We start from the raw sequence: 72,089 nt of genomic DNA, 5'->3' as shown, positions 1-72,089 counted from the left end.
GTAAGGTATTTTGAATTTGCAGGCTTACACATTGTAGTTGGTTGAGTTTTATCGCTGCGTTAAAATATTTTTGCTCTCTGTCCATACTAAGGTTTGGTGGCTATTTTCTTTTCTGTTATTTTTGATAGTGGGGACTGTTGCATGTATATACCTCTGGTGTGACAGTACAGTAACTCGGCATTCTTCTTTATGGCAATAGAACACCAAACAAGAACTACGTGAAAATAAAATATAAACAAAACGAAAATTGGACCTCTTTCCACATTTGCAAAATGAGGAGGTCTTGCTGATCCCAGGTGAATTTTAAGTCTCTTTTCGAGCCCAAATTCTTTTGGAATACTGACATTAATTGAACTCAAGAATAAGACTTTAATCATCCTAAACTTTTATACACATATCCTGGGAGAAACAGTTGAGTTTCTTTCATCTAATCAGCCTCTCAAAAGAGCTGAATCACTGTGTATCCTATGCTTCTAAATGGTGATATTCTATGCTATTAAATAAAAATGTGTCATGGGAAACCAAAATCCCATGCTTCTTACCACAAGACTGACTAATAGAGCTGACACACCGGAGCATTCATGTCTGCTTACTTTGTAGTAGTCTGCAGGAAAGACCAAGAGTGGTTATGAAGCATATGCTGTTGTATATGAGCATAGCAACACGTGAGCAACTTAGCTGTCAGGAAGTTTCAAAACTGCTTTGGAAAATATGCGCGATCAGTTTACAAGCCTGCAAGTTGCAATTGAAATTATTTTTTCTAATTATAGTTATTGGTCAGCTGGGATTGTGACTTATAGAGAGTATAAGAATTTACAAAAGTATATTGAATCATTAAAGATTTTTATAGGGGGTAATATTTCCTTTACCTAAGGAAAATGTCTTAAAGTGAAAGGTGTAACAAGTATTTTCTAAATGAAATAACCAAAAGTTTCTAACTTAAAGTCCCTGTAGTAATGCTGGATCCTCCTGAAACCTGGAGAATTCAGAGAGTAATTTTTGGAGACCCGAAGTGAGACATCAGAATAATAACCCCGAGTGAATCTCACACGCACTCTGAAATTGGGGGGTGGGAGAGTTTAAGTTAATGACAGAGAAGCAGCTGACCAAGCCTATGGAAGAATCTTCATCTCTCCGAGCCCGTTTTCCACTCGGAACAATGCTGAGAACACTACAGTAATTAGGTTGCAGAGTTGCCGTGACTCCTAACTGGGCCGGTGTGTGGAAGACGAGTGCCTGGCACGTGGTACGAGCACGGCCAATCCTAGTTTTCCCTGTCCTCCTTAGGAGGTGTTGTTTATTGACTGAACTAACTGTAAGATAAACAGGTTACAGTTTTTACTGTTAGTTTTAAAAAACTCTGGCAAAATGTTGATAATTGTTGAATCTGGGTAATGGGTATGTAGGGATTTACTATGTTATTATATCATCTCTGTTTTTGTGCATGTTTAAAATTATTCATCAGAAATAATTAAGTGTGGTTCTGAAAAAAAACACATTATAAGATACATTTCTAATCTTGCATTTCATTTTAAATTGCAACTTTTAAAATTATTCTATGTAGACTGGAAGGGTAAGCACAAGTATTCGTATATGGGGAGTGATGGGCATGGAATGGAACTGGGGAACCATCCATGGTGATCTTCCATTTTTTTGGAATTTTTTATTATAAAAAAGACCTAAGAATATGAGAATGTTGATGTTTGTGAATTCTGGTTGTTGGGCTCATAGGTTCTTACTATATTCTTTGAAATCTTTGCATTTAAAAAATTTTTAATTAATGTGAAATCACTTTATTGTTTTATAAAATTATAAAGAATGCAAATAGCACAGATATACACTTGAAAAGTCAAAGTGGTATTCTAGTATCCACAAATAGCCATCCTTAAACTTAAGTGCAGACCATTCTGTGCCTTTCTTTGCATACAAATAGAAGGAGGCAAATGCATTAATATGCAATGTGCTACTCCAGGGGCACTTCAAATATTTTGGGTTTCTTTGTTTTTGATCTTTGATCAAAGTTCTAAATAACAAACTTGTATTTTGATTTTTAAGACTTTAGACTGTAGTTCGAAATATAGTAATTATTTAAACTTAGTATGCAACAACTGACTTTACATGTTTTAGGTAGCTTACATTTATTTGTACCTAAGAAATAATTTTAGCTATTTAAACTGTACCTCATCGATTTGAAACTGGGCTTGGTGTCACCATTTGAATTTCATTAAAATGCAAGCTCCATGAGGGCAGGGACTTATTGAATTATTGCATATATTAATAACAGTTTCCTGGCTATTTGAAAGTTGATGATACAGTCAGTTATGCTATAATGCTTGTTTCTAAAACAAGCATAATTCTAATGCAACTGAAATATTAGGAAACAGTTTGAGCATAACGTGAATTTTGTACTTGCTTAGCACTGTTGACTCAGCAGAAACACCAGGTGAATACATTACACTGCAGTCAGCTGACGGAGCCATGTAGGAATACACAAAGAAGCAAAGGTACACGCACCTTAAACATCTACCACCTACCTTGGCTCACCACGTTATCCTGAAAGACTGTGTTTTGCTGTTCTTTGGTACTTGTGAACTTTCCTATACAAAAACAGTTATTTGGCATCCCAAGAATGTCTAAACATCTGGATTTAAAAGTGCCAAATAGCATATGACAAGAGAAAGCTTCAATACTGAAGAGAAACTTGAGATAAACATTTTTAAGGAGCCATGAGAATACATGGTGTTTCCTGAGCTTCAGGAATAAGGGAGTGACCCACAATGTGGGTCAGGAGAGGCAACACTGCAAAAATAAAAGAAACATCTATGGCTGGAGTAACTTCAAGTTCTGCAAAGTCAATAACAACAAGGCTGAAAGTAACAGAAGAAACGAAGAGATTGTTGAGCATGTGGATTGAGCACCAAACAGTGAGTGATCTTTCTCACAAAGAGAAAGCTTCCGTCTCTACATAAACGCTTTAAAGATATCAACATGCCCTGCGGAAGTGTTCTTTTTAGCTTTAGTAGTGGCTGGCTTAGTAGTTTCAGACATCGCTGACCCTGGTGTGTGGTCCACCTGGTTATTTAGTTAGAAAAAAAAAACTAGAAAAGTTATAGACAATTAGCTAGTGCACATGAACTTGTTAGATGTGTTTGCCAGGAAGGAACATGAGAACCTTAACTATCATGAACACAGAAAAAGGGAGTTAATTTGCTGAATGTAGGTCACTTGGAGGAGAGGGAAATGAAGGTGTCCACCCTTGACTAATATCAAGGAAAGACTGTTCAATGTGTCCTTAAGTCCATTTCTCTTAGCATCTTTCATCAGGAACCTCTAGTGAGGTTCTGACATAATAGCAGCTGATCCAGAGTAAACGGCATCCTGCTAGCCCCTTTAGCCATTTCCAGGGCATGGAGAAATCAGAAGAACTTGAAGCCAAGCATGTGGATTGTTTACTTAAAGCAATCAAATGACAAGCTTGAGAAAGAGAGGTTTACTGCTCTTTTTTTCAAATCAAGAATTATAGAGTGTCAATGATTCAACATAGGAGCCACCCTTTTATCCCTCTGTTGCTTGAAAAATTGTAAGTTCATAAGAGGACATTTAAATTCATTGAATCTTGATCTGAAAGGAGAGGACACAAGAATGCTGTTGATTCACTCTAGTAAATCCATATTTAGATTTAAACTGTAAATGAAGCTGTATGGTATGGTGGTTAAGAGAGCAGGTACTTGCATCTGCCTGCCTGGCAGTGAATCTGGGCTTTGTCATTTGTGTATCCTTAGGCAACCTACTTTATTCCCTATACCTCAGCTTTTCTCATCTGTAAAATGGGGATAATAAAACTACCTAGTTCAAAAATTTGTAAGGTTTAAATGACACAATATTTTAGGGTTCTTAGAACATGGTAAGTAAATGCTCAGTAAATATTAGATGCTGGTAGTAGTAGTAATAGTGGTATATGAGGATTAAGAAGATTGCATTTTCCATCACTCAGCTCATCTGAACTTGGTAGAGTCACGCAATTCAAGAATTACAGAGCCATTTGTTTTGAGTACCTGTGGGCTGTCTTTTGCGGTTAGTCTCTGGATGTGTCTGAATGTCAAGTTTTTGCCCTGTACGCATGGCTCAGTTTTACAAGGAACTGACTAAGCTGAGAGCCCACCATGGAAACACAGTATTTCAGGATCTTCGGAGATAGTAAATTGGTGCTGTTTTTAAGTGACTAAGTTTGTGGTAACAAACTTTGTAGCAAATTACCACAAACTTAGTTACAAATGACAAAACTATTCTGGAAGTTGTCCGTGTGTCTAAATGCTTAATGGTGTTGGGGCCAAGTAAGCACTATAAAGTGGTCCTGGGAACTATAGTGAATTTAAATGTACTCCAAATTCCTAGGGCCTCTCATAGTGTCTTGTGTTCCAGATACTACTGAAGAACCATACTCACCTAATTGTCTTGATCTAAATCTAGCAAGGATTGAGTGTCTTCTCCATAGACCTATACTCCAAGTTCATTATAAGATGTAGATTATTAGATTAATGGAAAGCCTCATGTGTAGTATGTGTATTCACTTTCTATTACTTTGTAACAAATTACCACAAACTTAGTCACTGAAAACAGCAGGTTGTTATCTCATAGTTTCTGTGGGTGGGGAGTCCAGACATGGCTGAAGTGGATCTGCCGCTCCGGTCTCACAAGCCTGCAGTTCAGGAGTCATCCACACCACTGTGCTCCTCATTCGGAGTCCAGGGTCCTCTTCCAAGCTTTGAGGTGCTTGTCAGAATTCAGCTGTCTGTGGTTGTAGGGCTGAGGTTCCCGATTAACTTGGGAACTACTGGTTGGGGACTTGTTTTAGTTCACAGAGACTGCCTGTAGTTCCTTGCCTTGTGGCCCCCATAGGAGGTTCACAGCATGGTGTTTGCTCTCTTCCAGGTCAGTAGGGATATGTCTCTCTAATTTCCAGTCTCTCTCCAGTCCTACAGTGGAGTCTTACATAACATAACATAATCACAGGCGTGACTATTCCAGCACCATTTGCCCTACAATGTTACCTAATCAAGGCAGCATCTGTCCCATTCACAGGTTCTACACACTCAAGCGGAGGGTATTACAGGGTGTGCACACCAGTGGGGCAGGAATCTTAGGGACCATCTTAGACTTGAGAAAGTGAAAAAGCATGCATGGCCGGAGATCAAATGTGACTTTGGCTGAGATGCGAGAATCACAGCCTGTAGACATGTTCTCTAATTTCCTCAAGTCTCAGGAGGAGCCAGGCTCTCATTGGTATGGGGAGGTCAGACGCACACTCTGGCCTCGGAGCCTTGTGGTGCATGGAGAGACTCATGTGTTGTGTGAAAAGCAAGGCAGGTGTGGACCCTGTGGAATCCAGAAAGGCACAATCAATCTGCAGTATAAAACTTAGGAGATTATCCGTCTAGGATTTCCCATGTATTTCAAGAGGTATCATCAGAAGATGAAATTGAGAAAGAAAAACCATGTAATATAGTTGCTCAGGAAAGTGAAATTGTAAGGCAAAAAGAAAAAGCAGGATAAAGGCCAAGAGCTATGATGGGGTTGGCCATCTCAGTAGGCAGGCACCAGATGGTGACATCTATGCCTTGGATAACATCTGACTGACGGGAACAAATGAATATTGTAGCCAATATCATTTACATTTATATCAACTTAATCTTAGATAATTCTTCCGCATTTATATACTTATACACTATACATATGCACTGTTTGCACAGTATCATACCAAATCTTTTCATTTCCTCTCTGTGCTCCTTGAAAGATTCTAGATCAACACAGTCCTAGAGAAATAAAATGCAAGCCACATATGCAATTTTAACTTTTCTAGTAGGAACTTAAAAATAAGAAGAAATAAATAGACAAAATTAACCTTAGTAATGTTTTCTTTAACCCAGTATTTCCAAAACATCATTTCAACATGAAATCAACATAGAAATTATTCACGACATAGTCTTTATCTTTGTACTAAGACTTCAAAAACCATCATGCCGCACACACCTCGTGCAGACCCGGCACATTTCAGGTCCTCACAGCCCAGGCGACGGCGGCCCCCGTGTCGGACAGCACAGCTCTGCAGTGTCACCAAAGGCTCCTGGGCATGAGCGCTTAGTGGTGACTCTCATTTCTCTCTGTACTCACTTTCTAGACAATCTTGCCGACCCCAGTCTGTATTCATTGTTGTCCGGTGTAACAGGGACTGTTAAAAGTGTCCATCCTGCTTCTTACCTTCCGCTGTGAATTTTAGTCTGAGGGCATCAGATTAAACAAGACTGAAGCTGAGCCCCCCTTTCTTCTGGGTTCTTTCTGAACTCTGGGATCTCCTGCAATTCCAAAAGGTCTTCCACCCGTCTTTGTTCCTCTGTCTCAGTGGAGACGCTTCCTCTTTGACTTCTTCCTCGCAGTCTAACTTTCCTTTCTTTTAAATCCAACACCCAAACCATTGATTCAGTCCTCTCTCACTTGGGCTTCCTGACTTATTAACCTGCTTGTTCCAAAGCTATTCCAAACACTGTTTCCCACCTGAGCACTGCTGTCCTTATCAGTCAGTGAACATTTGTCGAAGACTCACTCTCTTCCAGACAGAGGGGAATACTGAGCATATACAGGGTGGGAAAAAGTAGGTTTATAGTTGTTTTTATGGAAAACAATACAATATTAATAAATAGTAATACAAGAATAAAAACTGTTTCACGAACTCACAACTGTAAAACTACTTTTGCCCCACTCTGTATATCTACATACCAATCAATGAAGCTGATATTTTAAAAATACACGTAGTGTGTTCATTTCTTTAAAAATTATTTATGTACAACTGAGAGAATAATCAAGTTATGATATATAATTATAATATAATTCATATATAACATACATTATATGTTTTATATATTATATATTATATCCATCAAGATAACATAATATATAATGGTAGCGTACAGAGATAATAAAGGCCACAAAAACTCAGAGCCTATGTGGTCCACTTCAGGCCACTGTGTCAAGGAAAGGCTAGTGCAAAATATCCACAAACCTCAAGTTTTCTTGGAATAATGAGTGGTTAGGAAGGGAAATGTCTCGTTACCTGAGGAAACATGGAAATGAGAATACACAAGGAGAAAAAGTGCCTTTCCAACCCCTAAAAATAAGGATTAAAATCTAGGTCCTTTACTCTATAGAATGTTCTGATGTCTCTCACCCTGCCCCCCTTTCCTGTCTTTTAGTTCAATATTCCTTAACCCTGATTGCACACCAAAATCCCGGGTAAGTTTGTGGGGAAAACGGGCCAGTGCTGGGCCCGGCACAGGCCTTCAGTAATTCATTCAACCCACTGTGGAGCTGGCCCAGGGACAAAGCTGCTGTGGAGACCTGCAGTCTTCATTCCATTCTGCCACTCCACTGCACGTGTTGACCCACGTTTGGAAGAACCTTCTGTTCCACATAGAGTCGTGTTATTCTAGGGCTAAAAGGACCTCATGTTACTTTGTCCACCTTACTGTTGAGGAAACTGGTCTAGAAATAGAAAAATCACATATTCAGGGGTACAGCTAAGACCAGAGCCCTTCTCTTTGGTAGCAATGTGCACAGCAGTATGGTATGCTAACACCAGTACCACAGCCATGGACAGACAGCGAGAGAGCAAGGAGCGATGCACTGAGTGATCGGCCTGGAAAGACAGCCCAGTAGTCAACAGGAGTGGTCAAAGCGGAGGCCCTGCAAACAAGCAATGATAATTCAGAGACCGTTCAAGAACAACATAAAAATAATGGTTCTCAAACATCAGTGTGCAGAAGAGTCAACTGGGAGCTCATTAGAAATTCATCGCCCTGGCTGGCGTAGCTCAGTGGATTGAGCGCGGGCTGGAACCAAAGTGTCCCAGGTTCGATTCCCAGCCAGGGTACATTCCTGGGTTGCAGGCCATAACCCCCAGCAACCGCACATTGATGTGTGTGTGTGTGTGTCTCTCTCTCTCTCTCTCTCTCTCCCCCTCCCTTCCCTCCCTAAAAATAAATAAATAAAAATCTTTTTTAAAAAAAGAAAGAAATTCATCTTCCTGGGTCCCTTCCTGGCTCAGGAGTGCCAGGATGGAGCCACCTCGGGCCACCCAGGTGATTCTGATGCAGGTGATCTAAGGACCTGCTGGGAAGTTCTGAAGTCTAAGCTAAGATTTAGAAGATTGTTGGTAGCTTCCAATAACTGGCTTCTTGGCATTTGGAAAGTGAAGACTCAAGGGTGGGTTGGTTACAGGTCTATACCTACCGATAGTAGGAGGTCAGGACACAAGGTAGGGAAGAATAACAGAGATCACCCCAAAGGAATGAGTAAACTTAGAATTTATTAACTTAAAGATGGACAGCAGCCAAAAGTGACCATTTGTATTTCTGTCTTCAGTTGTAGTCCTCTGGGAGGAAAAAAATAGTTTTTAAAACTATCTTCTCTGAATGGCTCGGCTCTGTCATATTCAAGCAACGAGTACAGTTATGGTACTGCTGTTTACTTAACATTTTGCCAAGAGTTTTTAGTATTTTCTCATTTGAATCTTCCAGGACCCTTTAGAGTGGACAGAGTAGGTAACGTTGCCTGTTTCACTGACGAACAAACATTCCTGAGCTGCTCTAAGTAGCAGGGAGGAAACTGCGTTTTCTCAAACCTGCTACTGTGGAAGCAGAATGAAGCGGTTCAGACTGTGAACTTCAGTCAGGCAGACCTGGTTGGAATCTTAGTTCCGATCTTAACGATGTGAACTGAAACAATTTATTTACCTTCGCTGAGTTTCTATTTTCTCATCTGTAAGATGGATATACTAGTACCTTCCTCACAGGGTTATTGTGAAGGTTAAGGGAGATGACTTTTTAAAGATGCCTGGCACATAGTTGCTGAGCAAGTATATCTCCCTGAGGATCAGTACAAAAGGTCAACTTGAGGTAAATGACTGTTTCACATATGGAACACATACCAAAGTTAGGATCTGATTCCAATTAATGTGAAGAATATTGATAGAATTTTGAACTTTTAGGTTGCCTAGCAACCACAACTAACTCAATACCACCAATTACCAAAGTTTTCAATCAGGTCAGTAATTCAGCTGCTTTACTTAAGGAGCTCAAGGTTGTAAGAAGACAAAAGGATTCCCCTATGAATCTGGAGTTGTGCCAGACATTTTAAATAAGTGATGTCTTACTTCCTTAGTGTCTTTGTACTGAAGTATCTTGGATGTTGGGGTCTTCCCCACTTCTCGTCCCCTAAGTGACAGAAGATGTTAGGCCATCCATTAAATTGGGTTGAGTCTGGGAATCCAGAGCCTCTACACCAGTGTATTCAATCGACAGCAATTGGGTGCCAGGCATCAGAAATACAAAAACATTTCTCATTGTCCCTTAAGAATTTCAGATTCTAAGAGAGGAAATTAGTTGATGTTAAATAATTATAGAGCAAATCATTCCTTGAGTGGCTTTCTGTACCTTTGTCCCTGGCAGTATTCTAAGCATTATAGATTGAATGGTACAAGTGGATATAGCAGGTCTTAAATATCCAGTGTCAGGGTCATTATTTTCCTGGCAAACCAGTCCTGGCAGAATATCCCACTTTGGTCTCCCAACACATTAATACCAGATTGACAGGCTTGAAAGGGGGTCTTGGCTGCTGGGGGCCTTGGCAGAGCGGGACGTGAGCTTCCACCTGTCGTGGGGACTTACTGACTCTTTCACCTGAAGCAAGCGGCTTACCGTCTTGTGCCCTGCTTCTCTCATGTGTAAGCTGGGCACGGTGATTCGGATCCTGCCTCTCTTGTGACAATAAGTGTGATTCAATGAGGTAATGTACAAGTTCTGAATAGATCGATGCAATTTCTGAGCTAATCTTCATCAGTTTGCCACCAAGTTTATGCCTTCCTTTACGTTTCTTTATTCCTTTATATCACTACTCAGGGTATTAAAATTTAAAAAGAAAAGGTGGGGAGGGGTGGTACTTGGAATTATTGTGTTTATTTGCATTTACATTTGTCTCCATCATTTGTATCACCATGTGCTAACTTCTTTTGTAGGGAAGATTGATTTCGTTGCTTACTATATCCATTGTGTCACTTTGGCATTCTAGTGTTTATTTACCCAAAAACATGCCTTAAGGCCTACAAGCCTCTCACAGTTGGTTGATGAATCATGTTCAACATTCATCTAGCATAGCTGGCACAATACCAAAGGGACACTCATGCTCCTCACCTGCCCCTGTCACTTCCTCCCTCTTCTAATACAGTGCATCTGTTTTGGTGACTGAATGAAAACACGCCAAGTGGAGAAAGGCTGGGTGTGGAGTAATGTAAGCAGGGCAGTGAGACAGTGTCAAGGATAGGAGGCGGCTTGGGGCAGCTTACTGAGGCAGAAGCTGACTGGGAAAGAAAGACCCGAAGCACATTGCGTCTCGTGACCATAAAGGGTCAGACTCTAAGTGTATGCAACCCAGTACATCTCCCAAGTCAAGATATTTAGGGGACAAGATATCCATAAGCTCCCTTCTGAACTGCCACCAACAGTTTACATGGCCTTTCCCCATTAGGATCATTTTAACATTTTGTCAAGGATTATAAATTTTTAAGGAAGTTTGAACCAAAGTTCAGGGCTCCACTAGCAGAGGCTGTATGTTTGGTACCCTGAGGAAGTGATTAATGGAAAATACCCTAGTTTTAAAAGTAGAACAGCAGGGAGATTGACATTTGCAGTCTGGTATTTCACAGTTCTCACTACCCATTGTATTTTTTAAAATTTTCCTTGAATATCCAGTCATATATAATTTTGTGTTTTATTTAAAAGATGAGAAGTTAAACATGTTTGGGGGCCAGTCTGCCCTGAATGTCATGGTCTCAGAGGGTCAGGAAGAGGTGATAATTCGAGTGAGGCAGAATGTTTGAAATGTATTTGAAAGCAAGTTGAGTAAAAACAATATCACAGTAAGTTATAGGTCTGTGTCGTTATTATTATTATCATTATTATCATTATTATTGCTTCTTTTAATGATTCACCTGGTAGCATTCTTAAAGTCAATACTTGCTGAGAAAGGGATCCCAACCCAGGAAGAAAAACCAGGGACTTCAGCAGCAGCAGCATCTTTCCTTCCGTTTCTAGTTCTGCTGATGATTACACCATTCCTTTATTTAAACTTCAGCTCAGTCATTTTCGCCTCTGTGTGTATATTTTTTTCTGTGAAACAAAATCTGTGATACCTGATATTTTATTAATAGGTGTTCTGGAAATAATCTGTCTCAGATATAACACTAAATATAGCATACAGGTTCAAGGGTTTTGAATGTTAATTGTGAGAAAAAATCAATCTAATGAATGCTTCACAGTGAAACATTTATTGTTGAGAAAACTGGTGGTAAATGACACATACCCTACAGCTCTTCATCATGGTTGAGTATGTGACTCAGATCACATATTAGCATTTGTACCATATGGCTGAAAGGGTAGAGAATATATGTGTAGGGAAACAAGTCGGTAACATTTTGACCATCTGGTAAATAAATATGCAAGTAGAAGGAATTTCAATATTTATTTAGTTATAAGGATGCAACCTTTCGTCTGAAATAGCCTCTAATATGGTGAAGTAGAATTGAATTTATATTTCTCAAGTAATTTTTATCTAAGTCACTAAATATTTTTACAGTGTACTATGTGCTCTTAAGATCTGACTTTGGTTATGTGTTTCTTATGTTTACTTATTTATTAGGACTCCGTAAAGTGCCTCATTTAAAACATCTTCCAGGAGAGGCCGCAGGACGGGACCCAGCGCGTGGGTTCACGTGCTGCCGTTCTGCTCTGTCACCACCCAGTGGTCTGGGATCAAGTTCTTGGCCTCTCTCATTCAGACATTGTCAAATAGCACCTCTCAAAAGGTGGGCCACAGAGGGCGTTGGGTTGATGCACAAAATCATGTGGGCACCTCATCCTAAATTCCAACATGAGGTCCCTCCCCCCACAACCAGAGGAGATTCTGAGTCAGTATGTCTGAGAAACAATCTATGAATCTGCACTTTTAGTCACTGTCCCAAGTGATTCTGAAGTATATTGAACTACTGTTATGGAAACTAGCTGATTATAGCACTTAACTCTCTTGAAAAATATGTAGTTATTTAATCCTAACAAATATGAAAATGTCTGTTAATAATTTATTATTATTAATAAGTGTACTCTAGAAATATACCTTCTGTATCCTAGAAATGTAACACTTGATAGCATTGGTGCTTAAAATATTACAACTTTATTGAGAATAGGAGTTTACCTTGAATAAGTAATGTTGGTGATTCATTAAATATACATCTCAATTATCCTTGTTTAATTAGATTCTTTTTGTTTTGTTTTGTTTTGTTTTGTTTTGCACAGGAAACCACAAAATATTAGTGGACTACATTTAAATCAGAAGCCCCGAAGAACTTACAGAAGCAGCATGGGATTCTTCATTTTCCAAGATCCATACACTCCACACCCTTAATCACCACAACTCGTGTCCAGGCTTTCTCTGGTTTCGGGAGGATTTAGCAAAACTTGGATGATGGAGAAGCAAAGGACTTAATTACTCACTTCGATATCATCTAACATCAACGGGAAAGCAAACCAGACAGTAATACAGCCATGGAAAGAAATTTAACTTTATGGAAGAACCTGATCGATGAACACCCCGTCTGCACAACCTGGAAGCAAGAGGCTGAAGGAGCCATTTATCATCTTGCCAGTATTTTATTTGTAGTAGGTTTCATGGGTGGCAGTGGATTCTTCGGACAACTTTATGTCTTCAGTTTGCTGGGGTTGGGTTTTCTCTGCTCTGCTGTCTGGGCTTGGGTAGATATCTGTGCAGCTGACATCTTTTCCTGGAACTTTGTACTCTTTATTATCTGCTTCATGCAATTTGTTCATATTGCATACCAAGTGCACAGCATAACCTTTGCCCGAGAATTCCAGCTGTTGTATAGCTCCCTTTTCCAGCCTCTGGGGATCTCTTTGCCTGTCTTCAGAACAATTGCTCTGAGCTCTGAAGTGGTCACTTTGGAAAAGGAGCACTGTTATGCCATGCAGGGGAAAACCTCCATTGATAAACTCTCTCTGCTTATCTCAGGAAGGTTTGTACTCTTGGTGCTTAAATGTCTTTCTTCTAGCTACTAGCTTCTCTTCCCTTCTGCTACATTTCTATCTCAGGGTAGCATAGTCCTGTGTGAATTTAACACCCTGTATTGTGGGAAAGCCCCTGACACACGAGTCATGGACGTAGGCATTCAGAGTACATGGTATTATTTGCCTGAAGCAAGAAATAATCTAGAGCCTTGATATTTCTACTTAGAAATCAAATGTATGAATTGATTTATCTGGATATGCTATGTGTTACTTGGAAGTAATTAGCTTCCAAGCTAATTACTGAAAGTTATGAGAATGATGCCAGCTTGAATTAATATAATACTTATGCTGGCGTGCAAAATATTTTAAATAGATTCTCATAGGGCATTCTTTTAAGTAATAGAGAACATTACATTTTGTAATGATCAACTCTTTCAGTAATTTCTAGCAATTGACCATTTGCTAGAAGCAAGGTGGGTGCACCTTATGTTGGATAGATAGATAGATAGATAGATAGATGACCCTTGAACAACACAGAGGTAGGGACGCTGGCCTCCCCACAGACCTCCATGTATAAATTTTGACTCCCCAGAAACTTTACCAATAGCCTGTTGTTGACCAAAAGCCTTACCCATCATTTAGTCAGTTAACACATATTTTGCATGTTGTATGCATTATATACTGTACTCTTTCTATTAAGTAAACTTGAGAAAAACTGTTATTAATAAAACTGTAAGAAAGAGAAAATGTATTTACAGTATTTGTTGAAAAAATTGCATATAAGTGGACTTGCACAGTTCAAACCTATGTTGTTCAATGGTCAACTTTATATAAATAAATAATATATATTATGTATATATTATATATAACAGAAAACTTGGGGGAGGAAACAATGTGATTATTTATGTTTTCTTTAAAGGTTAAGTATTTAATTTACAGAGGTATTTATCATGGTAATCTTTTATGTTCTTCAGTGTTCTACTTAATTTAAATCTGAGTTCACTGAAACTTTTTTTAAGTGTAATATACATGCATAAGTGGGCACACATCATAAACGGACAGCTTGATGAATTTTCTGATGAATTCTGCCCAATATGCTAGAATTTCACCTGTGTGAGGAACATCAGTACATGAATCTTAGAGGAGATTTGTCACTTATTATCATGTGTGAATTTAATATTTTTCCCTTTAAAATTTTTATAGCCACAAAGGTCATCAGAGACCTGAAATATTGCTCCCTCCCCTTGCCCCCAATTATGTGTTGGCTTTCTCCTTCCTCATAAATGCTATGTTTTGTGTTTGGGTAGGATCAGAGTGACAGTGGATGGCGAGTTTCTGCATTACATTTTCCCCTTCCAGTTCCTGGATTCTCCTGAATGGGACTCACTGAGACCCACGGAGGAAGGCACTTTTCAGGTAAGGGATAGCAGGCGCACACGGTGAACCCGGCCTCTTCCGAACAGATAAACAAACACAGCAGCAGGTGGCAGCGGAATAATTTATATTTAACTCTGGAATGTACCGTGCAGCATGCATGACTTCCCAAAGCCGCCTGACTCTGGCTGGTTAATGTCACTTTATAGGTCCAGCAACAGGAGAAGAATGGGTTTCATATGACATAAAGGAGTTCATGAGAAATAGTCTTGATTTTTTTTTGCTTAATTCCAAATATGGGAATAAAAATATAATTCATTGAGATTTGACCCTACCCTAAACACTGCTGCTGTGATGGTTTAAAAACACCAAGAAAGAAATCTGCCCTTATTACAAAATAACTGATTTTTAAAATTTAAAATGCTGATGGTTTGCAACAAAATGCTAAACCTCCTGTCTATGCTCTGCTGCCCATGTCTGGTAGTTTTGAAGGATAATCAGTTCAGTAGGTTCAATCTGTTATAATGCATTCTGTTTCCATATGATTAATACATGTACCATATGTGTGTGTGTTTACAAATAGAAATTCATGTACATATGCAGAATAGGTAAATAAATTCTATTTTGTACTACTGAAACTGGATTAGGTTAAATGTCCACAGTCCTCAGTACTGACTTTGAAATATTTCTCTAACATTAGCCAACTTTATTATATTTTAGTATAAGGAGCTCTTGCTGCAGTGAAATGCAAAACATAGATATTAGAACTTAGAAAACAGATAAATTTGAGATGGGCACAATGCTGTGGCTATTCATGGTATAAATTTTATATATAGTCATGAATTTTGGGGGTCAGTGGGATCTTTTAACGTTAAAAAAGCAGAAGGAAAATTTATTTAAAATTTGGAGCACAAAAAATGTGGCAGAACTTTTCCTGTTCCCTGATCCTTGTTTATACGTGATTTTACTTATTTATTTTTTTAGGTAACCCTCACAGCAGAAACTGATTGCCGGTATGTGTCTTGGAGAAGAAAGAAATTGTATTTGCTCTTCGCTCAGCATCGTTACATCTCCCGCCTGTTTTCAGTTTTAATTGGCAGTGACATTGCAGATAAACTCTATGCTTTGAACGACAGGGTGTACATAGGAAAAAGATACCACTACGATATTCGGTTACCCAACTTCTATCAACTTGCAAGTCCTGAAAAGCCCAGGTCACCCCTGATAAGACATTTTCAGAATTCCAAAAAATATTGTGATAAATGACATCGAAGTCTGAAGTTTTATAATTATAAAAAAAAAGACTCTCTTCATCCTTCCCCAAAATTAAATAGCAAAATAAAGAAAATTGAGTTCACTCATATTTTTATAAATCAAACTGAGAGGCAAGACACCATTGCCCGCTGTTTTATTCATCTCCACTTCTGCATTGTGAATAAATTTTGCCAATTTTTCTTATTTCTCATTTGGCTAAATGGGGGGAGGATGAATATGGGCAGTTTGTCCTTTTCTGCATCAGAACGGGGAGAATGAAATGGTGCATTCTCAGCTATTTCCTCAGATTTATTCAAATCTGTTCTCTTGCCCCATTAAGTTAGCTGTTGCTTCTCTAGAAGCAGCCAGTGAGCACTCTCAGCAGGAGAGTGGACTGATGTGGCAACACATCCACGTTTCCAGAATTCACTTTCTGCTACAGCCTCTGATGAAAGCTAGATGGGTTGTTGTGGTGGGTTGCAACTATTTATTTAAATGTGAAGTTACCTAATGTGACTAGAAAGCAGAATAAACGTGAGATGATAATATGCCAATCTTGAAGCCTGTTCTCTTGCTACACATCATTCATCAACTTCATCTTTACAGTAACATATTCTAAAAGAGGCATTTCATGGAAAACAAAATTGCATAATAATTACTGAGTAAAAAGAACACCCATAAAGAAATAGTAAAAATGTTTCACTGCATAGTCATCTCACACACTCAGCTGAAAGAGTAAGCGTGAGTGGTTTGACTGGAGTGTGAGGGACACTTAGCGAATGTTCCCCCACCAAACAAAGAAGGGAGTCTGCCTTCCAGCCACTCCAGCAGCTTTGTACAGAAGAGCTTTAGAAAGAGACCCTCAGTCACAGATCCGATCCCTATTTTTGGGAAACTGTTTTGCTTTTGTTTTTAATATTGCACGCAGGCCATTTTCTTTCGTGGAAAGATATATCATCCTAAGTTTGACAAATGTGTACTGAGCACCTTCCATGGGTCCAGGTGCTGATCTGGGCAGTGGGGCATACATCAGGTAACTGACAGTTCCTATTCCTCACAGAGCTTACATACTGGGGGTGAAAAAGACCAATAATAAATCAGAAAAACCTAGAGTCAGAAAGAGACAGTGCCACGCAAAACAATAAATGAGCGAAGATAGATAGGAAGGGGCAGTGCCCTTTAATAGGATGGTTAAGGAAGGCCTAAATCAGAAGGTAATGTTTGAACAAAACCTGAAAGAGGAAAGGAACAATCCAAGCAGATAAAGGGCAATCTGGGCAGAGAGGAGATCAGGAGCTGAGGGGTGAGCCCGAGCAGCTGGAAGGCCAGCATGGCTGGGGCAGAGTGACTGCCCTTAGAGAAAGAGGGCAAAGATGTGATTTGGAGCAGATTGGGTGGGGCCTCATAACTCCTGGTAAAAACTGGGACTTTTATTCTGAGAGTGACCAGAAGCCACTGGAGAGTTTCAAATAGAAGAATGACGTGATCTACCTAATCTTTAATAAAATCACGTTAGCTAGCCTGCTGAGAATAGACTGGGGGAGGTGGGCAGGGAAGACAAGAGTGGACTTGGAAGGGAAGATCAGGGTCAAGTGTGATATGCCAACTAGACACTGAAGTAAACAATGAATCTAGAGTTCAAGAGAAAGGTCTGAGCTAGAGGTCAGGCAGCATTTCACAAAGAGATGATATTTAAAGCTGTGAGAGAGGTGAGATGGCCAAGGAAGTGAGTGTAGACTCAGAAGAAAAATAGCCCCAGGACCTTTCCTTAGGGTTTCCTATTCTTAAGAGGACAGAGAGACCAGAAAAGTCAGCAGGACTTGAGAGGGAGCAACTGGTGAAGTAGGAAGAAAATCAGAGGTGGGGAGTCCTTGAAACCAAGTGAAGATATGTTTCAAGGAGAAGGGAGTGATGGACTGTCTCCAATGCGGCTGACAAGTGATTTGAAGTCTGAGGATAAACCATTGGGTTGAGCATAATGGAGGTCTCTGGTGAACTTGATAGGAGCAATTTTAGTGGAGTCCTTGGGGACAAAAACTTGACTGAAGTAGGTTGAGGGGAAATGACAGGAAAGATTTTGTAGGAGCAAGTATAGGTAAGTTTTTCAAGGAGTTTTGATGTGAAGGGAAATAGAAATGGACAGCAGCCTGAGCAGGGAATAAGGTCAAGAGAGAGGATGTTTTTGTTGTTGTTTCAAAAATAAGAGAAACAATGGCATATTGGTACATTGATGGGAGTGAATCAGAAGGGGTGATGGGAGTGAATGGCTGGAGTGATGACCTTGAGCAGGTGAGTGATGACCTTGAGCAGGTGAGTGATGATGGGATCCCTTCACCTTAAATAGGAACATGGACAATGAATCATTAGTAAGGAGAGAAGGCAGAATACACGGGAGGACAGTTGCTGGTAAGTGAGAGATGAGGTGGGAACTTATGAAAGTTTGGTCATAACCACTTCTATTTTCTCAGTGACTCAAGAAGCAAAGTCAGCAAGGAGGATGGGGAAGTACTGGGATTATATAAAGTGGGTTACTTTTTCTGTGTGTTGGCCTCTGCCCTAAGTGGTACAATGTGACAAGGTCTGAGTCATTAATCTGGATGAGCTACTGAGCTGTTGAAGTTTGGTAAGAACTAGAGGAAAAGCTGGAGGGGGTTTTCTGTCTCCTGGACACATGTGGCCATCATGGGCAGCTCTCACAAGCAGACATGATGGCCACTCTGCCTGGTACAACTGAAGGTCCTTCAGGAAACACTCACTGGCCTGTCAGAGGGCTTCACAAGGGCTCTGAGGGAAATTCATTTATTTGAGTCTTTAAGGCTTTGTGGTATTAAATATTAAAATAAAGTTTCCTAAGTAGAAGCCACACCTTAAATTAGTACCAGCTAATAGTTTAACAGGGGTTAATTACCAGATAGCTTTCTAACCATGAAAGTCAACTGAGGGACTTCCGGCCAAGATGGAGGCATAGATAGATACACTGTGCTTCCTCCTACAACCAAAAGGACAACAACAAATTTAAAAACAAAAAACAAACAACACTGCCAGAAAATAGACTGTATGGATGTCCAACAACCAAGGAGCTAAAGAAGAAACATTAATCAAGACAGGTAGGAGGGGTGGAGATGGGTAGCCCAGGAGGAGAGGACCCACAGCAAGGTGGTGGCTCATGAACCCAGTGAGGTGGTGGCTGGCGGACCAGGTGGTCCCACATTTGCATTCAGATAAACCAGGAGAAACAACTGGGAAGCAAGACAGACCATGCAACCCAGGGTTCCAGTATGGGGAAATAAAGCCTCAAAACCTCTGGCTGGAAAAACCTGTGGAGGTTACAGTGGTAGGAGAAACTCCCAGCCTCACAGGAGAGTTCATTTGGAGAGACACACAGGGACCTAGAACATATACAAATCCACCAACCCAGGAATCAGCACCAGAAGCACCCAATTTGCTGGTAGGTAGCAGAGAAAGTGACTGAAAGCAGGCTGAGAGCCCAGCAAGCAGCATTGTTCTCTCTTGGACCCCTCCCCCACATGCCACAATGCAGACAGGGGTTGCCCCACCCTGGCAAATATCTAAGGCTCTGCCTCTTACTATGTAACAGGTGTGCCAATACAAAAAGTCATGGCCCAAGTGAAAGAATAGATCAAAGCTAAGCAACAAAGAAATAGCCAACCTATCAGATACACAGTTCAAAACACTGGTAATCAGGATGATCACAGAAGTGGTTGAGTATGGTTGCAAAATAGAGAAAGGTGAAGGCTATGAAAAGTGAATTAAAGGAAAATGCACAGGGAAATAACAGTGACAGGAAGGAAACCAGGACTCAAATCAACAGTTTGGACCAAAAGGGAGAAATAAATATTCAGTCAGAACAGAATGAAGAAACAAGAATTCACAAAAATGAGGAGAGGCTTAGGAACCTCCAGGACAACTTTAAATGTTCCAATGTGCAAATCATAGGGGTGCCAGAAGGAGAAGAGGAAGAGCAAGAAATTGAAATAATATTTAAAAAAAAATAATGAAGGAGAACTTCCCCAATCTGGCAAAGGAAATACACTTCCAGGAAGTCCTGGAAGCCCAGAGAGTCCCAACGAAGTTGAACCCAAGGAAGCACACACCAAGGTACATCATAATTACCCAAGATTAAAGGAGAGAATCTTATAAACAGCAAGAAAAAAGGAGACCGTTACCTACAAAGCAGTTCTCATAATACTATCAGCTGATTTCTCAAAAGAAACCTTACAGGCAAGAAGAGGCTGGAAAGAAGTGTTTGAAGTCTTGAAAGGCAAGGACCAACATCCAAGATTATGCTATCTAGCAAAACTAACCTTTAGAATGGAAGGGCAGATAAAGTGCTTCCCAGATAAGGTCAAGTTAAAAGAGTTCATAATCACCAAGCCCTTATTATACAAAATGTTAAAGGGACTTAACTAAGGAAAAGAAGAAGATCAAAAACTATGAACAGTAAAATGATAACAAACTCACAACTATCAACAGCCGAACCTAAAAAACAAAAATGAACTAAGCAAACAACTAGAACAGGAGCAGAATCACTGACGTGGAGATCACCTGGAGTGTTATCAGTGGGAGGGGCAGGTAGGAGAATGGGGGAAAAGGTACAGGGAATAAGAAGCATAAATAGTAGGCATAAAATAGACAGGGGGAGGTGAAGAATAGTATAAGAAATGCAGAAGCGAAAGAACTTATATGTACAACTCATGGACATGAACTAAGGGGAGGGGGATGCGGGGGGAGGGGGATGTGGGTTGGAGGGGGGTTGCAAAGCGGAGGGGAATAAAGGGGGGGAAATGGGACAACTGTAATAGCATAATCAATACAATATATTTAAAATGAAAAAAGAAAAAAAGAAAGTCAAGTGAGAACAAAGCCACTTGGAAATAGGATGTAGGTTTTTGGTTCACATTGTGGAAGAGGGAGAAGAATTTAAATACGAGCTTTCCAGAAATCAAACCACATTGAGGATGAGGAGGAAGGAGTGCAAACAGGACAGGACAGAGGCACGCTGACAAAGGAGGTAGAGAGATGCTGTGACACCTTCACACTCTGGTGTTGAGCTGGCACCATCCCTCTGTATTAGCACATATGCCATTATCTAACTCCTGGGTTTGCACCCAAGTTTTCTCACTAAAAAAAAAAAAAATCAAAATCCTATAGTGACCTCTGTGTATCTACTCTGCATGTTTGGTTTGAAATGTCCAGCAAACCACATGTCACTATCTCAAAATAACCCAGATGGTAAGAAGAGACTACTGATGTCCTGGAAAAGTAACCCCTAAAGTGCAACACCACAGTGCACTTAAAATTTAACTTCTATTGAAAATTGGGTTCATTTTGTCCTGGCTGGTGTGACTCAGTGGACTGAGCACCAGACTGCAAACCAAAAGTCACTGGCTGGATTCCCTGTCAAGGCACATGGCTGGGTTGCAGGCCAGGCCCCATTTAGGGACATGCAACAGGCAACTGATTGATGCCTCTCACCCACTGATGTTTCTCTCCATCCCTTCCCATCTCTCTAACAATGCTTAAATAAAATTGAAAAAGAATGGATTCATTTTAATCTCTGCCTAATTGTTTCCAGCCCTAATTTCCTTTGATTTGTTTATTACTGGTAAAAATGCAGCAAGATGAGGAACTGGTTGTTTTCTTGTGTTAAAAATGCTGTATGGCTTTGTATGTAAGATCTGTATATCCATAAATAAATGGAGCGCCTTGTTCAAAAAGCATTAAGAATTTCAAGACCACGACAGCAGTGTATAAACCAAGTGTGGAGCTCTAGTAAGCGTGAGGTTCTTTGTGATGGTACAGGTCGCATGCCTTACAAATCCAGCCCTGGCCAAGAGTGTTCCCTAGGACTTGAAGGAATTGGGGTGATTGCTGTGTGCTTTTCTGTCCTAAATTTCATGGTCAAGAAAGACTCTGAGAAGTAGACTGAAGGGTCAAAGGAGTGGCTTAAAAGGAGCCCATAAACACCTCCACCCAGCCACCAAGGCAAGCCCCCTTGCACAGTCTTTACTTCGCCTCGGTATTTGACGGCTTCCTGTGCCCCCAGGGGGCCGGCCCTTTGACCCTGATTTGATCACTGTCCAACTATGAGAAGGGAGCAACATGATGTGCTCTGAATTCTGCACTCCTAGGAACGCATGGTGCTGAGATTAATCTACCATAAAAAAATAGTATGATGCTCTCTGAGCACTTACGGAGTGAAGAATTTTCTCTCCTCTTCAACAGAGGAGCAGCAGGAAATTCATTTGCTCTCTGTTCATCTGGATAAGCTCTGGGTGTCATGTTGTGACACTGCACAGAACCAGAATGACAGAGTTGATTTGACAGAGCAGTGACAAAGTGAAATCCCTTAGCTAAGCCAGCAAGAGCCATAAGAAAAACATACTGGGCAGATAGTAATGTTGTTATAAGAGCAACACATTACACAACATTATACTTGAGACTCGTGGTTTGACCGAGGACACAAATATATATGTGGCATTGGTTTGCACTTTCTAACTGTGTTTCATGTTCCTTTATATTGCACATGATTATACAAGAAATTAACCTGCAGAAATGGTGTTCCCAACTTAATAATTTTTTTTAGTAAAAGGCAGTTTTTTACAAATTAGGTAAACCAATGAGCCCAATTAATTCCACTATTTTCTTCAATCTATTAAAATTTAACACTACATATCAATAAAAATACAAATGGATATCAGTTTCATATAGACCAATTATAATAAAATACAGATTTAATTTTATAGAACTTCATTACTTCAAGACCAAAAACCTTACAGTAATGAAAAGATATGGCAAGACTGATGAAACATTAGTTACTTTAGCTCTTAGCTCAGCATGAGCATTACCATCATTTTAGTGCTGGGTTGCACATTTGCATATAATACCAGCGTGATTTGAACATAATTTGAAGTTTTATTATGCTAAATTTGAGTAGTTTTAAAAACTGCTAGCTGTTAAAGATTGACAGGGAACTTTCTTTTTCTTCTTAAGAACTGATTATCTGTATCTTGAATTATAATTTTTCCCTTTATTTCTTTTATTTTTAAAAAATTTTTATTGAATTTATTGGGGTAACATTGGTTAAAGAAATTGTATAGGTCTCAGGTGTACAATTCTGTAATACAGCATCTATGTATTATATTGTGTGTTCTCCACCCCAGGTCAAGTCTCCTTCCATCCCCATTAATCCCCCTTTAGCCTCTTCTACCTCCCCCTCCCTGCTTTTCTCCTGGTAATCACCATACCGTTGTCTGTGTCCATGAGTTTTTGTTTGTTTGTTTTTTTCACTTAATCCCCTCACCTTTTTCACCCAGTGCCTGTAACCCCCCTCCCCTCTGACAGCTGTCAGTCTGCTCTCTGTATCTATGAGTCTGTTTCTATTTTGTTTGTCAGTTTATTTCGTTCATTAGATTCCATACCTAAGTGAAATCATATGGTACTTTTCTTTCTCCAATTGGCTTATTTCACTTAGCACCTTCACTCTGTTTCAATTCAAGCTTTGGCGATCTTAATAAATGTAATTTTATTTTGTTTATAAGATTCCAAAAATATTTTTACATAATTTTATGGTAGGATTTTAGCTCCACTTAATATAACTCAAAACGTTTTATCATCTAACATGAGATTATTATTACATATAAAATTATCTCCCCAAATATATAATTACAAGACAATATCTTACATCTATTTAATATTTTGTAGTTTACAAAGCATGTGCCTACACATGATTTCATTTACTTGCTCCTTGGAAGAATTCCATTTTATGGGTGAAGATTAGAGGTTGAATCACAGTAAATGGTGACTATACGGTAAACAGAGGCAGTCTGGCTTCCTCACCCAGATGTCTGGGCAACTAAGGGAAGCAGTTTCCCATAACCTTGAATGGGCCTCATAAGCAATGTTCTCGTAGCCTTGAGACTGGGTCTGATAAACGGTTCCCATAACATTGAGTGGGCTCGCATGCGCAGAATTTTGCTGTATTATACAATATCCTGGCACCCTGCCAGTTTTGTCTGTATTTTAGTATATGAGGGAGTTGGGACTTCCTATTGGGAGACACCAGGGACACACGGGGATGGATGACATGCAGTGTGACACACACAGACATGCAGGGGGACTCGCAGCTTGCAGCGTGAGCCCTCCCTTGAATAAAGACATGCCAGACATCCCAATGGCTCTGTGCATATTATTCCATCTGGCCAAATTCCAGAACCTGTCTGGCCTTGAACGGTCACAATACAGTGACACTCAACTTAAGCCAGTTCTTCCAAATCAGTGTCTTTGCAGTTTTCATGCTACACTGACCATGGTGTTCCTCAGTGACTTGAAGAGAACTAAAATGTCCCCAGTCTCAAATGAAAAAAAGCTCAAAGCCAAAATGCTAAACATCTACTGGATTTGTTAATGATACTATGGGCTCTAAAGATGAACCTTTCTTCTTCAGCAACTTTCCTGGGCTCAAATATCATTTACAAGTGAAATGTGTAATTTAATGGAACTATTAAAATGGCTATGTATTTATATAATGAAAGAGTACGTCCAAGCTTCTTGGATGCAGTTTAATTAAGTTCTTCAAATTTTGGGTCTGTCCCATTTTCCTTTCAGATATTTCCATGGCTCATTTGAGATCACCCAAGGAATGTCACTGAGAAGCCTTCCTTATCTCAGGCCACTAAGCTTGATGTGCCACCTCGCCCACTTGTATTACAGGTAAATTAATTCCATGCCCCTTGTAGTTTCTCTCTCTCTTTTTCAAGATGGAAAAAAATTTTATGTAGAGTTGAATTTTGTAAACTGAAGCTTTTTCAAATAGCAGCTAGTGAGGTCTCCAAGATAGAAAGATGATTTTTTTGGTGTGATTCCAGCAGGGGTTTCGTCAGGGGTATTGCTGTGGGATAGAGTTGGTTCAACTGAGATGAAAGTTTAGCCAGCGAACCAGCAGAGTATCTATTGTTCTGAGAAAAGGAATTTTCCCACTGGTCTACATCTTACCCATTGTTTGGGAACAGTGTTTGGCACACAGTAGCTGCTTTGTAAATATTTGTCAAGTAAAAAGAAAGTAATCACATCTGTTCTTGAATCTGCCTCTGAATTTTAACACTGAATCCACTCCCAATTTGACTTCAATGATGCAATGCCATTGGCTGTTTTATCATGAATTAAAATGTAAGAACTGTCATAATGTACTTTTCCTGCATGGTGCAGAACTATTATTTCTTCAAATGATTTTGAAAGACACATTTTTCTTCATGATATTGTTGCAGGGCATTTGAGCAGCACTTGTTCAAAAGGCACAGTTATTGGTTTTCAGGTTCCAAGGTCATTCTTTAAGTTAAAAATCTGCAAGCTGATTTAGCTTAGATTGATCTTGGTATTTTATTTTTCTCAAAAATGTATTGTTTGACAGCTCTTCTGACCTCATCTAAAGCCAATCTTCATACTTCTATTATATTTTTCTATGCAAAAATAGCCCCTGGTCTAGTGCTTGGTATAATGGTAATTGTTAAATTATTTTGGAAAAAATAAATAAAATGTGCAGCTGATATAAATCGAGGAGAAATGGATCAGACACATGGTAAACATATCTTTCTTTAACCAGCCATTGATTGCATTCTGGGTTCACACCCTTTTCCCCATAATGGCAGAAAACACTTGATCCTACAACTTAAAGGTAGTTTCTTTCCATTTTAAAGTCATTTAAAATGAACCCCTCAGTCTTTCTGTGTTTCATTCCTTGCTGCAGGGATGCAGGGTCAAGGTTACAAGGCTTCATGGCAGAGCAGCAGAAAAGTTTGACCTCTCTCTGTTCTATGATTCTTCCCTGGATCAACTGCAGTGTTGCTTGGCCACTTGGTCTCTGGGCATCAGGGCCGAAGGCCGTGGGGTGTGGCTGGTCCTGCCTCTGCCTCCGACAGTGGGGTCTCTGCCCTCTTCCCACTGCTGCATCCTGACTCAGGCACTGCCCACCCATCTAACCACTCAGTGTTTCTAAATGAATGAATCACTGCACTCAGGGTAAACCATCATTTCTTCACACTTTTTCCAAGTCTATCTTTTCCATCTTTTTCCTGTTCTATCATTAGTCAGCTAGATGGGAAGTGGAAGGAGAGGCCGGTTGGGGGTAGGCAGGGCAGTACGGTGTCATTGTTACAATAGAGCAGTTACCATAACTCTAATAAAGTGATTTTTAATATAGTAGAATATTAAGTGTTATTTTGTTGTTATTTATTCCTTCTATTAGAATGATAATATGACCATATGGGATAGAAAAAATAGTTTCATTATTCTAATACAATTTCTATTAACATGTTGGCATATATTTTTTCTGTTATTTTCTTCATTTATACTAATTTAAGTTGTAAAACACAATTAAAAATATTTACTATTTCTTCTATTGTAGAATTATACTTGAAAGCAAATGCACTCAATTATTCCATCCATTAATATTTACTGAGTTTCAAACATATGTGAATCACATGCTAGTTACTATGAAGATATGAAAGATAAATTGGACACAATTCCTACCCTCTAGAAACTTCTGACCTAGCGGAAGAAATAAGCCTGTGCATGAATATATAAAAGATAGCAAGTGATAAATGCCATAATATAGACAGAAACTGACTGCTTTGGGGGATCACATTTCTGTAATATCACTTTAAAACGCTGACATCAAGTTGTCATTAATAATGTAAGTACTAAATGCCATGGCATTTTTAATGATTTCAAGATATGGCATCTTATAATGGTCATTAATAGTAATATTTTCTACTACTAGAATTTTTCCACTCAACATCAATTTTCTAGGTATTAGAAGTTTTATTTATTCATTAAACAGTCATATGAAATCATCTGCAAGATTTCCGGACTTACATTGGAACACTCTGTTGCTTTTAGATGCTATTTTCTAAGCTTATAATATATTCATTACACTTCTCTTCAGATAACTTAAAATGGTGTAGTTGATGTAAAAAAAAAATTAAGAAATCCCTAAGTTGTAGTATGCAGTAAAACTGCATAAAAAAGAGCTTTGTATATGGCATGAATACCAAAGTGGTGTTCTGTCAGAAAATGCACTACCCAGGGTATTTCCATTCTTCTTCCCACACTCTGAAGGGACTCAATGACTACAAAATCCGTATCTTTCCAAAATGTGTGAGGGTCTCTGTAGTTTTCAAATCCAGTATCAGCATAATCATTTTGTGTAGTTTTAAATTGTACTGAATATGTTTGTATTGGACTAAAAAAAATTTCATCTTCTTCACCATCTTTTATGCCAAAAGATAAAACTGCTGGTATGTGGCTCATAAATATTTTATTAGGTTTTATATATGCATTAAACTAGAAAGGTGTCTTATTTTCATAAATTTATTATTACAATTTAGTAGTAATAATAAAAATTTGCATTTAAATAATGCTTTTCTCCTGGGAACTCTGAGTGTTTTTAAATATCAATTAATGCTGGATGGCAGCCTCATTATTCCCAACTTTTTTTTATTCCATCTTTATAATGTTTTGCTTTGGGTTTTTGTTTCTAGCTGATGTTAATTACCAGGCTGGCTATTATCAGGCCTCACATTTGCCTCCAAAACCATCCCTTTTTGAGAATTAATTACATAAGAGAATGTTATTTCTCAGTAGAAACTCTATGATTGAAAGTTGTGCTTTGACCAAGTATAGATTAAAAGTCCTTCCATGGTTTGACTTTCAATCAAAAAAATTTTTTAAAGATTTTATGTATTTAATTTTAGACAGAGGGGAAGGGAGGGAGAAAGAGAGGGGAAGAAACACCAATGTGTGAGAGATGCATTCATTGATCGATTGCCTCTCACATGCCCCCAACTGGGGACCTGGCCCACAACTCAGGCATGTTCCCTGACTGGGAATCGAACTGGTGACCTTTTGGTTTGCAGGCGGTGCTCAATCCACTGAGCCACACTAGCCAGGGCTCAATCAAAATCTTATTTATAGCACCAGAATACATGTTATTAAGAATTGCCAAACATTATTTTTTATCATTAACAACTTCTCCTTTCTAATCACAAGTCTTTCATGTAAAGAAATTATTTACACTCTTAGAAAACCATACCTTTTACTTCCAGCCAAGATGGAGGCATAGGTGGTCGCACTGTACCTCCTCAAGCAACCAAAGCTAAGGACAAGAATTTACAAACAAAAACCAACCAGAATAGCGAGAAATGAACCGAATGGAAGTCTGAATACCATACATCCAGACCAGTAAGGAGGGGAGGGGTCAGAGGCCTACAGAGACGGGGAGAGGGGTCCAGGGGTCCTGGCAGGAAAAAGCGGTGGCTGGTAGACGCAGGCACACAGGGTGCAGACGGCAGTTGGCGGACCCCAGAAGCATGGGGGCAGCTGACGGACTGGTGGCAGACCCTGGGCGCGGGAGGCAACGAGCAGACCCAGTGAGATGCGCAAGGCAGCTGGCTGTCCACAGTCACACGTTCGAGCACAGATAAACTAAGCAAAAACGGGCAGTGACACAGACGGTGCAACCCAGGGACCCAGCCCTGGAAACAAAGCCTAAAGGCACCGACTGAAAACACCTATGGAAGTTGAGGCCAAGAGATTCTCTCAGCCTCACAGGAGCCTCCCTGGGGAAACCCACCCGCCCAGGAGGCAGTACCAGAAGGGCCCAATTTGCTTGTGGGAAGCAGCAAAGGGGACTCAAGTCCTAGAGAGAGTGGAGCAGGCACCATTGTTCCCTCTCAGACCCCGCCCCCACATACAAGGTCACAACCCAGTGACTTAGGTGCCCCACCCTGGTGAACACCTAAGGCTCCGCCCCTCATACATAACAGGCTCAACCAGACCAAAGGAAAAATATAAAATAAAATTAAAAAGATGGCTCAAACAGAGTTAAAAGCCCCAGAACCAGTTTTTTTTTAAGCGAACGAGAAATAGCCAACCTATCAGATACACAGTTCAAAGCACTGGTGATCAGGATGATCACAGAATTGGTAGACTTTGGTCATAAATTAGATGAACAAATGCAGACTACAAGAAGAGAAATGAAGGAAAATGCACAGGGAACCAACAGTGATGGAAAGAAATCTGGGTTTCAAATCAATGGAAGGGACCAGAAGGAGGAAAGGAACAACCAACAGAAAAGAATAAAGAAATAAGAATTCAAAAAAAATGAGGAGAGGCTTAGGGACCTCCAGGACATCTTTAAACATTCCAACATCCGAATTATAGGGGTACCAGAAGGGGAAGAGGAAACATAACAAGTGGAAAAGTTATTTGAACAATTAATAAAGGAGAACTTCCCCAATATGGCAAGGGAAATAGACTTCTCAGAAGTCCAGGAAGCTCAGAGAGTCCCAAAGAGGTTGGACCCAAGGAGGAACACACCAAGGCACATCATAATTACATTACCCAAGGTAAAAATGGAGGAGAGAATTCTAGAAGCAGCAAGAGATAAGGGGACAGTTACCTACAAAGGAGTTCCCATCAGAATGTCAGCTGATTTCTCAAAAGAGATCTTGCAGGCAAGAAGGGGCTGGAAAGAAGTATTCTAAGTCATGAAAGGCAAGGACCTGCATCCCAGATTGCTCTATCCAGCAAAGCTCTCATTTAGAATGGAAGAAGAGATAAAGTGTTTCTCAGATAAGGCCAAGTTAAAGGAGTTCATCATCACCCAGCCCTTATTATATGAAATGTTAAAGGGACTTATCTAAGGAAAAGAAGATAAGAAATATGAACAGTAAAAAAAGACATCAAACTCACAGTTAGTAATAACCATACCTAAAACAAAAGCAAAATAAGCAAACAAATAATACAGGAGTGGAACTACAGAAATGGAGATCACATGGAGGGTTAGCAACAGGGAAGTGGGAGGAGGAGAGAGGGGGGAAAGATATAGAAAATAAGTAGCATGGACAATAGGTAGAAAATAGACAGGGGGAGGGCAGGAATAGTATGGGAAATGTAGAAGCTAAAGAACTGATGACACATGGACATGAACTAAAGGGGGGAAATGTGGGTGGGAGGGGGTGGTCAGGGTGGAGGGGAGTGAAGGGGGAAAATGAAACAACTATAATAGCATAATGAATAAAATATATTTAATTTTTTTTTAAAACCATACCTTTAACAGTATCATCCTCAGGGATGTTGACTTTCTCTTCTCTAAAAGTAGAGGTGCTTAACTTGGGATTCCCAGACAGGATTCAAGGGTCTGAATTTCTAGAATAAAACACGAGAGAGGTAGTGACAGTGGTTGGTACCAGGCTTTTGAATGTGCAGTTCCAGGGGAACTTGCCTGAATCCAAGATCCAGTTCTATTTTGCAGATCCACCCTGAGCTCCAGCTCTGAAGCTTCTTCCGGACTGATTGTGAATTCAGAGCTACTTCTTTGATCGTCTTTTGACACTTAAAAAAGAGATTCTGTTATGCTTAGTTACTTGTAAATAAATTTCTTCTCTTTGAAACAGTTTTCTAAAAATTAGGAAATTTTATTAAATGCTTCATGTATTGCCTTCCTTCATGATTGTTAGTATTTTAAACAAATGAGGAGGGCAGAGCAAGTGTCAGACCACTAGTTTTAGACATTATAGTCACTATGTGCATACTTCTGCCAACCCTAAGATGATGAATTACTGTAACAGCTCTGTCAAGTGCCTTGTGTCTAGAATCTATACCATTGCATATTTCATGAGTTTTATTTTAAAGCCAATATCTCATTTCTGGCTACTCCAGGGAAATCCCAAACCACTGGAAATTTTAGCATATGCCAAAGTCTTACCATATACAAATTTTGTTTGAAATATCAGTCTTGTGTATACTGTAATCCATCTACTTAAAACAAGCAAATACATCTTAACTATTATATGTGTTCATAGAATATTTCAACTATTTCATTAGTCTAGGGAATTTTGATGATTGAAATTCTGAGAGTTTTCACCAATTATGTACCATGTGCAGAACGTAATAAGGGGTTAAAAGAGATGCACAATTAAGCTACCAAAAACTGGATGCCAGACACTTTTAAAAACATAGTCTCTAGCCCTGGCTGGGGTAGCTCAGTGTATTGAGTGCAGGCTGCAAATGCAAAGGGTTGCTGGTTCAATTGCTGGTCAGGGCACATACCTGGGTTATGGGCCATGTCCCCAGTGGGGGTCATGTGGGAAGCAACCACACATTGATGTTTCTCTCCTTCTCTCTCTCCCTCCCTTCCTCTCTCTCTAAAACAAACAAACAAATAAACAAACAAATAAAACCTAGTCTCTAAAGGTCAAAATAATCCTGTCAACTAAGAATTATTTTCCCAATTTAACATACAAGTGATTGAGCTTCAGAAAAGTTTGATAAATGATTTGAACTCACTGTAAAAACCATGGTTCAAATCTAGGTACTAATTCCAAAGCCTCCATTCTTTCAACTGCCTTCATAATTCACTATCCCCTTAAAGTTCTAGGTCATGTTTTAAAATTTTAGTTGTGTTTTATTTCTTTTAAGAGTTGTTAAGTGAACCCCTTGATAAGAGCTCAATGACTCAAATGTAATCCAACTTTCTTAGAGAGCTTCTCCCTGAATGTAGTATAAGAACTAGTTAGACTTTTTTTTTAGATCATAGGCCTCGAATGCAATAATGATGTGAAAGATTATACCTCCTTGCTTTGAGATGTCATTCCCTGGTTTTTATTTAGCCAATATAAAACACCTGTTCAGTGCATAACATGTTTAGTTATTTTGAACAAATTAATCAATTGAGTCAGTTTTGCAGTTGTGTTGCTATTGTCATGTTTTTCAAATTTTTAATTAAATTATTGGGATGATATTGGTTAATAGAATCATATAGGTTTCAAGTGTACATTTCTATAATTCAAAATCGGTATACTGCAGGGTCAGTTTAGAAAGCAAGATAGCCCTGGCTGGTGTGGCTTAGTGGATTGAGCACCAGCCTGCAAACCAAAGTGTCTCTGGTTTGATTCCCAGTCAGGGCACATGCCTGGGTTGTGGGCCAGGCCCCCAGTAGGGGGTGTGCAAGAGGGAATCACACACTGATGTTTCTCTCCCTCTCTCTCTCCCTTCCTCTCTCTCTAAAAATAAATAATATATTTTTAAAAGCAGAAATGCCTATTTAAATGGCTAACACTAAAAAAAGCGAAAATAGCAAATGCCAGCAAGAATGTGGAGCAGTAGGAGCCATCATTCATTGCTTTGCTGATGGAAATGGGAAATAGCCACTCTGGAAGACAGTTTGACAGTTTCTTAGAAAGCTAACATTTTTTGACCATATGATTTAGCAATCGCACTTTTTGTCATTTATCCAAATGAGTTAAAAACATGTCCCAAAAACCTGAATATATGGTTTTTATTTTTTTAAAAACTTGTGGTTTTTATGTTTATAGAAACTTTATTCACAATTGTCCAAAACTTGAAGAAACCAAGATTTTTTTAAAAATGGTAAATGGATAAACAAACTGTGGTACATTCATACTATGAAATATTATTCAGTGATTTTAAAAATGAGCTATCAAAACACAAAAGACATGGAGTGACATTAAATGAATATTGTTTAATGAAAGCAGCCACTCTGAAAAGACAATATTCTATATGATGCCAACTATGTGAAATTTTGGAGAAGGCAAAACTATGGATACATTAAAAAAAATCAGTTGCTAGGCATTCTGGAAGGGAGGGAGGGGTGGGATGAGTGGGTGGAGCACAGGGGAGTTTTAGGGCAGTGATACTATTTGGTGTGGTACAGTAATGGTAGGTACATGACATCACCAAAGGAAAATTCTGTTTCCTCTGCTCACAACACTTCAGACATCAAATATGTTTGTGTTTTTCCCACACCAACCAATTTTCCAGCTTTCCAGCCACCGGACAGGTGTCCTATAATTCAATTCTAATACTAACTACCCAGAGTTAGTGCAGATCCCACCAGTTAAGGACTCAGTTCCTCAGGACTGCCCCCACTTCAGATGCCAATCACAAGTAGTGTGTCCATAGGTTCACACTTATGCCCGACTTGGCTTTAAATTGGGGTTCCTGTGACATGATCTTCAGATTGGATAATTTGCTATAATGACTCATGTAACTCCGGGGAATACATCATAAAAGATATAATAAAGGATACAAACACACAGCCAGATGAAGAGGTATGAAGAAGGTGCAGGAGCTTCTGCCCCTGTGCGGTTGGAGTGCATGACCCTCCCAGCGCTTTATTTGTGTTTACCAACCCAGAAGCTCTCTGAACCCCTTAGTTTAGGGATGTTTATGGAAGCTCTGTCACATAATTGTGATCGATTACTAACTCTGTCTCCAGCCCCTCTCCCCTCTCCAGAGGACACACCATGGGGCTGAGAGTTCCAACTGTCTAATCATGGCTTGGTCTTTCTGGTGACCAGGACCCACCCTGAAGCTATCCTGGCGCCCACCTAGGCTCCTGTCATTAGAACAAAAGACACTCCCATCACCCGGCAAATTGCAAGCAATTTAGGAGCTCTCTGTAGGATGCTTTTACCACCTCCATCACTCAGAAAGTAACAAAGGTTTTAGGAGAGCTGTGTCAAGAAATGAGAGTCAAAGACTAAGTGTTAGAAAAAAGATGCCTCCAGCACCCCTATCACTCAGGAAATTACAAAGGTTCTAGGAGCTCTGTGTCAGGAACTGAGAGAAGAGACCAAAGCTATATTTCTTACTATGTCATAGGTGGATATGTGACATTATACATTCAGCAAAACCCATAGCATGGGACAACTCAAAGATAACCCTAATGTAAACTCTGTTAATTATAATGCACTAATATTTGTTCTCCATTTGTGACCAATGTATCACCCTAATGCAAGGGGAAACTGTAAGCAGGGAAGAAAGGGAACTTTCGTACTATCTACCTGATCATCTGTAAATCTAAAACTGCTCTAACAAAACAAAGTATATTCATCTTTTAAAAAAGAGAAAAATTTTAAAATAGTCAAAGGGTGTTTGGCAAACTGCCCAATGAAAAGAGTAATGTAATAGTTAATGAGAGGAACTTAGTACAGAAAGAATCTAATTAAATCACTTTAATAATCCACGTTTGATCAGAACTGTCTGCCATGAGACCATATCAAAAGAAGCTATAGTCTCCATGCAATTAGGAACAAGAGTTGAAAGAAAGTTTACACTGATGTAAACCGTGGGTGGATATAGATAAGAAAGATAATGCTATATACTGTCAAAATCAATGACTCCCTCAGGACTTATTTTCACAAAACTTGTTCTCTCTGAAATCTGATATCTCACCAAGTTTTTGTCTAAATAGTAAAAGCAGATGAGGATGCCCATAGAGAAATAAAGATAGAAATAACTGTTTATGTAAATCTAAGATGTACTAGCCAGAGTTTTTGCAGAGAAGACTGCACTATATTTTGTTATTTATGCCTTGTTTCCTTTTCATTCTATCCTTCTGTGCAAGTTGCATCCTCATATCACACTTTAGTGTTGAGAATCTTTCAGTCTGACCTTTTCCATGACCAGCAGTAGACCAAGGAGCCTAAGGCATTCCCGAATCTAAATTTTTGTGTCTAGAAGTCTTTTTTCAATTTTATAGATCTCATATTCATATGTCACTGATAAAAATTTAACTATAAAATTATGCTTTTAATTCTTAAATGGGTTGTAGTGAAGGGTTTAGGATTACTTTGGTCCCTGCATCTATGAAACAGAACACAGACTCTATCAAAGGTCAGGACACGATTTTTATCATATCGCATCCAGTGTTCTTCTCATAAAGTATGCAATCTTTTGTACGACTCCATAACCAAACCTCTGGGGTCTGGCTTTCCTGTCTGTAAGAGTTAAACCTGAGCTCTACTGTTTTAATAAATGTTTAAAAATTATTATGAAAGTAACATATAATCACTGTAGAAAATTTAGCAAGAGAGGAAGCCAGAGTAATTGAAAGAAGAAGAAGGAAGGCGGGGAAGGAGGGCTGTATAGAAGGAGGGAGCGAAAAAAAGAAAAGTCACTTAAAATCTCAGCACTTTAAGTTAAGGAATATAAGATTTTAGTGTTCACCGCCCTGGATATTTGTAATATTCTACACACTCTTGTAACTTGCCTTCTTCTGTTTTACATCTTTCAGTGGGAGACTACATCTAGAGTTGGAAGGTGGCAGAAACTGTGCAGCTAGTGAATGAGGGTCCAAGTGTGGGAACTAGACGCCTCGTTCACATCCTGGCTCAGCTTCTCAGTAGCTGTGTGATGCTGAGCAGACCACTCCACCTCTCTGTTACCTCAGTTTCCCATCTATACAATGGAGATAAAAATAATAATAACTGCTTCTTCATAGGGTCCATTGTGAAGATTCAGCAGCTTAATAAATTTAAACCACTTATCACAGCGTCTGGTATAATGTACACTCTGTATCAGGGTCAGTAAAAAGCCAAACAGTAAATATCTAAGGCTTTGCAGGGTCATGTGGTTTCTGTTGCCACCCCTCAAGGAAGCCTTTGTAGCACAAAAGCAACTGTAAATGAATGAGGTGGCTGGTTCCCATTAAACTTCATGGTCTCTGAACTTGAATTTTATATAATTTTCATGTTATGAAATATTATTTTTCTTTTGAGTTTTTAAACCATTAAAATGTAAACATTTCACAGTCTAAAAAATTCAGCAGTAGGCTAGACTTTTGGGCCATAGTTTGCTGACCTCTCTTCTATAAAATTAATAGACATTATTATGTCTATTATCTTTATATAAACTGTTTTAATGGTTACTTATAACAAGATTGTTTGGATGTCCTGTAATTTACTTAGTTCCCTGGTGTTAGAATTTAGATTACTTCCAGTATTCATTACATAAGTCACACTCCAATGAATATCCATGCAAAATCTTTGAGTACATTTATCACTACATCTGCATCCTAAAGTGTATTTAGTGGTAGCTACCAAAATGGCTGGTGGAGCATCAAGAAAGAAATACTCTGAAGAAATGGCCTTGGAAACTAATCTTATGTAGTTAGAGCAAATTTCAAACATGTTAGAGGAGCTTTATAAGTATAACATATTCATATACATAGACCTTCTATGTATCATGTACCATTCTAAGCCGTGTGTGTGTATAATAATCAGTTAGTCTTCAAATAATTCTAGGAGGTACAGTTGCAGTCGTCACCAGCAGCAGCAGCAGCAGCAGCCTCATAGAACAAAAGAAGAAACTGAAGATTAGAAAAGCTAAGTAACTTCCCTAAGGTCACACACGTAGCTGGTAGCAGAGGCAGGATTCAAACCTGGTCTGTCCAGGCTATGATTGAACCCAATGCTGAACCGACCATTCACAGGTGAGACTTGGCACTCTTAGATACACTATAATGTACCTGTAGTCTCCTGTATATTTCAAGAATGTTTGGCACTCACCAGGGACCTCAGACTCTAATAACAGGCACAAATTTTATCCCATAATGGGACCTTGTGTGGAAACTGTGAACGCCCATCTAACCTTCTTCTTTTGTCCTGCATCCCTCCCCTCAAGCTGACTTGTCATTAATTTGCCCTGCATGTCTTACCCAAATAGTTGTCCTCTATAAACAGTAAAGATTGATTGCAGCATATTTTCACATCTTCTTTTCCAATTTAAGGCCACAAATATATCAAATTTACGTGGCAAATTTGGTGGAGCTTTGCTTTTAATGGAGGGCCCTGCAATGCCATTGGAATGCAAATTTCGAATAAATACTTTCCTTTGAAAACAATACAGTGGCTCGTGTCAAAAGTCTCTCCTGAGTGGCCACCGCAGCAGCAGCAGCAGCAGCAGCAGCAGCAGCAGCAGCAGCAGGGCTGCCTCGCTCCGGCCCCTGCGGAGTCCGGCAGGAAGGTGTCCTGCTTCTGGGGACCAAACCTCCAGCCTCCGCCGCCAAGCTCAGATGCGTGATGCGTGCTCTCCCAGCCTTTCCCTGCTTGTGCCGAGCAGCAGGCGACTGTCCCAGAAAGGAGTTATGCGAATGAGTCGTTTGACTTTCGAGGGGAAAAGCAGATCACAGTTCTCATTTCTTATCCTGACCTCTCTCCCTGCTGGGACTCTACTCCTCGATTTATACCCCCGAGTACGAGCGATCGACGCCGCTGGTCCCAAGTTGCCGCCCGCACCCTCCCCCCACTCATGCCCAAACAAGGACAGAATCGAGAAGTCGTGAGGAAACGGGGAAAGAAAGTAGCGGGTGTTTCAAAGTGATCACGGGTGTGCGGACGCGGCGGTGCAGTTCGCGGAGCCTTGAGGGGAGTCCGGGTGGAAGCCCCGGGCTCCGCCCGCTGAGGGGGACGTCGGGGCGCCAGGCGCGTGCGCGGTGAGGCCCCAGCCCTGGACGCAGTTGTAGCGATGCCTATTTTAGTCAAAGCTACTCCCAGCGCCGGGATCCGTAAGGAGCCGAGGAGCCACTGATCTGCCGAGGCTTTCGTCTCGGGCGCCTTTGGAGCCGTCGCACCCGCGTCCCTGCGCCCCGCTGGTGGCTGCCCCAAACTTTGGTCAGCGCCGCCCAGGCTCGGAGCCTGGGACAAGCCAGGTAAGGAGCGGGAGGTGCGGCTGCCACCGAGAGCCCGCTGTTTGCAGCCTCGCGCTCCCGGGGCTAAATCGGGAAGCGAAACTTGGATCCCTGCTCCACTGTGAGCAACTTCTGGGTCCCAGGCGGCGGCTGCCCTTTCTCCACGCCACCGCCGCCGGGCCCCGCCCTCTCCTGGCTGGCCGCGCCCTCTCGGGGTTCCCTGCCCTTGGAAGCGGCTCTTCTCCCGCGGTGTAGGCGCGGAGGCCACAGACCCTCGAGAGTCAGCTTCCGCAGCTCCGGTCTGGGAGCGCCAGCGTCCCCGGGCGCTCAGGTCTCATCGGGTGCCCGTTCCCGCGCTTTGTGCCGAGGGCATATCCTTGGTGACCTCGGCCTGTCTCTTCCCGCTGGGCTCCGGGGGTTCCCGGCCTCTGAACCCACTACGGCTCTTCCTCTCCCCCAGTAGGGCCGCCGGGTCCTGCGCGGAGGCGGTGTGCGGTGGTGTGAGGTGGAACACGGCGCTCAGTGCACATCTCTCGTGGTCTGAGAGCTTCGAGTCAAAGAGAACAGTGGACACTGACCCTCCTTCTTTTAGGAACCCGGTGAGCGGGGCCTTTGTGGGCGGAGATGACTAGGGAACGCGAGATACTCGCCACTACCCTCTCGGCCCCCCCGCCCCCCCATACACACACACACCAGTTGTCCAGGCAAGTCATAGAAACTGCTTGTTTTTAAGTGAGAAAAGACTCAACGACATAAATGCCCTTTGGGATTCCGAAGATGTACAAAGGTTCAGTTATAATTACAGAATGAACTGAACAAGTATACTAGTACGACTTCTGCTCACTGCTGTTATCTTTTTCATTTTTGTAGTTTGTTGAAAGGTTGAGGTTAGTTTCAGCATTTAGCTATGTAGCCCTGCAGATACTTATTTGAAAAACAACACATAAACAGGACTTTACTAAACAGGTAGTTGTAGGAATTAGACTCCGAAGACTAATAGAAGAAAGCAAAGTTTTCTCTATTTAATCAAAATTAATCTGAACGTTTACCAATTTACCAGTCTAATCTTCCTCATTAGACCCACTCATTCTCTGTGTAAGGATAGTTGAGTGCAAACCACTTTTATCACTAATACGGATCAAAGGGAGCTGAAACTGGCAAGACCCTATCAATATTTATTGACAGTAGATAACTGGCATTTCAAAATAGGCATACAGATAAAGATACATAGGCAAATAATAGACAATAGATAAATATACAAGTAAATAAATGATATATAATATATTAATATATGATTTAAAAATACATAGAAATGTAAACATATAAACTGTATGTATATGTATATCTTTAATAAGGCATAGTGTATCAAAATATGTTGTAGGATGCTCTCGACCTTTTAAAAATTTATATTATTATTCCCTTTGTTCTTGGGTCAGTAGTTATAGTTTCCCTATCATTTCTCTTGGACCAGGAATTGGTAACTTTAGTGCCCCTTGCAGAACATTTAAAAGCCTGAAACTGAACTGCAGTGAATTAGTCGGCAATACAAGTGTAATCAGGTGGAATTGGGGGGTACGTATATGTAAATGTGTATTAGAGACACAGGCTATTAAAACTTGAAGAGGTTTCAGAGACCACCTGGCCCAGCCTCCTCTGTTCCCAGAGAGAAGCAGACGGAAGGGGCAGAAGAGACTTTCCCTGGCTCAGGTGTCTCTCCGGAGCTGGTGGTATAGACACTGAGTCTCTCAATTCAGGAAGGGTAGGATTTTTCTGTCCTTATTGCTGAGGCTTGGGGAGACTGAAAAGCGATTTCTAACTGTGTTCCCCATTGTTTGTGTCTCTTTCCTATGGCTTTCACTTCTGGCATCGCTACACAGATGATTACGTTATGGTCTCTACCTCACAGGGAACATAGGGTAGTCGAAAGAACAAATAGGACAATGGAGGTGAAAGTACATTCTAAAATGCCATAGAAATGGTAGTTGTTGTTAGCTTATGTGATGCTAATGTATAGGCTGACATTGACATTAGTTTATGAGTGATAGAGGACATTTAATATCATTCTCCCTCCTGCAGAAATGATTTGATTAATTCTGGTTTGGTCGTTGAAAGCAAACTTTGTGTAAGTAGAGTTATTAAAATAATGATGCTCCTCCCCCAACCCCAATAGGCTTGTATTTTTATTGATTGAAACATTTGGAAAGTAGTTGAATTTTTATGATTTCTTTACTTTTGCAGAAAATCAATATCTAAGTCAATACAAGATTTCTCTTGTATTTATGAGCTATTTTGGAATTATGTAAAAAGATCTTTAATGAATTTTATCATTTCATTCACAGTTTGTAAGTTGGTGTGTGTATGTTTTTTTAATCACCTTAAGAGATATGGAATTCTTACACATTTGTCTAATAGCATCCTTTCAGAATGTCCAACCTGTTTCAATTATTCCTACCATCAAAAACCTTTAGTATGACAAAAAAAAAATGAATGGAAAAGTATGGTTAATTGACCTTATTTAGAAAAAAATACATATTTTAAATTAAATTTAAAGGTATTTTTGGTTCCCATTTGGAATTCTTTTTTTGAACCAGAATAATTCACCTATTCTGTAAATATACATAGTTTTTGTCAGGGACCAATTCGTACAATTAATAATAGAAAAGTAGAAAAAGTTTTTAAAATCTTTCTAGAGGTATAAATGAGTAAAAACAGTTTTTGTTCCTCAAATTTAATACCATTGCTTCTTACAGTGTTGAATACTTGTCTTTACTAAGTAAAATTGTTCTAACACTGTATAAAACATATAGAAAGAGTTTTTAAATACCAGAGATGGAGGACAGGTACTATGGCCAGAAGTAGTGCCACTTTATGTAAAATATATATTCTTTGAAATGTATTTCTTATAGATTTTAATATTAAATAGTTAAATGTATATTTATGACCTACACATAAGTAAAATGGAAGTTTATTACTTCTCAATTTGTCAGATGCAACCAACTAGAATTTTTATGGGAAAGAAAGTAGAGATTTAAATTAGACACTAAAAGAAGGAGTAAATGTTATATCTTTCTTTATATCTATAAATGATTACAGTAATATATATATTATGTATTCATGTAAATGTAGAACGTATATAAATGTAGGATACAATGAATTCACAACAATATAAAAATAGAACCTTCTAAATATCCTAACTCTTCATATTTAAATATGAGGTTCGTTTTTTTAACTTTCAAAAAGTCAGTTATTCCAGTTATTCTTCCTGTTTTTATATTTGGTGTCACTATTGGAAATATGGTGGGCAACTATATTAAATAACTCTGTAATTGTTGCAGTTTATGAACATCAGTGCTTATCTTTCAGACTAGCTAATTCCACCCTTCCGTTCTCCTTCACCATCATGTATGTTTATGTACAGATAAATAGTACTACAGATATGTAGATATACATATATACACACACATATATCAGAGAATAGTGTGCTCTGCTAAATATTTTATGTATTTTATTTCATTTAATGGTAAAGACAAATATTAATCATGAAGTCACATGAGGTATTATTATCATTATTTAACAGATAAGGATTCAATATGTGATAGAGCTGGGGTTTGGACCTGGGTCTGTCTAACTCACAGGTGGCAAACACCAGGCCTGAGGGCTGAATCTGGCCATCCACCTTGTTTCTACCTGGCAGCAGCACCAAGCTCCTTGCCCCTAGTTAAGGAGTAGTTACATTTATACAGTCCTAAGATTACATTCAGCCCTTTGAAGGCAACCTTGAGGCTGATGTGGCCCCTGGTGAAAATGAGTTTGACACCCCTGGTAACTCATTAGCCGCAGAGAAGTCTATTTACCAATGTTTATCTGCAGAAACAATGTTGGTATAACATCTATCAGGGTGATAAGATACAGCTGTCATTTTTATGATTGTCCTATTGTTTGTTTTTACAGGAATTTTCAAGATGAATTACACTGAGTCCAGCCCATTGGCAGGATCAACAGCAATAGGTTTTACACCTGAGTTAGCAAGTATTGTACCTGTGCCTTCCAATGAGACCACTTGTGAAAACTGGAGAGAGATACATCATCTAGTTTTTCATGTAGCAAATGTTTTTTTTGCAGTCGGATTGATTATTCCAACTACCCTTCAGCTCCATATGATACTTCTTAGGGGGATGTTAGCTATAGGTAAGATACCTGACTGAGATTTTATGCAACTTTCCTGTAGCTGGCATCAGACGGGTTTTGTACTGAGAGCTTTAGAGAATTCCTTCTCAGATCTGTAGCATACCAAAAATATGTCTTTGTCACTGAATTAGCAGTGTATCAGGTAACTTGGAATGTAGGCCTCCACGTGCCATATCACTGCCTTACTTTAGATGAACCTTTGTGTGTTTTTCATATGTTGTTTAGATTCCCCAGATATCAGAAAGTCCATTTGTGTGTAGAAGTGTGGATTCTGGAGCCAGAATGTGTGATTTGAATCCTAGTCCCAACACTTGCTAACTGTTGGCAGGATCAACAGCAATAGGTTTTACACCTGAGTTAGCAAGTATTGTACCTGTGCCTTCCAATGAGACCACTTGTGAAACAAGAGATTTAACCTTTCTATACCTTAGTTTCCCCATATGTCAAATAGGGTAAAGACCGCCTAGAGTTGTGAATATTAAATGAGTGTGTATGCACATTTGACTTAAAATGGAACCCGATGCATAGTGAGTACTACGTAGTTTTAAATATTATTATTTGAACAGGCATACACTTGATATGGCAGGAAAGCAATGTTAGAAGCAAGAGCAATTACCCAGATGAAAGAGTTTAAGTAAAACTTTTTTTTGGCCCCAGTAACCCTGATGAAGCAGATTAAATTGATTCACATCAAAAGACTAAAACAATCAGATTTATTATTTGAGCCCATGATTCTTAACAAATTACTCTGTGATTATTTCCCTAATGATTCATTCATTCACGTGCATTTTTGAGCACCTGTAATATGTCAGACAAGGATTGAAGAAGACAATCTCCATCCTTGAGGAAGACACTCTTTTGAGGGCTGGAGAAAAACAGATGGGTGGTCACATGTGATACAGGTGTGGCCCGCGTCAGGGAGCAACTGAGAATGGTAGGCTTAGCAAGGGTGGTGGAGCAAGGTTTCCCTAAGGAGATGACATTGGAGCTGGTTTTTGGGAGATGAAGAGGATTTCTTTGAGTATGAGCGTATGTGGTATCCAGGTAAAGGCATAGAGGAGAGGGAAATTCAGCGTGTTTACAGAGAATGAAGAGTAGCTTATTGTACATATGAATGATGACATGGAATGGCCGAGGAAGAGGGAGCAGAGTGTTGAATGGAAAAATAATAATATGCACTACAAAAATCAAAAGCTTATTATGAATTTGAAGACTGGGTTTTGGAGGTGGAATGGACCAAAGAGGTCATTTCGCCCAATTACTTTATAATGAAGAAACTGAGGCCTGGATATGTCGAATGACTCACCGGGAACTATGGTCCTGGCCTGACTGGGCCTGTAATTCAGCTCCTCCTCCTTCCTTTCGGCCTTTCCATTATGTTACCTTGTCTCATTTAAGTAATAATATTTAATTTTTTTCAAATTTTTCTATGAAATATTTAAAGAACACTTAAAGTTTTACATTTTATGCTGTTATTCAGCTGCCTCAGATTAGTCTGAGGAAATAAAAAATTGCAAATGAATAACTTTTAAACATGAGGTTAGCTTTTATGTGTGTGTGTCATTGATATGTATCATTGATCATTTTAAGTTAAATATATATATCGATGCTCTCACCATTAATCAAAAGAAGCTGTTGCTATTTTATTTAAAGTAAGAGAATCAATAAGAAAAACTAGGAAGATTCTCATAGATGAATGGATAACCACCAAGTGAAAATTAAGATGGTTAGAAGATTTGGATAAAATAGTGCAAACTCACCAAAGTCATGGAAATGCAAAATATAACTATACAAATTATACAAAACTCCTCACTATCAGATTAAGAGTTTTCAAATTTTATAGTACTAACAACTGGATGCTGGCATTCCCAACTAATATGATTGAGAATTGTTAGAAAACCTTTTGGAAAACGATTCTTCAATGTCACCAGAAGCAATGAGGTTCACTCCCTTGACTCACTGTCAGGTAAACCACCCAAAGCAAAGAGCCACAAAAATACATCAGTTTTTACATATAAAGATGTTTTGGCTACTTATCAAAAATTACAACTCAGATGAGTCTCATTTGTCCACCAATAGGAAGATGGTTGAATAAATTCTAGTTTAATCAGTTACAGTCATTAAAAACAACATACACATAGAGTTTTTAATACAATGGGAAAATTGCTGCCATAAGTGAAAGGGTAGATTTTAAAATTATATGCAGTAGTTTTGCCATCAGGTAAAAATGCACAAAGACTGTAAAGAAGTATTAAATATCAATATTGGTTTTATTTGAGTGATAGAATTATGGATTTTTTTCCTCTTTTAAAAAGTATTCTCTACTTACAAATTTTCTGCAACGAAGCATGTTTTTCTTTTTTCATAATCAGAATGAAACTTAATGGGATGTTTGGCTTAGGTATTTTTAGAATGTGTTTGGTTTATTTTACAAATTTCTTAAGCTTCACGCTGAAGCTGTTCTAAACATCTGACCGATTTAATTTTTCAACAGGATGCTCCCTTTACATCGTCTGGGCCACTCTCTACCGATGTGCCTTGGATGTCATGGTCTGGAACGCCGTGTTCCTCAGCGTCAACACTTTGCATCTTTCATATCTTTTGTACAAGAAGAGACCGGTAATTACTTAAAGTTAATTAGTAAGGAAGAGATTTTAAAGCTAGAAAGCTTTTAGAGTACTTTGTTCAGACTTGAGAATGAGCATCTGACATTTTCAGTCCCTTTAATATCATTCCAGATGAGGCTGTCTGCTTACACATGCCTGAAAGTGAGACATTTGAACACCATGCAGTGTGCTCTACAGATGAGGCTTTTAAACTTTTTTAAATCATTAGGGCAGTTTAGACATGAAACAACGTGACAATATTCTCTTTTTGGACATATAACTTCTTTATTTCTTTGTTGATATTCAGGTGTTACTTGCAAATATCTGCCTAGTTGTAAAATTATTCATAGGCAACTTCTATAAATACACTAGTGATTTACAAATAGCTCATGCAATATTTTTCATGCTAGTTTTTTTTTTAATCCTCACCCAAGGATATGTTTAGAGAGGAAGGTAGAGGGATGGGGAAAAAAACACTGATGGGAGAGAGAAACACCGATTGGTTGCCTCCCCTACGCACCCTGCTTGGGGGCCTAACCTGCAGCCTTTTGGTGTAGGGAACAAGCTCCAGCCAGCCCAGCCACCAGTCAGGCCTCGCGCTGGCTTTTAAATGTAATGATTGTGTTTTTTTCTTATGCCCAAAATACTCATTTAAGGATTTCATCATTTTTGGTGAGTTGTCATCAAAACACTAGGATTTAACTTTTTCTTTTCAATGCTGTTTTATCTTGCTGTGTTTCCTCAGTCATACCAAGAATGAAAAGATACAAATAAAATAGGAAAATACAGGAAAATAGTGTGGCTCCTAGAAATCACTTCATATAGGTTTACTGACTGTCCAAAGCACACACAAATATTCAATCAAGTAAAAAATACAATACTTGCCCTAATCTTACATTCAAGGCCAGACATGTGGGGAAAACTATTAGAAAACAAGACAATTTATGGGAAATTACAGTTTGAATGACACAGATGATAGATATATGACAGGCATTCTGATAGGCATTCCGCTGGATGGTAACCCAGTCTGTTTTCCCTAGTGTGTTAGTTTTCTCCATGTTATGCTGTAAATAGATCCAGCCTCCAGAGAGGCTGTATAATGAACAACCAGAAATCTCAGTGACAGACACCAGCAACAGGTTTTTCCCTCTCCCACCATATGTGTGGACTGGCAGGTGTGTGGCAGCTGTGACTGTTCCGTGTGTCATCTTCATTTCAGGCTGTCTGCTGAGGCAGTGGCTTCTGTTTGGGCATGCATTCTCAGAGCAGAGGGAGGACAAGAAAACAAAGAAGAAACACCCAGTGTCTCTTCAAATTTCTGCTCAGAAGGGGCATATGTCAATTCTGCTCACATTTTATTGGCCAAAGCTAGTGACATGGCCACACCTGATAATGTGAGAGTAGGATGGGGTAAAGGGATGTATAATCCTCTTGCAGGGGGTGGGAACAGCAAATAGTTAGGAATAACAGTATCTACCACACTTACTGTTCTGTACCCTATTCCTATCAACCATGCTTGGCACATAGTGCGTGCTCAAAAAACACATTCGATGAGTGGATGCTTTTGAAGAGAAGAATTAAGGGTGCATCATGAAGGAATTGGGACTTGAGCTAAGATTTGCAGGATAAGCAGAGTATGAATATGAGTCAATAGATTTTTCAGTTCATATATTCATTACTGTGCCACGCTGGCTAGTGTACAAACTGGGAGTGAGACTTGTTTGTGAATGAGTTATTTTAAATACTCATTACTAGTGCTCTGGAGCGGAGGAGGTGGATGATTGGAATAATGAGGATTACTGTGTCTGAATATTGAAACTTGCTGCAGTCCCAAGTTTTGAACATAAGGTTTAGAAGTTGCCGATGTGATGGTAGCGTCAAGTGAGTAAGTCACTTAGTATCTGAGCTTTTGTTTCTTCTCAGACTATAAACCTACTTTTAAAAAATATATAAATGCTGGTTCTTTGGTACAATGAAACAGCAGGACAAGTAAGAACACTACAAAGGCTGCCTTGACCTCTGAGCAGCTCTCATCATCTGGGTCGTTAGGGCTTCATCGAGTGACTGCCATAGATTTCGTTGGGACTGACGATCACTTGAACCCCAAAGTTGTTTGACACGTGGTCCAGCTTTCCCACACTAATGCTGGGCCTAAAGGTGGATGTGACCTGAGCCTCGATTGTCTGACAACAGAAGCGACTGAGCCTTTTCGCTTTTCCCTTCTTCCAGTAGTCAGCCTTTCTCACTAGTGGTTCCCTATTCTACAGATTCTATTTTAGCTTAGGATGACGCTGCTACCCTGAAATGCTTTTACGCTCTGCACTTTGCTCTGGAATAAATGAGAAGCAATGATTGCAGCTGTGGATGCTTGTTTTGCTATACTGGTGCATTAAATGATCATTACATGTAGGTAAAACACTTAATGTATGTATTTTCATAAATGTGTTTCCATGTAGATTCCAATTTTGTGTGTTTATTTTCTTGCTAAATGTTTTAAAGTTAGTGTAATTTCTGCAAAACAACATTGTCCTAAAAATGAAAAGATTTTGTGTTAATGATAAAAATACTGAGAGTGGAAAGGCGAATGCTGTAACAACATTCAAAACCTCCACAGTTGCTTTGTAGCACATGGGGAGAGATGGAATCAATAGTGCAAACCTCCCCCATGAGCTGTCCGATCCATTTAACTGCAGAAGTGCCCTTTTAGCATCGAGACTTCTAGCACCACTTGCCCTCTGTGTAAGATTCCATTGACTGAGATATGGAAGGGTGACGGTATGTATTACAAATTTACTCTCTAAATCTTAGACCACAGAAGCCAGTGTTTTGGTGTTGCTGCATTAGTACAGCTGTTGTCATTGCTGCATTTTAGGTAAAGATTGAAAAGGAACTCAATGGCATCTACCGGCGATTGTTTGAACCGCTCCGTGTGCCTCCAGATTTGTTCAGAAGATTAACTGGGCAGTTTTGTATGATTCAAACCTTGAAAAAGGGCCAGACTTATGCTATAGAGGATAAAACCTCAGTTGATGACCGCCTGAGTATTCTCCTGAAGGGAAAGTAAGTGATCTTCTCATGGCCTCTGGGTGGGACATGAATGGAAGGGAATATTGCCCAATAATGGAGGAAGTGGTCCCAGAGTTGGTTGGTGGTGAACTTTCCTTTTATGACTGCATTTTGAAACACTACAGAGCAACATGTTAGTTATGTAGAATTTGCTGTTCTCGATCTTGTTGGTGTCAGGATTTTCAATTGTGAACATTGTTAATTTTCTTTGACTTTTATTTAAAGTTAATGAGTCAGACTCCAGCTAAGTAGCTTAGTTAATTACAGCTTTGTCCAGATACACCAAGGCTCTGGGTTCGATCCTCAGTCAGAGCACATATGTCTAAGAGGCAACCAATGAATGTATAAATGGGTGGAACAGCAAATCATTCTCTTTCTCTCTCTCTAATTAGTAAATAAATCTTTTGAAGTTAATGAGTCAAAATTGAAGTAGGTTTGAATTAGGCGTTGAAGTTCAAGAAACTTGTTTGTATTTCAGAGGTGATTATTTTTTTAATGTCACAAATATAACTTCTAGGAGTATCAGTTTTCTGGAGAGGGAGAAATTGTATATTGTTCTGGCATAATAATTACTACCCCCTTTCTGTCTCGAAAGTGTCTGAGTTAGGGTGTATCACTGAAGTAGATATAATAGCAGCGATACCCATGGGAAGGCGCTTGTCTAGCTCGATACCGGAACCTGTCGTACTGTTGGCAAAATTGATTTTGAAATAAGTAGTTGTCTTCAGGAAGTACTTTTAATTATGTCAGTCATGCATGGAGTCTTTAAAACGTTAGTACAAAATACAAGCCCATAAGATTATGAGGATTTTAAGGATTGTTATGTTGTTTGTGAACTATTATAAACTTATTAACATTAATTTCTGTTATCAGAATGAAGGTCTCCTATAGAGGACATTTTCTGCATAACATTTACCCCTGTGCCTTTATAGATTCTCCTGAATTTAGATCAACTCAGATGCACAAAGGTGAAAAATTCCAGGTATGTTTTGGCATGGGTTTTATTTTGGTATTTATGTATTTACTTATTTACTTTATTTATATATTTATTTTAAGTTGAGGTTTATTTGCGTCTATGGCCATACCACCCAGAATGCACCCGGTCTCATCTAAATTGAGATATATTTGATGTGTAACATTGTATTTGTTTCAGGTATACAACACAATAGTCTAATATTTGTATATATTGCGAAATGACACCCCAATCAGTCTAGTTAACATTTCATTACCATACAGTTATATTTTTTCTTGTGAAAAGATTTTAAAATCTGGCATGATTTTTAAAAAGATTGAAACTTGTTCATGTCTCATTAAAGCCCAAAGGATAGAGAAAGTGACTATGATTTATTGAAAAAAGTTTACTGTGTGGTATATATAGCATCTCATTTTTATGACATTAAATAGTGTATATATGCACACAAAAAGAAGTCCAGAAAGATCTATCCTAATTTGTTCGGCGAGTGCTTTTGGTCAAGTGTTAACACAGTTATTTGGTTTGTTGAGTTTGATCGCTTTTTTGTTTTCTTTCTTTTTTCTTGTTTGAATTTTTATAATTTTCCGTGGAAAACATCTAATGCTTTTATTACAGAAAGAAGGAAAATGTTAGTTGTGAATAATCAGTGTTCCTAAAACATGTAACTAGTTACTTTTACTGGGGACAAACAGAAAATGGGCTTTGCCCTAGGAAATTTGTGTTGTTAATCATTATGAAAAGCTAATCACTTTACTCGTTTATATTTAATGAATGTATTTAAGGGCAAAGAATGAGGTTTTTCATAGTTATAACAATTTGAACGTGGACTACTTGGTGTGATTTTTTTTTTGTATCTTAAAAAAAATTGCTCCATGATGTGGCACTTTGTTGTGACTCTTTCTGTAAGTACCCAGCCCTCCTATTCTACTTTCCTCATTCTTCGTAAGGAAGCCACCAAGAAAGTGGGTGACAGCTTCCTGTAGTCCCAGCCTCTAGATGCACAGCAGTAAGGGGAGACCCTCTGAACAGGGTTGCATATGAGCAGGAGGGTAAACCTGTCTCCACAGGTTTAGAAATGGGGTAGAAGGGGATGTTACTGCCTGAGGGAGGAAGAGTCAGTGATTCTTGAAGATAGATTATTTTTATCTCATTTTGAGATGCTGTTCAATTTGGGATGCTGCATGGAGATCCAAAAGACATTTTACAGACACACAGCTTAGCCCTGCTCCCACGAACAGCACAACTTGTTGAAGGGATGTACACTTACTAGAAGGTCTCAGAGAAGTTCACTAGCTGGGTGCAGTGCTGCTCCCAAGCTGGTTGAGCTGAAGCTGCAGAAGAAAGCAAACGCTGTATCCCGGCTCCTCTGATTTTCATCTTGTGTTTACCAGAGCCAGCTGTGCACTGAGGTTTACGTTCCTATTGTCTCGTTCCTGTTGTCTCCTTAATCACCACCATCTGCAAACTAGAATAGGGCCAGTTCTTTCCTCCCTCCTTCTGTCCTCTGACCTCCTTATAATTTCTTTTTCCAAAGCCCAACTTTTGTCCATTGCATCCATTTCTCTGTGTGTAGTAGCAAGTGCTTTTACACAGCAGCTCTGTCTCTTGTGATCCTGAAGAGACTGGGGTTTGGAGAGAGGGTGGGAACTGAGCCTTCCTCATTTCCAGAAGCAAGTGGTCCCTGAGAGGCCAGGGATATAACATGTACTATCACCTCTACTGGACTTCAAATTATTATGTTCACAATTAAGTGAACAAAAAAGGAATTCCTACCACTAGTTGCAGTTATCTTTCTTGGGGACCAGGGATTAGGATTCGGTAGTTGATAAAAGTTCTTGATAATTCCTGTGAAGATTCCAAAGCATGACCCAAATGGTGGTACCATAGCTGTGTGAAGGATATGTATTCAGCCTTTCTAACCACCTGTCTTTCTCTGCACAGAGTCTAGTGTGTCATTTCCTAATCGGTGAGTAGATAATAATTACTCCAGCGTCATCAAACCTGTGTTTTGTACAATTGGGGCAGACTCCATCAGAGTGAGCCCTCCAGAGAGACTGTGTTTTGTTTATAAAATGTCCCCCTTGGCAGTTATGCAACAGTAAAAATAACTGTTGCACATCTGTGTAGGAGTATATTGCCTCTTTCTGAAGCAAGTCCCCAAATGACAAATGTCATGTGTTCCCAGAGCCAACTTCTTACTACCTGTGCACATGGCAGAGGACACCTGGAATTATCGGTGGTCAGACTGCTCCACCCACATGCTTTTTTCCTGCTCACCTCATTTTCCTCTAACTCTGAACGGTTACAAGTATTCTAACCAGGAGCTACTTCCTTTAAATTTTTGTTTCTTTTAATTTATTCTTTGGTGGTGGTACTAAAGAATTTTACAGTAGGATGAAAGGGAGGAAGAAAGGCAGGTGGTCCCGGCTGTCCTTTGAGACTGCACAGCAAATGTCATTGAGGTGCGTGTGGGAACTGTAACAATAGCCACAGTGGTGGAGTGGAGACAGCAGATTCTGCACTGATGGCTGCTCCCTAGGTGCTTAGGTGCTTCCAGACCAAGCTGCTACTTAGAGCTATTAATAGAATCTTGAGTATCATTATTATAAAAGACAGAAGTTGTCTGTTGTGTTCGGTTTCTTCTTCTTTGTGCAGTTCTTTTATATCAGTGAGCTTTGCTACTTACACCTTTTTCTCTTGCATTCTTTTCTGTTGCCTTCTCATAGTTGAGAGCACACTCTATGCTCTGAAGCTCAAAAATCAAAGCTTACTGACTTTAAAGCAAGAAGAATATCTTGGAGGCAAATGTCCAACCTCTTGTAAAATAAATGAACACTAAGTTTTAACTGGTGTTTAAGTTAAACCTTACATTAGTATTAAATACATCCTTTGGTTAAGCAGTGAAACAGTTTAATCTGCCAGTTTCGTCGGCTCTATTTTCATGCTTATGAGAACTCAGCGAGAAGTAGTGGAATAGGCCACTTTTGGGACATTTTCACATTCCTGCTGTGTGAAAAGTTGTACAACACATAGAGAAAATAACAACTTCTTCCCTGAGGACAGTCAACCAGTCATCCTGTCAGACTGCTGGTTCTGGTTCTAGCACATTCAGCAGTTTCTTCAGACACCCTCGTTCCTGTGTATGGTCTTTGCATTGTGTGAGGGTGCAGAATGGTCTGCCATCTAAAGTGAGAGACCGACCCAGAACCTTGAGGTAATCTCAGCAAACCCTGTTACAACTGCAGAGTTGAACTTGACCTCAGAGAAGTTGTTTCACATCTTCCATTGCCATGTTTGCTTCTGTTTCTTCAGTGAGATTCTTCACAAGAAGTCACATATGGCACTGATGAGGTACCCTACTACCTCAAGAAGCAAATTTATTTTACAGAGCTTTAAGTGTTCCAGTATTGGCTTATAAAAATTCCTCATTAAAATATGTTTTACCAGACTGTTGTGGCAGGAAATCATTAACTACCCACTTCCAACTAAGTACCTGCTCTTATGGACTTGTAAGTTACTCCCACATATTACTGTGATAGCTTATTATTAGAATACTGTTATTAAGTTTGAATTTAATAATAATTTAAACATGTTTAAAGACTTTTTCAACCATCAGTAAGAAACGGATTTGCTAAGTAAATTATAGTATCATATTAAAAGTATCATTGCCTCAGTGGAAATGAGGTTATTAAAATGGTTGAAAAGAAGTTCTAAATGCCTTAATTATCACCTGGATACAATTTCTTCTTCTCTTCTCCTGAATGATTTCCAACTGCTTTTGAACTCCTTGTCCCATTGTACATGAATTATACTTTCCAAAGTCATGGGTAAAATCCTTGCAAAATGAAGGCACCTCAACTCTCCAAAGCCTTTCTTCAGCGTTTACGGGCAGGGCTGGGCCGCCGAGAGTACCCAGTGCTCACCTTCCTCTAACCACTCCCGTGGAATACCATTCAGGCGCCTTGCACTTGCCCGTCTCCTACTGTTTCTGGGAACTCCTAGGGACTGGAGTTGACCTTACACGTCTCATCCTATAAATCTTATCTTTTTTGTTATATGTTTTTACTGATCATGGCTCCTTCCACTGGAATATAGGCTTTATGACATGCACTCAGCTGTTCTTTGTCTGAGGGACTTTCAATGGACTCTGAGCCCACTTTGTGGTCACTTGGTCAGATTACTCTGTTTTTGATCAACTCAGAGAATATTAGACACAGTGGGTAGGATTTGGCCTGGTGGGAAGATACGCCTGGGCTGGAAGTGCTCACTCCCCCACTGATTAGCATGTGTTCATGAATACGTGTTTTGGAGCATCTCATTTGGCATCTGAAAAATAGGAAGGAATAGTACCTATCTTATCTTAATGGCAGTTTTGAGGATCCATTTATATGATAGATATAAAAGCACCTTAAATGTTTAAATGTACAATACATATATAAAATGAGTGGCATTACATGCAACTGTCATTCCCTCATGATTCTCTATCACTTTTCCCTGTTTTATGTTTGTCCAAAATACTTAGTGCCACCTGAGGGTGTCATATTTTATTATTTATTATCAGCTTCCTTCATTAAAATGTCAGCTTCACAGGGCAAGGATCTTGGCTCTCTCATTCACCATTGTACCAGAGCCATATTTGTTAGTCATGGCCTGGACCCTCAGCCAATTCATGAGTCCCTAGTGTTCTCCTTCTCTAGTGTATGTGTGCAGAGCTGGCTGAAGAAAGTCTTTCATCTATAACTTGGCCTCATGAATCTCATGTCGGTGCAGTGTTGTTTTTGATTTTGCTTGAAGCTATATTCTTAAACCTCTGTCTTAATCTGTAGCCATAAATGTGACCTCCAGCTGGAACAGCAGCCTAGTGCACTCCCCAGCAGTGCTGCTGACACAGCGGCCCTTCCTCCGTCCAGGTCTTGCAAACAACCACTGCAGAACTCTGAGAGTTTGCTTCTATTTAATCTGCAGGTTGTTTGGTTTATAACATAATTTTATACATAGTTATAGAATCTTATAACCTATAGATGGGTCTCATTTTAATTTAATGACAAATCATTGCTATAATATTATCCACTAAATTATTCTACCCTTCTCCTCCCCCAAATTACTATAGTCATAATTCATGTACAAAGATGTACTTGTTTCTTTGTGTTTCTTCATCAGGTCACCATTGTTGCAGATGATAACTGCAGATTTTTATGCTGGTCAAGAGAAAGATTAACTTACTTTCTGGAATCTGAGCCTTTCCTATATGAAATATTTAGGTATCTTATAGGAAAAGACATTACAAATAAGCTCTACTCATTGAATGATCCCACCTTAAATGATAAAGTAAGTGTTTTACTGTGTGTTTATTTTGTTAAATAAATATGTATGGTGAAGTATATCTCACTTAATACAATATACAAGGGAAAACCCCCTCAAAAAAAACTGGAATTATTTTCTGGAGGGCTGACCCTTGTAGTACAGGCTTTCCCCTCTAGGTGAGTGTTCTAGGAACCCATCTGGAGCAGTGCACCAGCTGGTGGTGTTACGAGAGGCTGTGTTTGGCTTCAGTGGATTTTTTTTTTTTTAAGATTCTTTCAGTGTGCTGGCCCATTTCATGATGGGTGATTTACAAGCATACCTGCCTACACGGTGCTGAGTGTTCAGCAGTTTTTGGCCCAAAATTGAATGACCCCCATATCCCACCCTCCTGATCTCACCCCCGAGCAACCTCTTTTTGCTTTCCTGGATGAGAAAAAGTCCTCAAAGGGAAACATTTTGCTGATGTGGAAGAGGTGAAACAAAAAACAGCGGACACACTAAAAGGCATCAAAACCGATGAGTTCAAGAACTGTTTTGAGCAGTAGAAAAAACATCTTGATATGTGTTTCAAATAGAGAGTACTTTGAAAGTGACTGAAGTTTAAACATGTAAGAATTAATACACAATTCTTATAAATAATTTCCATTTTGGGGGGTCCCCATGAATTTTCATTAATCACTCATATGTTAAATGAAGTGGAAAAGCCTTCAGGGAATTATTTCTCAAGAAGGAGGAAACGTTTTGTAACTATTATAGTTGCCATTACCTGGTGAGGTGTCTCTGAATGTCAGGGATCTCCATGGGTGGGGAGGAGGTGCTGTCCTCTTCATAAAGGGTCATCTGAGGACTCTGCAGGAGATGGTTAGTGAGTTGTCATGTGAGCCGGGGAGGAGTAAGCCAGGGAAGGCGGGGCGGTGGGGAGCATGCCAACTGAGAGAGGCCAGCAAACCCTGTTGGGCAGGAAGCAGGCTTTGTAACCCTGGGTCTTCCGGTCTGCACGTCCTCCCGGCCAGTCACCTTCCAGAAGGTCCACAAGTGATGACAGAGGTATGGGATGGAGGCCTGTAGCAATTCAGTTTAGCTTTTCAGAGCTGTGTAGATCTTCAACAACTCATAATTTTATATCCCTTTCCCCACCTTTGCTTAGAAGGAAATTAAAATGATCACAGAAGAGAACTTGTGCCCTGGCTGGCATAGCTCAGTGGATTCACGGTCTGTGAACCAAAGTGCCGCAGGTTCGATTCCCAGTCAGGGTACATGCCTGGGTTGCAGGCCATGACCCCCAGCAACCGCACATTGATGTTTCTCTCTCTCTATCTCCCTCCCTTCCATCTCTAAAAATAAATAAATAAAATCTTAAAAAAAAAAGAGAGAGAACTTTCAGAACATCATTCCTGGTGTAAGCAGTGCTCTCCAGGGACTGGGAGGATGGGAGTGTGCTCTCTTAAGGTCGCCTTCTCTAAGCTGGTTGTTAAATTAGGTTGGTGCTTCTTATTTTTAGATGAATAAATAGGCTATTGATTATATTAAATTTATTATAATGTGTTTATACTAATATCAGAAAATAAAAATTATAGCTAACATTTATTGGGCACTTACTATGCACCAGGTAGCCTTTTGTTTCAAGGAAAAGTAAATGCCACTGATAGGGAGAATATGACGTAAGTCCCATAAATGTCAGAAATGTCAAAACTTTGCTTTTAGAAGGCCAAGAAGTTGGAGCACCAGCTCAGCCTTTGCACACAGATCTCCATGCTGGAAATGAGGAACAGCATCGCCAGCTCCAGCGACAGCGAAGATGGCTTACACCAGTTTCTTCGGGGCCCCTCCAGCGTGTCCTCTCTTCGTAAGTTATCCCAAAACTGATACTACTTTGGGATTCCGATGGATGTCACGGGAAACAGACCAATGACAACTGCGATCACAACAAGAACTTTGCAAGTAACTATTTAGCAACCCAGAGGTATCATTAGAAATAATCAAACTTTTTCTAGCTCCCCCCACCCCGTATTTCATATCTGCTAAACCCAACTTTAGAGCTCTTCTTTCTGTTTCAGAAAGTGTTCACTTCTTTTGCCATGTACTTTTCTTAAATACCGGTTTACCAGAATACTGTGAAAGAGTGCTTGTGGTTTGCTGAATATTCAGCTTCATTCTTTTTATTATTTTAGTTCTAGCGAAAGCTTAGACCCAGCAGTGTGCTGAAAATGCTAGCAAGCAACTGCTGGGCATTTTACTGCTGGCTGCTTATTTCAGTGTGGGCACCAGGAATTAACAGGTGACCAGGTCATGGGATATCCCTGATGGTGAAGGAGGCCATCAGCTGCCCTGTGACTCATCTCACACACACACCACCGAGAGGCAAGTTTTGCGAGATCCTTCCATAGTTTAGATTGTTTGAAGACATTTCAAACACACTGATGACACAGCTGTTAAAGATTAGTAAGTAAAATGAGAGAAGCTAGATTATTTTAAGAATTAAGTGCTTAGAATTATTTTAAGAATTATTCTAAGAATGATAGTAAAAGAACTCTAAACAAATTCATATGCAATAGCAAAAGGACAAATTGCAGAAACCTCTCTTATCGCAGAAACCAAAACTACTTATATTTCCAATTGTATGTTAATCCAGTGTAATTTATGTGTATCCAGGTATTTTACCTGGATATCCAGGTAATGTGTGTCTAGGTACTGTGTGCCCAGGTAGATACACAGTCAACAATGCTAAGTGTTATGTAAATGATCTTGTAACTTTAGGTGCCTCATTTAAATTGCATAAGGATTCTAACTGTTGCATGATTTGAATTAACAAAAGTTTGACAAGGCTGTATAATTGTTGTACGCTTCCAAAGCAAGGCTAGGCATAGGAATGCTTTGTGGACTGAAAGGAGATTTCAGGAGCAACACAAATGAGAAATTGGGAGTGGTTGTATTTTATTCCAAAGCTACATTTTGAAAATCACTGAGGTTCACCAAAGTCTTCAGTCTACTAGCATGTCAAATATATTGAAACAGTTTGGTGGTCAATAAGCATTTCCAAATGGGCCCATCTTCATTACCTGTATAGTGATTACATACTGAGAAAGGTCAGCAAAAAGGAACTTACAGTTAATATTGTATGTGATTATTTTTCCTATAGAAGAGCTTATGTTTGTAGTTCTTGATTTTGTTACATTTTACAGTCTTGCTCAGGAAGCGTGAGAAATGGCAGTGTATAGTATCAGCATTTGTTGACTTAAAATCAGTTTTGTTTTTCTGTAGTATTTTATTGTATAATCTAAATATTTGGGGGGTGAAACATTATAGGGAGGAAAGCTTATGTAGAGTCTGTTGTTTAATTAGAATTAAAACATGTTTTCAAGATTAACATTTGTACTTTACTTGCTTCGAGAAATCTCTGTTTGCTGGTGTTCCGTGGATCGATCACCCATGTTGTCCGTACCGACCTGGGCTCTTGCCCTAATAATGATTAGCTGTGTGACTTGGAGGAAGCCACAAGACCTTTCTCATCTGGCAGGAACTGTCATATCTCAGCACAGGCCAGGGTCTGCTCACAACTCCTGCTCTGCTCTCTTCCCTCTTCCTTGCAGTAGTAAATCCCATCAACCCCAGAGTTCGGTCGGCCACTCCCTGCATGGCTAATTCGGGCTCGGTGTTTGCACAGATGTGCCCTGCCCTTCCACGCAGGGTCGCATGTTCACTTCTGGTCCCCTTGTTCCTTTGTCTACCGAGACTCTAGGGCTTTGCTGTACAACCTGCTTAAGTTGTTCATTTAGTTATTTAGCCTCAGATTTATTATGCAAGATCTTACATATCAATATAAATGTGTCTAGCTACACATGTGCTTCTTTTGACTGTGCGTGTGAACTGCACCGCCAGTCCACATCCGTACCTGCTCCCTGTGACCAGTCTTCCTTCTGCGTCTCTTGGCCTCACTCCTGCAGTTTCGTGAAAGACGTTAGGACTTGAGCACAACATTGACACTAACTATGAACTACTTAGTTCACTCTCGCATGTGATTCATTAAAAACTGGTTCTCGTTTCTCTCGCTTAGGTTTTAGCTCAGAACTACTGAAGGCTGTCGTTTTTCTTTTGCCAGTCCTATCAATATGCCATCTACTTTTCCATGTTACAAATTACACTCCTTGTAAAACAGAATGCAGAATCAATCTCCTAGGGCTGTTAGGCTGAAATAACAAAATTAATCACATTTTGAGCATGTGTTCAGTCTTCGTAAATGGTGGGTCTCTAACACTGGTGACTAAGCTCTTATTATCCCGAGTTTCTGATGTGCAAATGGGACGGCCTGGCAGCTGCTCTCAGCAGCGCCGTCAGTATTGTGAAAGCCAATGGGGGAAGGGAACAAACGGCCATTGACAACCGCAGCTCTTATTTTTTCAGGTGCTCTCTATACATAATCACAGTGCATACTCACTGTAATCCTGCACAGAGGGGGGTACATTAGTTGTTGCTAGAAGATGTGGCACTGACAGTCCCCCCAGTCTCTGGCTGTGACGAAGAGGCTGCTTTTCTTGCTCACATGCATGCTGGATGCCGCCCCAGGCCCATGTCCAACTCACCCTGGGACACCGAAGGAGCAGTCACTGTTTGGGTCACTGCCACTTCCCGCGAGGCAGAGGGAAGACGGTGGTGGCAGAATCACACCATGGCTCTTGGAGCTCCCTCGTCGAAGTGGCTCGAAGTGGCTCACGTTCTCTGCACCAGAGAAGTCATTTGTCCAGAACTACCATCTGTGAAAGGACTTTTAATCCTCCTGCAGGGGCTGCACGGGGAGGGGCCTGATGAGGGAGGGAAAGCAGGTATTTTGACAGTAACACAACCTATCACAGTTGTTTCACTTTACAGATAGGAAATGGGAAAGATGAGGTGCTTGTCCACTTGTCCCAGTGCCACAGGGGGAGGTGCTGGAATGCCAGCTGAGGTATCCTGTCTGATCCCAAAGCCCATGATGTCAGACCATGTTGTCTCTGTGTTTTAAAAAGAAAAAAATGCACATAGCATTTGACTAAGCGCTTTACAGTTTACAGGTCACTTTCACACCTGTTCTTGCATGTGACCCTGACAGCTCTGCTAGCAAGGAACAGCACTGTGGACGAGTCCTCCTACCCTCAGAGAGAAGGTAGTGCTTGCCCAGTCACTTCCTTCCCCTCCAACCTGCTTCTTTGGAGAAACCTACCATCCCCCATCCTTTATCATGACCAAGTAGTGCTGCAAATAGGGTTTCCTAGACTGGTTAATTTCCATTTCAATGAAATTTTCTTCTTCTTCTTTGTATGAGGGTTTGACATAGGAACATTAAAAATTAACCAATGGGGAGGAGAGAGGAGGAGGTGGGTGAGGATACAAGGGGGATAAATGGTAATTGAAAAATATAATAAAAACTAAACTATTCAATTTTTTTAAAATTAACCAATCACATTCTCCAGTCTTTCAGCTTTCAGTCTTTCAGCTTTTGGTTAGCTTTCACCTTGCCTCTCATGTTCTTACAGAATTACGAGCAATGTAAAAATTACATTTATTTCGTATACTCTCATAATTAAACAACTTTTACTTTATCCCCTTTAGTCACTAACTCAAATAAGGAAGTAGATTTAGCATTCAAATGCACATGAACACTTGTCATGATTTTTTTCACATCAGGATCAGCACGTGTCCCTTGCAGTTGGCCAGTGAGTGTGTCTACAAAGCCTCTTTCTTTCTCTGAGCTTCCCTTTCATCTCTGTCTGATTCTCTGAGTGAGTGCTTCTGTGTTTTTGTTTTGTTTGGGGTTTTTTTGTTTGTTTGTTTGTTGTTTGTCCTGTAGAACACTGATTCTTAAACATAAATGAGCATATGCATCCCTTGGAGATTCCGTTAAAGATTCTAATGCAGACGTGGGTGGGGCCAGGAGTCCACCGGGTTAACAAAGACCAAGCGACGCCCATGTGCCTGCTCCCTGGACTACTCTTTTGAGTAGTGAGGCTGCAGAATTCCCTGCATTCTGGAATTGTGTTGACATTATATATGTTACTTGTATTTTCTGTCTAGGGACTTGCACAGAACCTGGTGAAGGCACAGTTTTAAATATCGTGACCAGTATGGGCTATAGTGCTTCAAACATATTTCAGAACATTACACAGCATGTGTTCGGTCTAACAGACATGCAGTTCAGAAAAAGGTGGGGGGGGGGGACTTCAGGTGAACTATTTCAGTGGAATTTCTGCTGGTCCCATTTCTGACATCGTGCTCTGTTGTTACACACCCGCGATGCTACATTCAGAGCAAGATCCCTGCTCCCTGCCACCCAGCTTCTGCATTCCACCTCAGGTTGTTATTCAAAGGGATGAAAGTGAGGTGACAAGATAATCTAAGAAAAAGTGGTCTCTACCGTTTATTAGGTAGCTCACTCATCATCCAATTCACTTCACTCCTCTCGCTTGCTTCATATACTTGAGTTTCCTGGTTGGACGTGTCAGAGGAAGACAAGAAGGGACAAGATGCTCAGAACGTGCGAGAAAGACACAAGCTGTCCCCTCTCTGCTCCTGGGCCAAGGGGCTTCTCAGGGCGCCTGTCATCTTGTCTTTCTCAGGAGGCTTAGCTCCCCACACGGAGTATGTCACACACACACACACACACACATGCAGATTTTTATTGGCCTTGGTAGTTCCATCTCATAAATGGTGCTGAACACAGGCATTGTCATGGCAACAAGGAGGACATATTGTTTTCCCTTTAAAGTTAGAGAACTTTATTTTAGTTCATTGGAGTCAACCTATTGTTGGGTTTGTTTGGTTTTTAAATCCTGAGGCAATATGGGCAGTATATTCCATTGGAACTCATTTTTTAGAAGGTTTTGTTAGTTTAAACCTTTTTTTTTTTTCAGAAATTGTACTTAAAATTTATGATTTTTAAAAGATACTATGAAATATTTAGAGAGATATTTCTTACTGACAAACACTTTCAAGTACTTTTTGTTATTAAGGTCAAGATGGTTTGGACAGCCTACTAATTTCATGTGCTTTGTGTCAAATATGCACAAATGTGCTTTAAGTCAAATTAGCCTGCATCTGGTTAGCATTCTTGTTTGCAAATACCAGCAACATACCTGGCAGACAGACCTCCTCTCAGCTCTCTAATCTGTTTACTAACCTGGAAAGATACAAAAAGACAACACAGCATTCTTAGTTTCACGGCTAGTTTCATGAAATAGTCTGTTCACCTCAGTTTGTATTCCATTCCCCCTGTGAACAAGTGTAGACTCACAAACAATGAGCTGTACATGAATTGCGAGCAGGTGGCAAGGAGGGATGATCAGGCAGCATGAATAGGGAGGAAGAGCCCATGAACAGTTCTCAGACCCGCCCAGGTGGCTGGGGAAGAGTGGTCCCCCCACTTCGTGGGTGAGTGAAGTGCTGCGGAGGGCAGTTAAGTGACGGTTAAGGCTCTGGCTAGCCCTACAACAAAGAAGTGCAGACACTTGTTTTCATTTCTGGCTTTGCTGTTTTCCTTACAAATGCCGGGGCCTGCATGTGGGCGTGAACTTGTTTGGGGATGTTTAACCACTGCTGGAGCTTTCCCTGACACTTTCCTGTTCTCCTCTACTCTGCACCCCCACTGGCGGCGTGAGTGTGGTGCACGGTCCCCTTTCAGGGCTGAGGAACGTGACATGCATCTCCGCTGGGTCCTGGGTTCCCCAAGCACCAGGGGCTGTGCTGTCCCCAGAACCCCGCCCTCGGCCACCCTTCAGAGGGCCTGCAGCCTCACACAGCATTTTCTCATCTGTAAAATGACCATCACGGCATTTTATACAGTTATACATTTTCATCTTTTAGTAAAAAATTTTAAAAATTATCAAGGTAGGATGCACCCATATATATATTAAAGATACGGGGGTAATGGGGGGAAGGGGGGAGGGTTGGGTGGAGGGGCTGGAACAGGAGTAGGGGGAAGAAAACTGTACTTGAACAATGATTGAAATAAAAAAATAAAAAAATAATAAAAAAAAAAGATAAAAAAAGTCTTTCAGTGAAAAGAACTAACCCCTCCAACCTAACTGCTCCCTAGGAGCCATCACACTGCCACAATTTTTGTCCCAAAATGTTGAATAGTGTGCTGTTATTTATTCACTGAACCGCATGACTTTTATCTACTAGCCTGACTTAGCGCACTTGTAACTCTCCTCCTGCTTCTGCTCAGCACAGGGATGTTGCTGGTTTTGTTCTGTTATTGTGTATCTTCCTGACGTTGAATAACACAGTAACCCCCACTCCTTGCCCACTCGAGGCGTTTGTAAAGGTGAGGACGTCGGCATCACTACCTTTCTTATTCCTTCCCCCTTCCACCTTGAAGCCGTTCTGGGGATCTTCTTTAACTTTTAAATAGTCAAGATTGATAGCACATGCATTCTGTTCACTCTTCTTTTTTTAGTTTTTAAAAATTTATCATAAAATGCACATAACATAAAATCTACCATCTTAACCATTTTTAAGTGTGCAGTTCAGTGGTGTTAATACTCTATGCCCGTTTGGTAACAGTAAGTGGGTCTTCCTTTGTCGGTGGGTGGTTCTGCAGAATTTAAAGCAAATGAAAAATATTGACGGTATGATGTCTTCTTCAAAACCAAGCAGTTGGCCGGGACTACATTTTTCTTTTTGGTCCCAATGTCATGACTCCTGTTCTGCTCAGAGGAGGCCGTTCCTAATGTCAGGCACTGATGGGTTCTGCTTTCGTACACAACAGAAAGATCGTGCCGCGGTTTCCTCCGTGTTTTGGCCTTTCTTTTCCCCCTGAAGTTTGTTTCCTTGTTTGGCCTGTGGGGCCATCTTATTCACTATATTGCCAGAATCTCCTAGCTTCTTACTCATTAATTTAGATGAAGTCCTTTTATGTCTATAAAAATCCGAGTGGTTCTTTCCTATTTGAACTGTGCCTTTTCAGACTGCTTTCTGTTTTTGTGGGTCTCTCTAGTTTCCTTACTTTTTCCTTATCCTTACATTTTCTCATCTCTTCACTCTCTCAGCTCATCCGTTCCGTGCATCCTTTTGCAGGAAACCTCTCTCACCACCTCCCCTCCTCCTGCCTCACCCTGGGCTGGTACTTCTCTGGGTCTGTTTCGTGGCTGCCACCCTGGAACCCTCTTCCCTGTTCCGGACCTGTCCACCATCTCTGCAGCCCTGTAGCTTCCTTTCTGGGGCAGGAAGGGGCAACAGGACCGTCACTGGTCCTTGGCTGCTCAAACCCGTTGCTACGCAGTCCCGGCCCTCACCACCCCTCTGAGCAGTCAGGCACTGGCCAGAGAAAACCTCCTCGTGGGAACCCCTAACTTCTGCAACCTCACCCTTTCCCTGGTCTGTACACGCCTTTGCTTGAGGCCCTTGCTGCCGGTGTGAGTCCCTCCAAGAGAAGCTAGGTGCAAAGGCCATGCCTATTCCTCAGCATTGTTGTTCAGAAAGCTTTGATCCAAACTCAACTTATTAGTTTAATCAATAAACTAATCAACAAACTCAGTCAATTTCTTAATTTAAAAATATGACTCGCTAAGTTTTTTAAATTAAAAAAGTTTATGGTATAAAGAATCAAAGGCAGGAAAAGGGACGGTAGTCCTTTCTAGCAAAGAAGCTATTAAATCCTTCCCCATCCCCATTCATCAACAGCTATATAATATAATTAAAACTCTGAACCCCTGTAAGATTTTTAATTACTTGCTAAAGCAGTTGGCCAGATGGTTAAGCATAATAAAAATAAGAACACCTTGAAAGGAATCAAGAAAATGTCATCAAAGTTAAATGGGGCAGGGGGTATGACATTATATCGAATAGTTTACAGAAGTGTCACTCCTTTTCAATAAGTGTTTCTGAAGCAGAGAGAAATGTCACTTGACAGACTTCCTATCATGGTACTGCATTTATCTGAAGCTTGAACTTGATGTCACTTATTTATTCCCTAGAGCAGGGGTGACCTTCACTCTGGGTTTAAGAACAAGTATGTCTGTTTACTTTGACTGCTAGGAGAGGCTCTTGGGCCCTCATAATGGGAAGCACACTGAAATAGAAAAAAGCTTAAGAAGGACAGAATTCTGTCAAAGGCAATTTCTCTCGTCTAATCTTTTATGACTCCATACCAGAATTTTGACTGTTACGTAGGGTCTCCCTGGTCCATGTATCAAAGGCTTCCTGTGGTTCTCTCTCTCTCCCTCTCCCCCTCTCTCTCTCTCCCCAAGATTGGTGGACATTCAATATATTAGTTTGTTTCAGGTGTACAGCATAGTGGTTAGACATGTATATAACTTGCGAGGTGATCCCCTGATGAGCCCAGTTCCCACCTGACACCACATATAGTTGTTACAATATTATGTACTATATTTCCTGTGCTCTACTTTACATCCCACCCTCCACAGAGGCCCGAGGACAACTAGCACTTTGCAAAAGCTAGCAAGCTTCTGTCCCCTTCAACTGGGGTCTGACACTAGCTGCTGTGTGAACAGGCCTGTGAGGACAGACGGCCTCCCAGACCCACCTGCCCCTGTGGGCATCCACCTGCGGTCGCCCCTGTGCTCTGGCACGAGTGGAGGTGTCCGCTGCTTGGTTCCGGCCTCTTCTGAGCCTCAGTCTTTCACATTGGCTCAAGCCTGTGTTTTTGAGCTTGAGGTTTTTCTTTCTAAACCTCAGAACTGCTGCCTGGTGCTCCAGTTCCTTCTTACCTGAGCCCGCGGGAATGGGGGTACAGCTCACAGTAAATTCTGCTCCCCCAGCTTTGCCTCCTGGATGCACTGATATCTGTGGCAGGGACCTACCAGTCTCGGGCAGATTTTCTTTCTACCTGGTGTAATGTGACACACTCCCCAAGCAACCATAACCCTTCACGTAACTGTTTAGCAGTTTCACACCAGGTAAGTCTGGATTGCAGTTCAGTCTGAGACTCTTTGTTTTACATACTTTTATAATAAACTCTGTTAATTGGCAGCCTGAGCCAGTTGGAAGATGGTTATAGCTAATAGCAAAAAAATAATAATAATGCTAGTTATCTCTTTTAGATTATAGTAAGTACCAAAGGAAATAGTTTACCACTTTTATCTCCTAGCTGTAAAACTGGTTTAAATAGAAGGATAAAAATCAGTTTTCTGGGAAATTTTTGGAACTATTTGTGTCTCTAGAATTTGGAGTGAATGAAAAGTAACAATATTATACAGAGGTCATGGCCTCACAATAATGTCCATGAGGGGGCAAGGGAGTTTGAAAAGCACTTAACTGAAGGTAAGCTCAGTTTCTTCCCCTCTCCTCCTCTTGTGCTCGCTCGTCTAGGTAAGACATTGAGCCTTCTGGGCAAACGTTTGATGACACGCTGGTGCATAAAATTAATGAAAAACCAGGCAGACTTGCAGAAAGACTGTATTAATGTTCAACTTGTGAAATGTAAGGTAGTTCCCTCAAGGCAGAATATTCTCTCTCTGCCTCTCTCTCTGCACACTCCACATTGGGTTCGGATTTATTAGTGGACAAAATAATGATGTCTAGCAGCATAGTGATGGCCTCGGAGTCTTTCCACAGAACCAGCAGGACTCCCGCTGAGGTTGGAGAACACCAGGTCCAGGGGCCGGGTGAGCTCCTTGCTCCTCTTGGAAGCCTGCCTTTCCTCCGGCCACGACAGTGGCAGATTCCCAGGTGAGGCCAGGTGAACGTCCTACTTGGCCCTTGGTGCTGCAGGAGGCTAACCGAGGTTGTACCAAGCGTGGACACTGTCTGCGACCACGATTCCTATCAAGGTATCAGGCAGCCAGCTGGCGCTGGGTCGCTCCTGGCGGTTACAGTGAGGCCGAGTTTCTGTCACAAAGCTCAGGTGCATCTGCCCGGTGGGGAAACAGCAATGGGCACTGTCGCTTGGGAACTGGGGCCTGGGCACTTGTGGGTTCTGACCCAGCCACAAAGCCTGAAATGAAAGTGGATCTGGCACTCTCCACGTGAAAGTGCTTTGGCAGAAAACAGTGCAGCCTTGCGGGGCTGTTAGGGCCACCTGGCTTCTCCTTCCAGAATGTGTTTCGAAGCGGTTCACTCCCTGGTGGGAAAGCATTCACCCACAGCAGCTGCCCCACTTCGTTTGTTTAACAGGTCATGCAGGTTTAGCTTCTGGGAATAAAGTAGAAATAATTGTATGAATGTGATGAATGACTCTGAAAAGTGTGTTGAGTTCCTGACAAATAAAGGAGTCAGAGCCTATGCCCGATTTGGTTTTGTTCCCCCAACATTTCAGCCACCCTCCAGCACCTTGTAATCACTCAGAGATTTGTATGGCCAATTAGATGAAAACCTTATAGCAGGTGCCAGTACTGACGCACCTTGCTTGGCAGACCGTACTGTTTGCTGTAACCACCATCAAGTCAGCCAATGACATGAAAGTGATTTGCCTCAGAACATGATACAGCACAGTGGTAACAGTCCTTTTCCACAGTGAGGGCTTCCTGCCTGCACTCGAGTGCTGCTGGTGCCCCACTGGTGGGGGGCGGGGGGCTTGACGCAGCAGGGAGCAAGTGTTCTGGCCCTGTGTCTCTCCCACGTGCTCAGCATCAGCTTTCTGAAGGCCCGTGCAGTTTCGAAGGACACATTTTTTTATGCACTAAGTAATCATCAAGCACCTGCTATGTATGGGGTACTTCCGAGAGGCCGCAGGAGAGGCTTGTTCCCCAGTAAGGGAGAAATGCACATATTTATGACCACAACAGAGTGTGTAAGGGCTGCTGCTGTCTAGAAGGGAATAGAATCTCCCCACAGAAGGAGTTAGGGAAGACTACAAATGCAGGAGGTGAAGTTTGAACTTCCACCTTGAGGAACGGGTAAGGACTTGGTGAGTAGAGGTAGGAGCGGAAAGACCCTTCCAGGTGGAGAGGAAAGCAAGAGGGGAAGAGAAAGAGGATGGGTGGGATGTGCAGATCAGTTGAGTCTGCCAGAGCTTGGACTAGAAGGTGGCTGGACCTGGAGACCCCTGGATGCCACCCCAGGGCCGTGGATGACGCTCGCCTTATATGTTATAAACACCCCAGCTCTTTCTTTCCCAGGCAAATACACTGGGAACAGAGCAAGTTCTTTCACAGAGAACTGCACGTTCCTGGCAATTTTTCACTAGGCCATTTCCACTTGTTTTGGGCCCCCTCTTCATTTTCTCTCAGTGGGAAAATGCGGCGATTAGTGAGGTAGTGAGAGGGTCAGAACATTTTGGTCCCATTGTGAACAACAGCCTTGGGATACTGTAGATTGTCACCCCTGCTTTGACAGATGGGCTTAAAAACTGGAGGTCAGTCGGTCCCACTTCCTCAGTCAAAATAAACCAGACTTGTTTCCGTGGTGTGTTAAGTACACAGCTATTTCTGAGTGCTCTACATTATTGATTTGTTTCAGTGCTCTTAGACATGCCATCTTCGTTGTTCTGGATTGTATCTGATTGCAAACACTCAGCCTAAGTTAATATTTTATGAGACTCAATTGTAACTTAAGGCCCTGACTGGTGTGGCTCAGTGGGCTGGGCATCATCCTACAAACTGAAAGGTCACCAATTCGATTCCCAGGCAGGGCACATGCCTGGGTTGTGGGCCAGGTCCCCGGTTGGGGGTGTATGAGAGGCAGCTAGTCAATGTTTCTCTTGCACATTGATGTTCCTCTCCCTCTCTTTCTCCCTTCCCCTCTCTCTAAAATAAATAAATAAAATCTTTTTAAAAAATCATAACTTGAGGCTGGAAATGTGATGACGGGCATGGCTATCGTTTAAAAAGACAGCTATGCTGCACTCAGGGCCATTTAGACTGAGCAACGCAAACCCCTATTCGAGCGCTAGTCCCGTGTCCTTCCTTCGCCATCCCCATGGGCACTGATGAACTTCAACAAGTTATCTAGGTATTTACTTATTGCCTGCCAAGACCATATTAATACACTCATGTATTTGATGTGCAAATATTTCAAAGTGTTTATCCTATCCCACACACTGACCTGAGTAAGAACTTTACAAATGTTAAGACATTTGCTCCCCTCGACAGCCGTACAAAGTAGACAATATCATTACTGTTCCTGTTTTACAGAGGGGCAGATCAAGGCACAGAGAAGTGAGGCATCTTGCCCAAGGTCACACAGCTGGTGTTCGCTGGTACTTGAGTACACATGTGACTGGGAGGCTGTGATTGGTGTGTTTGGTGTCACCTGCATGGAAAAGGATGCACAGACCTTGCCTGGGTGGATTCTGCCAAGCTGTGCTCTGCGATAGAACTAAGTTCTTGCACCATTTTAGTAGAGGCGTATTTTCTACAGTTGGTCACTAGTTGTCTTTCAAGAAACCCAGTGTTTTAATTGACTGTCGTTTGAAAGTGAACAGTTTCGGTGCAGGCACACCAAACATGTAAGCAATACCACAGCCCAGGCCTGCACAGTGTGGCCCTTTATTTTGGAAGATGCAGCTGTTGGTAGTAGCATTTCCCCAGATGTACGGCAGCGACTACATAGTCAATAAGAAATGACATTTAGTGACATTTTCTTTAAAAAATTTTTTTGTGTTTGGAAAGAGAGGAAGGGAGAGAGAGAAACACTGATGAGAGAAATACATATCAGCTGGTTGCCCCTGTAATAGGCCTGGACCTGGGATCGCTCGCAGCAGACCGGGGATCTTGCACACCAGGACTGGGTATCAAACCCACAACCTAGGCACATGCCCTGACCTGGAATTGAACCCACAACCCTTCAATTATGGGACATCGCTCCAACCAACTGAGCCACACCGGCCAGGGCCATTTAGTGATATTTTCTATGTGCCCAGCACTCTGCTAAGCACATTATGTGGTTACTTGTTTAATCCTCCCAAAAACCCTGTGAAGCAGGTCTTGTGACTATCTCTTTTCTCCAGATACAGCAGCTGAGGCCTAGAGGGAGTAATGTAGCACCTGTCACACAGCTAGGAGGCAGCAGAGCAGGGACTGCAACCCTGGGATCGTTTCCTGAGCCTCTGGTCTAGACCGCCGCGCACACTGCCCGCCCCTGCGCCATGCGACCTGCTGCTGGTCTCTCACCCTCCTTGCCGACTGCAGCGTGCTCTCAGGGCTGGCCGGCCCTGCTGGCTGCTGCTGAGTCCTGCCAAGGATTAACAGTTGATCTGGATAAATTTCTTGTAGCCATTCTGCTTCCTGTCTTCATAGGATCCCACTGCTTGCCTTTGCTGTACGGCAAGTGTTTGAAGAGTCAGATTTCACCCATTATTCTTCCACCGTCAACCTTACACCCACCTGCATTCAGCATTTGCTGAATGTCACTGTCTTGCTAGCAGGCAGCAAGAAGGTGGCACAGGTGTGGGAGGGGCAGGCGGGCCCGACAAGATAGATCCTGACATCGAACGTGGGAACTGTATGGAGGGGACTTATGTTTATGATGTCATGTGAGCTGCTCATTAGGCACCTTGAGGGGTCTGTGCACCTATTTATAGTAAGTTTTCTTACTTTTAGACAATACTTTTTCTGCATCAGGCATGGTGCCCATTATATGGTAGATGCTCAATAAGCTTTTGGTGGATGTGTGAACAAATGAGAGGCTGGATGAATGGGTCATTTATCACTTGGTTCCTTTGATTAAATGGCATCCTAAAAGGCCCTGGGATGTTCTTGCCTTTGTCGCTACTGGGGATTGCATTTCCTCCACCCGCTCTCCCCCTGCCTGCCTGGGCCCTCTGCCTGTCCCGCGTGTCCCCTGCCCCCCTCCATCTCTGCATCAGTCCAGGAGTGGCTGCACAGGGGCCAGTATGACCTGGCCTCTTAGGTGGTGCCACAGATGGTGTTAGGTTCTATAGTTTTAGAATAAAGCCAGCCTTTAGGGAAATTAGGAGTTAAATCAACTTTCTAGGGACTCTAATCAGCATGTATGATATTCATGTAGGAACTTTCTGAGTCCTAAACAGACTTTGGGGCAACCCACTGGGAACTGTGTGTGTTCGAGAAGCTCCCACCATACAAGCACACGCAGGGGAATTTGGTCCACCTGTGTTCTTAGGACTGAGAATCGCTTCTTGACCTGGTTGTTTTATTGAAATGCTGGATTGAAAACACAGTGTTAGGGAAACTGCGTTCCTGGTACCAGTGATAGACTCTCAGGCGGGGTTTATTTTCCAGCTGGAGTTGAGAGGTGACACATCCCGTCAGCCTCAGGACAGGCCATGCACTGAGTGGCTTTCCTTTCTGTGTCTCTGACAGATGTGCCATCCCCCCACCAACGAGCCTCGGCCAAGATGAAACCAATAGAAGAAGGGGTGGAAGATGACGACGAGGTCTTTGAGCCTGTGTCTCCAAAGACATTTAAAGTCCATGAGTTGCCTTGATCGGAGAGAAGAGCCAAGTTACCAAGAGGGGGAAAAAAAAAAAAACAACTGTCTTGAAGAGATCCTGGAAAATACCAGCACTTTTTCACCACTTTTAGATTATTCTGCTTTAGGACATCCAGACGGGTAGAGTGTGAGGGCAGAAGAGTGAGGGAGAGCCAAAAACAGAAAGGGTATTTCAGCTCTCCTTTCTGTTGGTCAGCTTTCTGAGTGGCCGTTCTCCCGAGCCTTCTGATGAAAACCAGCTCTATTTTGAGATATGTATTTTCACAGTATTTTCTAGATACACTATCATTTTAACTTTTAAAATATCTTAGTGTTCTGTCAAATGCTTTCTCACTTATTTTTCCAAGTTGTGGTTCCTCTTCCTCTCGGCGCCTTTTCACAATAGTGTTGTGCATTTTATAGCGTTAACAAACAATGTCAGTTTGAAATCGAAATTGAAGTAACATTAAAAAGCAGGGAATCTCAGGCTTTGTTCAATTGATTTTTTAGGTGGAAAATTTTAAGGAAAAACGTGATTTGACTGGAGTTTATTTTCTCCCAGGATAGACACATCACTCCACGAGATCACCTGACTTGTTTGGGCATCGTGTGGATAGCTCAATAATGAACAAAACCCAACGGACTTTGTTCGCATTACCCTTCTATTATCTATTTAAAAATTGGTCTGAAGCGTAAAAGCTGGGAAGATGACAGATGGAAGCAGTGCGGGACTTGGGGTCAGCCTTCAGTCAGACTCACCCGGGTTGGGTGCCCCCTGTCCCACATGTCCCCGGGAGGAAGACACTTTCCTTGGGGCAGGGAGGGTAGGAGAGTGAGGCGCAGAGCGAGTGGCACAGCGCGAGGCGACTGACAAGGCAGCTTCGTTCTCTGGTGGGGATTCAGAGGTTTCAGGTCGTCCTCCAGCCGTAGATGGCTCCGAAACTCGTGTGAGCTGCAGGTGAACCCCGCTGCGGGGGCGGACGGTGGCTGCGGGCCGCGCGGTGGGTGCACAGCCTGCACAGTGCCGTGAGGGCCTTGGTTCCACTCTCCTTGCTGCCAGAACCACGTTTTAGGAAACGGTGGTGTTGGCTGGTGGGAGAGGAAAAGTCGGTTTGAACCATTAGTCCGGTCAGTGTAGCTGCGGCACTGCGTTGGGTGAACCCACCGCTCGGCGATGCTGCAGCATCCCCCACCGAGGTTTTTGTTTCAGCCACTAGAACCAACTTCGAGTCAGGCCTCTCATGTTAAACAGCTAAGAAAGGCTCCAAATGAAACTAGTTTCAGGTGAGCTGAGCCAAAAGAAGCATCTCTTGTCATTTCTGTGAGAGAAGCTACTCTAGAGTCACCTCATTTTCCTACAGGCCTCTTTTTATTATACAATTGTTTTAGTAATTTCACTTGAGTCGAGTTTACATGCCCGGTTCCTCACTGAGAAAATTTCCACAGACTGGGAACCCAGCTCCGAACACCTGTATCAGAAACCGGCTCATTGACGTCCCACTGGAGAGGCTCCGTGGCGGGCTGTGTTCGAGGTTCACTCCGGAGAAGTGGAGCCAAGGCGAACGACTGGGCCTCGGCTCCCAGATTGCAAAGATGCATCGGGTTGCACTGTCTCTTCCTGTGGCCGAGACCACGTGTCCAACTATAAAGGGCTGGCGTTAACACTGCTCCCTTTTCTGTTGGAGTAAGGTCACGAAGACCGTTCAGCTTACCCATGCACAAGAATAACTACAAAATCGCTCTGTGGAGTAATTAGATAGTATGCCCTCCCCTAAGTAGAAAGAAACTTTAGACTCTGCTGAGGCCACGTTTTTCACGTCCTGTGGGCCCACAGAACCCTGGGATTTCCTTCCTGACCCCTCTTCAGGTTTGTCTCACTTTGTTAAGCTCAGACAGCAGAACGAGTCAGCTCTGGTGACCAGCCTGGATGTGTTTGGAGGTGATTCTCTGTAGTGCTGGGGACACATTTTTACAGGCACGCTGCTAGAACTAGGTGATACAAAGTCATCTACTGTGTTCACAAAATGTGTGTGCACGTGCATCAGTGTCCCTGATAAGACGGCTGTGGTCTCGAGATTAGGAATGTTGAAGGAGCCTCTTAGCCAGAATGGGCAACACGAAATTATTTTTCAGTACAGACCTCTAAGGAAGATAGTGACACTCAGAGAAAAGGCCACCGAGTGGCCCTCCCACGTAGACTTGATAGCAGAGAAGCAGATAAGAAAACAGAAACGAGTTCTCAGTGTAAGATCTCCTCTCAATGGCATTCAGTTCATTTACACAAATGAACAAGTGTATCTTTGTGTGAGGCATGAATACATAGACCAAAAACACGTTTGCTGCCAAAGCCACCAATAAGATGCTTTCT

General features: G+C 41.0%; 2 protein-coding genes across 3 annotated transcripts in view; both read left to right on the top strand.

Moving 5' to 3' along the window:
* Positions 1 to 16,306, top strand: part of POPDC3 (popeye domain containing 3) — a 17,354-nt gene extending 1,048 nt beyond the window's left edge. The window contains exons 2-4 of the mRNA XM_028509334.2: positions 12,399 to 13,132; positions 14,432 to 14,540; positions 15,483 to 16,306. Of these exons, the coding sequence (XP_028365135.1) occupies positions 12,648 to 13,132; positions 14,432 to 14,540; positions 15,483 to 15,764 (876 nt within the window). The 5' untranslated portion in view covers positions 12,399 to 12,647 and the 3' untranslated portion in view covers positions 15,765 to 16,306. The remainder of the gene's footprint in view (positions 1 to 12,398; positions 13,133 to 14,431; positions 14,541 to 15,482) is intronic.
* A 20,843-nt stretch (positions 16,307 to 37,149) lies between these two features.
* Positions 37,150 to 70,207, top strand: BVES (blood vessel epicardial substance). Of its 2 annotated transcripts, XM_036024529.1 has the most exons (9): positions 37,150 to 37,284; positions 37,727 to 37,862; positions 41,215 to 41,451; positions 43,946 to 44,070; positions 46,930 to 47,117; positions 47,997 to 48,105; positions 53,257 to 53,424; positions 55,105 to 55,246; positions 69,612 to 70,207. In XM_036024529.1, the coding sequence occupies exons 3-9, from the start codon at positions 41,226 to 41,228 to the stop codon at positions 69,734 to 69,736; spliced, it is 1,083 nt and encodes a 360-aa protein (XP_035880422.1). In that variant the 5' UTR covers positions 37,150 to 37,284; positions 37,727 to 37,862; positions 41,215 to 41,225; the 3' UTR covers positions 69,737 to 70,207. The 2 variants fall into 2 exon arrangements, with proteins under 2 accessions (XP_035880422.1, XP_028365339.1); XM_028509538.2 differs by lacking the exon at positions 37,150 to 37,284 and having other exon boundaries at positions 37,496 to 37,862.
* Positions 70,208 to 72,089: the final 1,882 nt, after the last annotated feature.

This window comes from Phyllostomus discolor, chromosome 4, assembly GCF_004126475.2.
Source record: "Phyllostomus discolor isolate MPI-MPIP mPhyDis1 chromosome 4, mPhyDis1.pri.v3, whole genome shotgun sequence".
Classification (NCBI taxonomy): Eukaryota; Metazoa; Chordata; class Mammalia; order Chiroptera; family Phyllostomidae; genus Phyllostomus; species Phyllostomus discolor.
The sequence above is the reverse complement of the archived record's forward strand: the minus strand, read 5'-3'. Positions and strand labels throughout refer to the sequence as shown.

Coding starts and splice junctions, on each gene's coding strand:
- BVES (XM_036024529.1), top strand. CDS start 41,226: ATGAATTACACTGAGTCCAGCCCATTGGCAGGATCAACAGCAATAGGT. Junction 47,118..47,996: donor AGTATTCTCCTGAAGGGAAA/GTAAGTGATCTT, acceptor TTCTGTTATCAG/AATGAAGGTCTCCTATAGAG. Junction 48,106..53,256: donor ACAAAGGTGAAAAATTCCAG/GTATGTTTTGGC, acceptor TTTCTTCATCAG/GTCACCATTGTTGCAGATGA.